This window comes from Hemibagrus wyckioides, unplaced genomic scaffold (assembly GCF_019097595.1).
Source record: "Hemibagrus wyckioides isolate EC202008001 unplaced genomic scaffold, SWU_Hwy_1.0 Contig25, whole genome shotgun sequence".
Lineage (NCBI taxonomy): Eukaryota > Metazoa > Chordata > Actinopteri > Siluriformes > Bagridae > Hemibagrus > Hemibagrus wyckioides.
In genome coordinates, this window is record NW_026690786.1 from 1 (window position 1) to 72,089 (window position 72,089).

The 72,089-nt window shown below is 37.9% G+C and overlaps 2 non-coding genes across 2 annotated transcripts; both read left to right on the forward strand.

Annotated features, from left to right (window-relative positions):
- The first annotated feature begins 17,259 nt into the window (after positions 1–17,259).
- trnar-acg (transfer RNA arginine (anticodon ACG)) lies at positions 17,260–17,332 on the forward strand. The gene has a single exon. It is a non-coding gene; the product is annotated as a tRNA-Arg (tRNA).
- Positions 17,333–17,660: 328 nt separating this feature from the next.
- On the forward strand, positions 17,661–17,732 carry trnae-uuc (transfer RNA glutamic acid (anticodon UUC)). Its single transcript has one exon. It is a non-coding gene; the product is annotated as a tRNA-Glu (tRNA).
- The last annotated feature ends 54,357 nt before the right edge of the window (positions 17,733–72,089 follow it).

Genomic DNA, 72,089 nt, shown 5'->3' on the forward strand with positions numbered 1-72,089 from the left:
CCTAGCCAAGAGGAGATGGAGGTGCCTTTACTTGGCACGCTTCTCTTCACAGCTTAATGGTATAAAGTGAGTAATGTATGTTTAATGCTAATTGGGCACAAATCTTTTGTTTCTTAGGGACCATCTTTACAGAGAGAGGGGTAACTGATATCGGCCTGAAGCTGCATGCTCTCCGTGAGGCGTTCGCTGTGAGTAAAACCTTTGTTTAGCTGCTGTTTTTACTCAGTGGAAGTTCACTCTAAGCTTTAGCTTATATTATGTGCTGTCTTATATTCAGATTCATGAGTAATATGAGTTATTAAGGAATAACAATTAAAAATAACAAGCATCAAAAAAGCTAACTTGGTAACAATCACAGCCTGCTCAAAAGGACATTCTTAGGATAAATATTAAAATAAAATGTACATAATGAAGAGGGCTCTGGGATATGCAGTAGTTGGGACATTTGGCCCATGTCATACATCATCTGTGTATCTTTAGTAAAGTACTGGACATGCTGAGGCTTACATACTGCTTCATTTTAGGGTTTAAAATGAGTTTCCACGTTAAAAAAACTGAAGCCAAAGTGATGGTTTTGTTTGTTTGTTTTAACAGGATGCAGGTCAGGTACAGCTGGACCACGAGGCTCTGATTCGCTTTCCTGGAAGACTCCTTCTTATCAGGACTTCTGATTGCAGCAGAGCCCCGGGGTCCTATGTAAGTTTATAAATGCCAGTAACATGACAAATGTTTAAATCTAAAAGATTTTGATGTGATACAAAAAACAGGACTCCATTATGTAAAAGCTAATTTCTTCTTGTAACTTTTCTCTTCTGTGCAGGTCTACCACTACAACTTCGTGGACATCTTTTTCGAGCTGCTTCTATCTCGGCTATGTTACAAACAGCTCAATACCTGAGACAGTAAGAGTCTTATCAGGAGATTTAAAAGCCATGCTTGAATGTGTAGTTTCAGAACATGGTTTATTTCATCTCATTCTTATTTTTCCATGTTGTTAACCCTGGGATATGACATGATATTAATGGAGCTTGTCGTCCTTTCTTTCCGTAAAGCTTAAGAGAGGATTCTTGGAGCGCCTGTTTGCGCCACTGTGCATGTGGGAGGTAGACGGTGAAGCCTGCAGCAAGGACCTACTTTAGTGCTGATTGGGGTGTCTAATATCTTCTGGATGCTGTGATTCCACAAATTCTCAGTATTAGTATCCTAAACTCAGTGACACTATGTTGGATTGCCACAGACAGTGATGATGTAATTCTGTCTATAGGATCAGCTACAGATCTCAAGTTGATAAGTGCTGTTTACTCAGCCCCCTGGAGTTCTACCAAGACCCAGCAGCCTTAGCCAGCAAATCCTGGAGACTCTTTCTCAGACAGAGGTCCAGAAGATGATGGACATTTATGTGGAAGCTCTGGAGTAATGTCCTTCCTTTCTACCAAATTCCTCTTTTCTTCCTCTTCTGTTCTGTATTTCTTTTCTCTCACTTCTTTTTCTATACATTGCTCAAGCTTCCCCACACGTAAGTAGAAATTAATTTTATTTTTATTTTTGATGAACTTAATATTAAAGTATACTCTTTTCTTCCCTACAGGTCTGTAAGGAGTGAACCCAGCAAACCTGCAAGGAGTAGCTTTCTGCAATGTCCTCATCCTCATAGAGCTGTCCCTTTACTCAATCTTATCCTCTATCCTTGTCTATAGATAACTGCTAATAGTAATTAGTAGTAAATAGTAGCTGCAAATAATATTGTTGTAAATAAACTTATAGTTGCATATAGTGTTTCTATAGTTTAACTTTAATAAATGCTTTTCATTTGCTCCTCATTAATGCCTTTCTGATTATTTTTAGTCATCAGTATGTCTACATTTGTATAACTGGGCAATAGTGTGAATGAGAGTACATTCCTCACAACAACCATAAAGTCTGATCATCTTTATTTGCACCTGACCTTCATCAGTGATGCTGCCACTGCTGGAGCCACCCACTACTTTTAGAACATGGTTGGGGAAGGAAGCAGAAGACAGGGTTTCACCAATTTCAGAGGCTTAGAGTTGGGGATGGAGATGGAGTCAGGTAGGGGATGTACTCTTAGATGTAGGAGGAATTCCCAGTGACTGAGGCTCTTTTTCAGACTCAACCTTCTGGTGGAGATTGTAGCTAGTGTTAGGTTAGATTGATGGAAATGGAACAATACTCCATAAACACACTGACTTGGCATAGTTAATATATAGTAGTTTCTAACAGAGACAAGGCACACTCTGCTCACTGGCATAAGACTATTGCAACAGTCCCTCTGAAAATACTCAAATGTTTTTTATACTTTGAAGACAATTTTGGCTTCTTAAGTTCCAAAAACGTATATAAGGCTATAGACCAGAATTCTCAGATTTCATTTCCAGATATTTACATCTAGATGTGTAAACAACAACCTGTTATTTGAAATCTCTTATTTTTTTCCACAATCAAAATACTGGACATGTGACTGGTGTGGTCCTGGGTTGCACAGATGTCCTGTGCTGACTGGAATGAATGTTACTGATACTGAAATCAATTGGGAGAGCTGGTACAGTTCACAAAGTCTCAGAATGATTTTGCTCTCTGGTCAGCTCTCCTCATTTCTCTAGCTGGCCATTTCAAACTCAGTAAAGCATGTGAACGCTGCCTAGATTTCTGGTATTTATTTCCAGTGTGTTCAAAATTTTATTCTCTAAAACTTTATTATATTTATTATATCTATTATTTATTTAGCAACCCACACATTTCATCTGTTTTTTGGGGAAAAAACAAGCCAGGAATTCGGAGGGAAATACGTCAAAAACCAAAGGTTGAGGTGGGCTTCTGCCCTTCATAATTTCTTCTTAGTTTTACAATTACTGGGTGACAAATATACAATCTACACTGTTCTGTTTGTAGGTAGCTTCAGAGTCATTTTGGGCTCTGTGATTGGGTCCCAGCTTGGGTCAGTATTGAAGAGTGTTCTTGCTCTCGGCCTGACCAGCTGTACTACTGTGTGGTCCTCTTACTGTCAGCCTCATCGCTTCTTAAAAGTAATTCCTTTGTCCAGCAATTATTACCAATTTGGTCCCAGAATTTTGATCCATAACTTTTTTTGGCTATAAATCTTTAAATGTTTTTCCACTGTGACAAAGAAACAGATCAAGCTCTTGTCCTTTGGTTGCACTTTATCGGACTTCCTCCGAAAGTGTCACAGGTTTGTCCGATGTTCTGCAAACGCTTTTTGCTTTTTTTAACATTATTAGCTAGATGGCATATTCTTTCTGCTATGGAAACAAATTCTCCCTCCATCTTTTGATGACTGGCAGTAAGATGTTATGAGCTTCATTCATTTGGATAAAAATTAGTACACAATAAAGGGCAATACTGGTATGTTTTCTGAAACTTGGGGCCATTAATTAAGGCCCGAGCACCAAAGGAGCAAGGCCAGAGGCCTTGCACTGTAGGTGTGGAAGCCCTATTGTTTTTGTTAGAATTTATATTTTATTTTATTATTATTTTTTTTTCAAACTTTCGGGACATTTTTGGACCCTTAACATGTTCAAAAACTCTTGAAAATCAGCAGACAGGTTGGAATTTTGGCCATTAGGCTGCCATCGTGGCTCGGCCCACACACCCGCTACAGCGCCCCTGAAAATCTTGCTGCATAGCTGATACACACTTGCACGTATCCATGTACAACTTGGTACACACTTAGATCTCATTGAACTGAACAACTTTCTACGTTGCATGTCATTAAGTCTAATCCACAGGAAGTCAGTTATTTTGAGTTGTTTGCAAAACGCACTCCAATGGAATTTGATGTACTCCTAGAGAATTGATACAACCGCCACCAAACCCAGGCAAACCCAGGCTAATAATGATCCTCAAGACATTGATACAACCGCCACCAAACCCAGGCTAATATGATCTCAAGACATTGATACAACCGCCACCAAACCCAGGCTAATATGATCTCAAGACATTGATACAACCGCCACCAAACCCAGGCTAATATGATCTCAAGACATTGATACAACCGCCACCAAACCCAGGCTAATATGATCTCAAGACATTGATACAACTGCCACCAAACCCAGGCTAATATGATCTCAAGACATTGATACACCCGCCACCAAACCCAGGCTAATATGATCTCAAGACATTGATAATGCAAAGTTGATGAGTGATTTTTGATCTCAAACGGTTCAGCCGTGAGAAGCCCTTAAACTTATGGCGAATAAAACGAAACAGGAAGTGGCTAATAACTTCTGTGTACATTATGTGATCTACATGAAACCTTAGGATTATGTTAAGCACTGGAAAGCTGATCACACTGATATGACAACTGTGAGTCTCGGTCATAGCGCCACCAACTGGCAGCAGGAAGTGTGTCACTTTTAGAAATCTCTAATATTTTCTCCCTTACTTTCACCTGATTTGGTTGAAAATCAGTCAGAATAATGTCAAGACATGGCTGATGTGAAACTGTGAAGGAATTTGTGAGATTGTGAATGATGTTGCTATTGTGAGGACATAATAGAAAAAAATTAATGTTCTTTTATCTTAACAGTGGAAAGTCCTAATGTGTGAAAAAAAAGTTTTACATTGAAAGAAACAACTGGTTGTGAGTAATTCTGCTTAGTTTCATGATTTTGTGATGCTCAAACGGCTCACAACAAATTTTTACATTTATCAGTCCATTGACTGGACATGGTTTTGGCCTGACTCCTGCAGTACTAGACTATGTCCACTAGAGGCTCTTTCACATTTATTTTAATTTCTTTACAATATGGTTTCATTTTCACAATTCATATATACAGAGTCAACCAAAAATGTATATACACTTCAGGAGAAGAAAAATAGTATGATGTAAATTATATTAGTATAATATTAATAATATTATCATAATATCATCATATATATCAATCTATAACGTATAGCAATAAATTTAGTAACACAATACAATATTGGGCCCATAGTGCGAGGGCCCGTCATTGCTGCTTGCAGCTATATTTATTATTTTTTTCTGATTATGTGAATTCTTCTTCTATAGTTGGTCAGTCTAATCATTAGGATGTCCTTATAATTGTGGCTTGATCTTGATCAAAAGTGTATTGAGTACAAGTATGTGCACTGTGTATACATAATTTATATTAATGTTTTGTTTGCTGATGTAAACGATTGTGATTATATTTAGTTAGTTAGTTAGTTAGTTAGTTAGTTAGTTAGTTAGTTAGATAGTTAGTTAGTTAGTTAGTCTCTAAACTCAAATTCAGTTTCTTCTGTACATATTTGACATACACTATTTTTTGGTTTGTATAACTGTATATATATATAATCAGAAAGAGGACATTCTTTAAAAAAGAGAGATTTGATTTGAAACCTGAACTGCTATCAGGTCCATGCTGAACACCTTCTGACCAATCCAAATCAAGTATAAATTTTAATCTCAATACTGCACATACAGTCTTATGCAAAAGTTTAGGCACCCCTTGATAAATAACAGATTTTGGTGATTTTTTAATTGAAAAGATGTTAACACCGTCTCTCTTGGAAATGGAAAAAATGCACAATATTTTCAGCAAACATTGATGCATAGTTACTTCTTATGCCATAAATTGAACAAAAATAAAAAATAAAAAACATTATTATGGCACTGTGCAAAAGTTTGGGCACTCCAAGAGTTCCAGAGTCTCAGATTCTTTTTACAAAGTTTCAGACCTTAATCAGCTCGTTAGATCTGATGCATGGCAACAGCTGTCATTAGTAAATGCCAATTTCAAAGCTTTACAAATACTTTGACTCTTCAAACCTTCAAACACTTGCGGACATGCAACAACCATGGGTTCCTCCAAACAGCTGTGTAAGACTCTGAAAATGAAAGTTATTGATGCCCACAATGCAGGAGAAGGCTACAAGAAGATAGCAAAGCGTTGTCAGCTTGCAGTTTCCACAGTGAGAAATGTAATTAAGAGATGGCAGTTCAGGGGAACTGTGGAGGTCAAGATGAGATCTGGAAGACCAAGAAAACTCTCGGAGAGAACTGCTCATATGCTGGTCAGAAAGACAAATCAAAACCCCCATTTGACTGCAAAAAACCTGCAGGAATATTTAGCAGACTCAGGAGTGGTGGTGCAGTGGTGGAGCGATGCTTGCACAGATAAGACCTTCATGGAAGAGTCAGCAGAAGAAAACCTTACCTGCATCCCCATCATAAAATCCAACGTCAGAAGTATGCAACACAACATCTACAGAAGCCTGATGCATTTTGGAAACAAGTGCTGTGGACTGATGAAGTTAAAATAGAACTCTTTGGCCACAATCAGCAAAGGCATGTTTGGAGAAAAAAAGGAGCAGAATTTCATGAAAAGAACACCTTGCCAACTATTAAGCATGGGGGTGGATCTATCATGCTTTGGGGTTGTGTTGCAGCCAGTGGCACAGGAAACACTGCACGGGTGGAGGGAAGAATGGATTCCACTAAATACCAGCAAATTCTGGAAGCAAACATCACACCATCTGTACAAAAGCTGAAGCTGAAAAGAGGATGGCTTCTACAACAGGACAATGATCCTAAACATACCTCGAAATCCACTATGGAGTACCTAAAGAGACGCAAGCTGAAGGTTTTGGAATGGCCATCACAGTCCCCTGATTTAAACATCATTGAAAATTTGTGGGTAGATCTTAAAAGAGCTGTGTATGCAAGACGACCAAAGAATATTACAGAACTAGAAGCCTTTTGCAAGGAAGAATGGGAGAAAATCCCAAGTACAAGAATTGAAAGACTTTTAGCTGGCTATAAAAAGTGTTTGCAGTGGTGATATCTCCCAGAGGAGGTGTTACTAAGTACTGATTATGTAGGGTGCCCAAACTTTTGCACAGTGCCACAATAATGTTTTTATTTTTTATCTTTGTTCAATTTATGGCATAAGAAGTAACTATGCATCAATGTTTGCTGAAAATATTGTGCATTTTTTCCATTTCCAAGAGAGACTGTGTTAACATCTTTTCAATTAAAAAATCACCAAAATCTGTTATTTATCAAGGGGTGCCTAAACTTTTGCATACGACTGTAATTATCAAATAAAAGTCTATCAAGCTGTTATCCAAAAGTCTGAAATAATGTTTCTCTTAAGTGTTTTAATTCAAATCCATATTTTGGTGTGATTTATACACATGGGTTTGTCCATTCTGACTTTTGGACGCTTTATTATGTCCATTTTATGATGAAACAGGAAAAGACTTTGAAAATCATCTGTCATTTTCTGATCATGTTAAATATCAACACAACTAGACTGAAATATACAGGTAAGATATGCAACTAATTGTAACATGAACAGAGCAAGATATAAACTGATATCTACTGGTTTCCTGTCAGGGTTGTGGACTGTTTTCTGGTCACTAGAGGCCCCCACTGCCTTTTTGTTGGTGTCCAGTCTCTGTCATTATGTCTAATAGGTGTCTCCTGTGCTTTGTTTAGGTTTGTGTATTTAAGTCACCCTTTTCCTCCACAAATACTTTGCTTAGTGTTTCCTGTACCTTGATTAAGTCTAGGTCAGCCATGTGCTCTGTTTTATGGCCTTGTCCTTAAAAGACTTTGTGCATCTGGTATAGTTCTTTGTTTTGATTGATTGACAAGTGCTCTTTTGAATGCCTTATGGATTTATTTTGTGGACTAATTAGAATGACTTTTTGGAAGTATTGACTTTGTTTTTTGATTAGACTCCTGTGAACCTTTTGTATGCTTTTGGATTAACCTTGTGGATTTTGGGGATTTATTCTTTGGAACTACTGTCAAGTCTTTTGAGCTGACTTGTTGGATTTGTTTTGTGGATTATTTGACCTGCATTATTATCTAATTAAAGATAAGTAAACATTTCTCCAGAACTGTGATCTGGTTATCTGCATTTGTGTTCAGCCCCCTTTGATTGTATTCAAGTTTTCTCACTAGTCCTGCCCTCACTCACCGCCATAACCCACTTTTTTATATAGATATATTCATTCAGAGATCTAGTGAAGACCACACCTCTATGGGTCAGGGCTGCAGGGCTATTTTGGCAGCAAAAGGAGGACTAACAATATTAGGCAGGTGGTCATAATGTAATGGCTTAAAAGTTTATGCATGTATATACACTACTGTTCAAAAGTTTTAGAACACCCCAATTTTTCCAGTTTTTTATTGAAAATTATTCAGTTTAATGTCTCATTGCTCTCTGAAATGAAAGCATAGTACAAATAAGCAACTGGAGTTAAAAAAGAAATCATGGAATCAATTTCTAGACCAAAATGTGTTCTAAACTTTTGACTCATCGAAGTAGCCACCTTTGGCAGATCTAACAGCTGAACACACTCGTGGCATTCTTTCTACAATAGAAATCAAATATTCTTCAGAAAGTTCTTCCCAAATCTGTTGCAGAAGTTTCCATAAATGTGTGGCACTTGTAGTTTTGCTTTCACTCTTCTGTCCAGTTCATCCCAAACCAGCTCCATGGGGTTTAAGTCTGGAGACTGTGCTGGCCACGCCATGTTTTCAAGCTTACCATCTTGTTCTTTTTTCCTGAGGTAGTTCTGGCATAGCTTGGACTTGTATTTTGGGTCATTATAGGATGAACCCCTGACCAACTAGGTGCATACCAGAGGGTATTGCATGGCGCTGCAGAATGCTGTGGTAGCCGTTTTGGTTCAGGGTGCCTCTCACTCTGTACAAGTCACCGACCCTGGATCCAGCAAAACAGCCCCAGACCATCACACTTCCTCCTCCATGTTTGACAGTTGATGCCACACACTGTGGAACCATCCTTTCGCCTACTCGACGGCATACAAAGATCCTGCGTGATGAACTGAAGATTTCAATTTTTGATTCATCAGTCCATAATACCTTCTTCCAGTCTTCAGTAGTCCAATGGCGGTGTTTCATGGCCCAGGCAAGCCTCTTTGTCTTATTCTGACGTCTTAGTAATGGCTTTCTTGCTGCAACTCGTCCTGTCAAACCTGCAGCTCAAAGTCTTCTCTTCACAGTTGAAACTGAGACTTGCTTACTACGACCACTATCAAGCTGTGCTTGAAGCTGTTGTCCTGTGAGCTGCCTATCACGCAAGCTGTTCACTCTCAGAAATTTGTCCTCTGATTCAGTTGTGGCTTTGGGTCTTCCAGACCTCTTCCTGTCAGAGTTTGCCCCAGTTTCTGAGTGCCTTTTGATGGTGAAGGAAACTGTACTCACTGACTTTCTTTGCAATTTCTCTGTAGGAAAGACCTACATTTTTAAGTGTTATGATGGTCTGTCTCTCTTCCATTGTTAATTGACTTTTTCTCGCCATTTTTGTAGCAACACGCTACTTTCTGCAGTACAATACTGTTCAACTGATGCTCACGAGGGTATGATACCACAGTGTGTTCCAACACTGCTTTTATGCAGACAGAGGGGGTTGTAAGTAATCCAGAAAAGCTGGAACACCTGTAGGAATTAGTAGCACCAGCTTTCAAGGCTTGATCAACCTCCATTGCTGCAGAACAGCTTTAAATTGTTAACCCATTTTGTGTTCCCTGAAAAAGGCCTTTTTGTATAATTCTGAAATGTACATTATTTTTCAGTTTTGGGTAACCTTACCTTTTTTTTAACCTCTGGCAGTTCACCACTTACCTTTGTACCATTTCAAGCTATTCATTGGACTTGAACGACTTGAATTGCAATAAATAACTGGAAAAATTGGGGTGTTCTAAAACTTTTGACCGGTAGTGTATGTGTGTGTGTATATACACACTTTACTGTGCAAACAGTGTGTATGTGTAAAAATAAGAATTAATAAGAAAAAAAGCTCAGATATTTAGAGACAGACCTTTTTTATTTATATATCTATTATAGAAGTCAGTATGAGTGAGAGTGAGGGGAATCACCTAGTCCCATCCCCTGTGAGCAGTCCATCCCCTCTCAGGACCCCATCCCCTTTGAGGAGGCCACCACCTTCAGGGAGTCCACAGCCTTCAACAGTTCCTTTGCCCCAGCCTTATTTCAATATCGACATCCACAACATTGTGGCTGGTATGTACTATGCTCCTGCCACAATAACTCCTGTCCCACGCCAGGGCATAAGGAGGAGGCAGGACGAAGAGGATGGCAATCAAGAAGCCCCTCTGAGTAGACGGCATCCTGTGGATCCTGATGGGGAGGTGGAGTTCATCAGGACGCCTGTCCTAGTCCCCACTTGGGTAGTTAGTATTTTTGTGAACGAGATGTAACTTTAAAAAGCTCAGTCTTCACCTCATGTTCATCACCTCGTATTCATGATGTAAGGTATGTATCTGTGGTAAGTATTTCACCCCTAGATTTCAGCATTAGTCTCATCTCTATCATAATCTATAAATGTAAACATTTTAATGATTGTAGAATTGTAGAAAATGTCTGCTGGTTTTTACATTTAGTTTTTGTTAAATGTATAGGATCTTGTTGTTTTTTATTTCCTGTGTTATTAGTCTAATTTACATTAATAATATAATTATATTAATATAATTTGCATTGTTGTTGATTTATGCATTTCTGTAAATATGTAAATATTACATTTTTAAGATTAAGATATTTTTCAATAAGTTATTAAAATGTAGTGTACCCCCTCCCCCCATTCCCTTCTAAACCCCCTAAACACCCCCACCCCCAAGTTTAGAGTTTATTAAGATATTTATACCACAGCGATTTCCCAATGATAGCAATGTTTCATTTATTAAACATTAATGTTACATACAGTAAGCATTTCATAAAAATGTCACATCAACCTTTTTAAGAATCACTTTATTAAACAACAATCAGTTTTTAAATTCATTCATCGTCTCAGATTATGTCTGGCATACACATATTTATTTTAGAAATAATTATTATTAATATTAACGTATAATAAATGCTACTAAAATAATGCTAAAGTGATCGTACTAAAATGTTTTAAAATAATGCACACATTTCAATTAGATTCAAGCATTTTGTTGTGGTATAAAATATGTTAATATCTGTAATAAGTTTAAAGTTCGTCATTGCTTGTAAATAGTTATAAATAGTTAATAAATTATTTTTTTTGTTCAGTACTCGTGTCTCCAGTGTCTTTTTTCTATAACACATCATAAGCATTTCTCATTTATTTCTCATATAATTACACTGTAGAAATTCTCCATCTGCTGGAACTTTGGTGTTCAGAAGTAATTCCACTGTTTTCCTCTCACAAGCAAATACTTTCTAGCCAACAGTCTAAACCTGTTAAATCTGTAGAACTAATGATCTGGTGTTGTTGTAATGCCAAATAAACTGATAACAAGTGAAGCTCAAGATGTGATTTTAATTGTACATGTTCAAGTTAATTCACAAAGGTGATTGCAGCATGTTGGTCAAGTGATCAGTTCATAGATGAGACTTAGGAACTAACGCACCATGAGGAAGAAACTTCAGAGTTCAAAGCAGCATCAGCTCTAAATATGGAGGAAAAGCTGTCAGAGAGATGTTGTGGTCAGATAGACACCAGGGTTTATACATTATTAAAAACAAACTGGTCCATCTGTGGTGAAAAACACTGGCAGCTGTGGTTGCTAGAACTTTCCAAAAATGATTGTTACTGTTTATATATATACAGTATATCACTCATGGGATCAGTAAAGTCTATCTATCTATCTATCTATCTATCTATCTATCGATCGATCGATCGATCGATCCATTGTCAATGTGTGAATATACTTTGCCCCAAAAAAAGGGAAAAGCATTGAGTCAGAAATATATTTTGTTCACTACTTGTGTGTTATACCACATTATAACATGAACTGAAGTTTATTAACAGACTTGACATGAACACCATGTACCTCATAGTCCATACACAAGCACACCCTTCACATCACATGGCACCATGGCTCTACTTTCTTTTTGTACATACACGTCCTAGACTATATCAACACATTTGTCTTTACAAACAGACAATAAGAATTTACTACTTTTCCAACTCATCCCAAAACATGTTTTTTACTTTTTTTGTATTATATTTAATACACTACACTCACTGTACCACTTTCGCAAATAACACAACAGCCAACCAAAATAAATAAATGAATAAATAAATAAACCCTTAACAAAAAATCCACAGCATCTTTATCCAGATTCATTGGGGTTTTACAGATTTATCCTCTGGCATACTCTTCAGACACAGAAAGGCTTAATGTTAACAGACCTTTGAGATATTTCTGATACTACTGTTGAATTTTCACTTGCTCTTAACCCTGTTCCTGAAGTGTCACAGACGTTTTGTCTGACAGCTCTTCCATATCCTGCTCAGTATTCATTCATTTTGTTGCTTTTAACTGATCTACATGCTTTTTGTAGGACTTGCCCTTTCCCCAGACCAGGTAAGTAACTGGACCTAATGGCCTTCCACTTCTCTTCCCTTCCCCTGAACTGCTTCACATGTACCTTCTGCTGTGGATAAAATACTCTCACATGAACTGAACTTCTTATTTGTGTTTGCTGCTTTTCCTGCATTTGAGAAGAGAACTGTGGCTGTATCTGTGATAGCCTTCTTCTAATTTTCCTTTTCAGAAACAATTCAGATGGGACTGAAGTATTTCTGTAACAGAAAAAAAATCTGTCAATGCAATGTGGAAGTGTGATGCCTAATTGTTTTTGCTTGTCCAATGACTGCTTAAAGGTTTACAAATTGAGGCCCATTAGCCGAATCAATTACCTTCAGTAATTTATAGCTGGCAAACATACTACACATCACCTCAACTGTTGCTTTAGCAGTAGTAGTAGTCATTAGTGTGATTTCTTTGGCACATAAAAGTCTCTGAGCGTTTTCAAAATGTCAGCTAGTAGTGTTTCAGATGGTCTTTTTGGTGCCAATAAATCTGTGAGGAATGAAATAGTCTTTGCACCTACCATAGACAGAAAAAGTGTTGTGTGTTGTTTGCTTTCTTCGATTCCGCTGGCTTATTGTGCGAAGTGCTCTTCATAGCCTCTACAAAACACAGGCCCGATTCTGTGCTGAACACCGCCATCATCTCTCTCTCTCTTTAACGATCGCTTTTCAGCCTGGTGCTTCGTTGCCAAATTGTTGTCACTGGGTGGACACCTGGAATTTCTGAGCTGAGGAAGAAACCACATTATAACAAACTGAAGTTTATTAACAGATTCTATGAACATGATGCACCTCATAGCGTGTACACAAGCACACACACCTCACGTCACATGCCACCATAGCTCTACTTTTTTTAATACATACACATCAAAGATTATGTCAACATATTTGTCTTTATATTTGTTTTTATATACTTTTTAAAGGATCTTTAATACGCTACAAATAGCTTAAAATTAAACTGATAAAAAAAGGACATGCAGTCTTCAAAGGATAAATTCATAGTTCACTTCTGGCAATAATGTTCTTTATGTGTTGTGCTTAGGGATGGTATGGATGTCCAACAGGAAGTAGATTTACTTTCAAACCAAAAAAATTCATAGTCTGGATTTATTGATGAGCGCACCAGAGAGGATAAAGTAAACAATAATCTCTGGTAATGTAGTACTTGTTTGGAATGAAGACTTGTTTATTCTCAGCCCATTTGATGCTCCATGTAGTTACCGTATGAATATGAACCTCCAACTCCCTACAACCTAATCTGAAAGAAGTGGGCACTTATAATAATTATATAAAATATTAAATCATCATTAAAACTTTCTTGGTAGACAGATCATAATTCATGATGTCATCACTTACAGTTTCCTATTTCCACCTTTTCTCTCTTTTAATCTGTGCACAGTTCCACTTGCAGTACTGTTTCCTTTCCACTCTCTAACTCTGCACTACTGTGTGGTCCTCTTACTGCCGTCTCACGTTTTCCTAAAAGTAATTCCATTGTCTGATTGTCCAATTATTACAAATTTGATCCCAGTTTCGAAACCATTTTAGCCTCCAAAGTTTGCCACTGGTTTCACCTATTAATTGTAGTCCTATATCCCCCTGGATCCATTAATTATTATTTTTTCTGATTATGTGAATTCTTCTTCTATAGTTGGTCAGTCTAATCATTAGGATGTCCTTATGATTATGGCTTTATCTTGATCAAAAGTGTATTGAGTACAAGTATGTGCACTGTGTATACATAATTTATATTAATTACAATGTACACCATCATGGCACCTGTTAGGGGGTGGGATATATTAGACAGCAAGTGAACAATTTTGTCCTCAAAGCTGATGTGTTAGACGCAGAAAAAATGGGCGAACGTATGGAGAAGAGGCAAATTATGATGGCTATACGACTAGATCAGAGCATCTCCAAAACTGCAGCTCTTGTGGTGTGTTCCCGGTCTGCAGTAGTCAGTATCTATCAAAGGTGGTCCAATGAAGGAACAGTAGTTTATGGCGGTGAGTGAGGGCAAGACTAGTGAGAAAACCTGAACACAATCAAAGGGGGCTGAACACAAATGCAAATAACCAGATCACAGTTCTGGAGAAATGTTTACTTATTTTTAATTAGATAATAATGCAGGTCAAATAATCAAAACAAAACAAAACAAATCCAACAAGTCAGCTCAAAAGACTTGACAGTAGTTCCAAAGAATAAATCCCCCAAATCCACAAGGTTAATCCAAAAGCATACAAAAGGTTCACAGGAGTCTAATCAAAAAACAAAGTCAATACTTCCAAAAAGTCATTCTAATTAGTCCACAAAATAAATCCATAAGGCATTCAAAAGAGCACTTGTCAATCAATCAAAACAAAGAACTATACCAGATGCACAAAGTCTTTTAAGGACAAGGCCATAAAACAGAGCACACGGCTGACCTAGACTTAATCAAGGTACAGGAAACACTAAGCAAAGTATTTGTGGAGGAAAAGGGTGACTTAAATACACAAACCTAAACAAAGCACAGGAGACACCTATTAGACATAATGACAGAGACTGGACACCAACAAAAAGACAGTGGGGGCCTCTAGTGACCAGAAAACAGTCCACAACCCTGACAGGAAACCAGTAGATATCAGTTTATATCTTGCTCTGTTCATGTTACAATTAGTTGCATATCTTACCTGTATATTTCAGTCTAGTTGTGTTGATATTTAACATGATCAGAAAATGACATGATTTTCAAAGTCTTTTCCTGTTTCATCATAAAATGGACATAATAAAGCGTCCAAAAGTCAGAATGGACAAACCCATGTGTATAAATCACACCAAAATATGGATTTGAATTAAAACACTTAAGAGAAACATTATTTCAGACTTTTGGATAACAGCTTGATAGACTTTTATTTGATAATTATGTGCAGTATTGAGATTAAAATTTATACTTGATTTGGATTGGTCAGAAGGTGTTCAGCATGGACCTGATAGCAGTTCAGGTTTCAAATCAAATCTCTCTTTTTTAAGAATGTCCTTTTTCTGATTATATATATACAGTTATACAAACCAAAAAATAGTGTATGTCAAATATGTACAGAAGAAACTGAATTTGAGTTTAGAGACTAACTAACTAACTAACTAACTAACTAACTAAATATAATCACAATCGTTTACATCAGCAAACAAAACATTAATATAAATTATGTATACACAGTGCACATACTTCATCAAGCCACAATTATAAGGACATCCTAATGATTAGACTGACCAACTATAGAAGAAGAATTCACATAATCAGAAAAAATAAAAATTAATGGCCCCAAGTTTCAGAAAATCTGCCAGTATTGCCCTTTATTGTGTACCTAATTTTATCCAAATGAATGAAGCTCATAACATCTTACTGCCAGTCATCAAAAGATGGAGGGAGAATTTGTTTCCATAGCAGAAGAATATGCCATCTAGCTAATAATGTTACCGTTAAACGTGACTTTATTGGATTGCCTGCAGAGCTGGCAAGGAGTTCACCAAATCGCTCAGTTAATAACGGCCGGGAACGCTTCCTCAACGGAATCCGAAAACAATCACTGATTGCAGCCAGCAGCATGTTGGTGTTGCGTTCATTTCGATTCACTGCGCAAAACGTTACATAACCAAAGCCACAGTACCATTGACCTCTTCAACTTAAATCGTTCTTAAGCTTCTTGATGAACCGAGGTGAACTCTCTCAGCGTTGCTAAGCCTAAATGCTACAGTTTTACCTACTTCCAGTCCTATGTGACAATTCTAACTACTTTACTAAATGTACTACAGTACATTAACAACTATAGTGTTTTGAGTACATTCTATGTGTTGATTGGTTCTTAAAGTACATGTCTTGTGGCCAGCCCAGCAGGAGACTCCAGAGTGTGTAAAGGCCTGACATGAGCACACCATGGTAACTGTTAGAAAAACACTAACTGATTTGTCATCACTTATTTATTTGTAGGCGATATTGGAGTAGTGTCTGGATATTTTATTTCTGGATTAACTTGATTTGTCTAACGCTTACTCTATCTCCTTGCTATAGCTCTCAGTGTGTGACTGAGAATGCAGAACACTTTGGTTTCAGCTGTGAGTGCTGTGATCATAATTTGGGCATGAATCAGATCGTCTCGGGATATAGCGCTAACAAAGACTACAGCCATTCCAATCATGTCTAAATCAAAAGCCAGAGGCCCGCCAGAAAGCATAGCGCTACGTATAGCGGCTGCATTTTCGGAATCCCAAAACGATCACTGATTGCAGCCAGCGGCGTGTTGGTGTTGCGTTCATTTCGATTCATTGCGCAAAAACAGTATATAACCAAAGCTACAATACCATTGAACTCTTCAACTTAAATCGTTCTTAAGCTTCTTGATGAACTGAGGAGAACTCTCTTTTGGCTTATTTTCTCTCTCGGTGTCTGTGAGTGTCAGTCCCAGTGTCAATAGAACTAATCATGTAGTGTATCTGGGTTGCAGGATTTTTTAATTTATTTGTTTGTTTTTTTTTATTTAAAAAGCACAGAAGGTATCATTTGCATATGAATCTGTTCGTCTCTCGATATAGTGTCAAAAAAGATTCCAAACTATTCCAATCATGTCTAAATCAAAAAGCCACTGCACCAGGCCAGAGGGGCACCAGAACGCATATCACAACATGTAGCAGCTCCTTTTACCTGCCAGCCCAGGTGCATGGGGTGCCGTGATCGTATAGTGGTTAGTACTCTGCGTTGTGGCCCCAGCAACCCTGGTTCGAATCCGGGTTATGGTATTAGCTTTTCCACATCACCGTTGAACGCTAGGCATGGCTTTTGACCTCTAGCCGTTTGTCACTTGAAAAGCATAAGCAGGTATGACCCCGCTCCCCTTAAAGCTCACGTGGGCCAGTGGCGCAATGGATAACGCGTCTGACTACGGATCAGAAGATTCTAGGTTCGACTCCTGGCTGGCTCGGCTACCTTTTAAGAGCCCAGAGGTGTGCCCCAAACTCCAGCTGCCGAATTGCTGGCAGAGTAACACCTCCCATAATCCCTGAAATGCGGAGAGTCCTGTACTGGGAGGTATGCTGGCTTTCTGCACCAGGAACACCAGCCCACCCTCTGTCTAGCGGCTGATCTTCCACTGGAGTGACAGCTCGAGTAGCTGGATGTTCGGTCAGCGCTGGCCAATTTTGTGCTCTGCAATGCAAGGTTCCCATGCAAAGCTCTGGATGATACCGCGCCGGAAATCAAACTGCTTGGTGGTCGAGTAAAACACCGATCTCAACTCTCCTGGGGAGCTCTCCCATATGGTCTAGCGGCCAGGATTCCTGGTTTTCATCCAGGTGGCCCGGGTTTGACTCCCGGTATGGGAACGTGACTTTATTGGATTGCCTGCAGAGCTGGCAAGAAGTTCACCAAATCGCTCGGTTAATAACGGCCGGGAATGCTTCCTCAAGGGAAACCAAAAACGATCACTGATTGCAGCCAGCAGCATGTTGGTGTTGTGTTCATTTCGATTCACAGCGCAAAACGTTACATAACTGATTTGTCATCACTTATTTATTTGTAGGCTCCCATGGGCCAGTGGTGCTACTTGAAGAACGATAGTCTGGGTCAGCCGGCCAATCACAGCTCACCTGGGAAATCTTTCTCGCCCAATCACATCGGCCCGTTACATCTTTATTCCCCAATCCCTGGGCTGAAAAGATGGACAGACAATGATGGCCGCGCCCATAGCGAGCCAATCAAATCTCTCACAATTTTATCGTTCTCCGCTAATCACAACAATGGCCCGCCCACGGCAATCGATGGATCGTGCGTGCTAATGACGTGTCATTCAAGTCAAATGTATTCGCATAATTACAGTGTGGCACAGAAGCGGATTACAAACGAATTACTGCGTCAGGTAAGAGACTATGTTTTTTCAGTGTGGGATTTACCTTTTTATTTTAATAACTTTGTTTAACCTTTATTTTAGTAGGTTTTTATTTATCTTTACTTTAACGGTTGTTGTTTACACATCTAGATGTAAATATCTGGAAATGAAATCTGAGAATTCTGGTCTTTAGCCTTATATACTTTTTTGGAACTTAAAGCCAAATTGTCTTCAAAGTATAAAAAACCATTTGAGTATTTTCAGAGGGGACTGTACAAATAGTCTTAATAAGTGAGCGAGTGTGTATCTCTGATAGAAACTACTATATATTAACTGTACCAAGTCAGTGTGTTTTATGAGTATTGTTCATTTCCATCAATCTAACCTAACACTAGCCTACAATCTCCACAGAAGGTTGATCTGAAAAAGAGACCTCAGTCTGGGAATTCCTCCACATCTAAGAGTACATCCCCTACCCTGACTCCATCACCATCCCCAACTCCTAAGCCTCTAATTGGTGAAACCCTGTCTTCTGCTTCTTCCCAACCATGTTCTAAAAGTAGTGGTGGCTCCAGCAGTGGCAGCATCACTGATGAAGGTCAGTGCAAATAAAGATGATCAGACTTTATGGTGTGTAGGAATGTACTCTCATTCACACTATTGCAGTTTACCAGTCTCTAACATACAAAAGCCAACATGGTTGTGGACCATGAACGTAGACAGGGTATTCAGAAATGAACACATCTATCTACAAAATACATAGACCACCCTGAGCAAATTGTGTCAAGACATAGAGCAGGGTAAAGGTATAAACCATATCTAAGGTGTTGAATGTTCCAAGGAGCACAGTGGGTTCTATCATTGTGGAAAAATGTTTGGAATCAACAGGATATCCAGCCAAACTCAGTAACCAGGTTAGAATGGCTTTGATCAGAGAGAAAACAAAAGCCCACTGACAACTTTAACAGCTTTAGAAGTCCTCTGCAGAAAAGGGAGAACTTGCTGGAAGTACAGCCATCTCAGAAGTTCTCCATCAGTAAGAGCTTTATGTTGGAATAGCTAAATGAAAACTGCTGCTGAATATAAGCACTGCTCAATATTTGGGCCATACCACTGTTATTGTGAAGCATGGTGTTGGCAGGAGTACTTCTCAGTGGCAGGAGGGGAAAGACGGGTCAGAATTAAGGGAAGGGTGAATGCAGCCGAAATACAGAGAGGTTCTTAAAGAAAACTTGCTCCACAGTGGACACAGCCTCAGATTTTAAGACAAGGTTTAACCTTTCAGCACGACAACATGAATATATCCAAGATAACCCTGGAGTGGCTTTGGAACAACTTTCTAAATGTCCTTAAATGGCCCAACCAAATCCCAGACCACATAGGACTTCAGTGAAGCAACATGAAGATGGCAGTTACACCTGTAGCCTGTAGAGTCTTGTCAAAGTAGACTTAGAGCTGTACTCAGTAAATTGTGCATAAATCATATGTGATTTTTTCCTCTCTGTAAATTACCTGTATTGTTTTATTTACAGGTAGACATGGAGGCCTTTTTGACTCTGACTGATGGAGATCTGCAGGAGCTGGGGATTAAAACAGACGGGCCCAGACAACAGATTCTGGCAGCCATTTCTGAACTTAATGCTGGAAAGGTGTGTTTTTTAAAATCTGCTAGTCAGCGTTGTCTAATCTGGTCCCATGTTTATAGACGGTTTTGTTATAATATCATATGAATTTCAGGGAAGAGAAAGACAGATACTGCAGGAAACTATCCACAATTTCCAGTCATCTTTTGGGAGTAGCGCAGCATCCTGCAGGTTATTCACATTTTGAGTATTAAACACAAGATATAATAGATATAAGATATAAATTAAACATTATATAGATTGTAAATTTTCACATTTTTTGCAGAATCTTTGTGTACTTATTGCCATTTCACTGTATCTGGAAGCTCTAATATACTTTATATTTATTTTCTTATACTCCAGTTTGGGCAAGACATCAGCTGCATTCCCTTAACAAAAGGTAACACTTTTGGCCAGATGAGGGACTGGAGAATGGTGCCAACTCACTTCAAGACTGATCGTACCCAAAGCAAATGAGAAGTCACAAAGGACCTCACACGTTATTCTGCATAAGGGACGGCATCTTAGAATAACGCATACAAGCACTGACATAGGGTCGCATATTGGATGTGTCTATTTTGCCATCCAATTTGTGGTGTTTAATGTATTGCTAAGTTTGGGCATGATGACAAATAACTGTCTCAGATGATATGATGTACACCGATCAGCCATAACATTAAAACCACTTGCCTAATACTGTGTAAGGCCCTATCGATACAAAAACAGCTCAGACCTTTCAAAGCTTGGAGTCTACAAGAGCTTTGAAGTATGCTGTGGAATCTGGCACCAGCAGTATCTACAAGCACAGGTAATAAATAAAATAAGAAGGAATATAACAAAAAATACTAAAATACCCCAATTTAAGGGTACAAAAATATAACAAAAAATATACAAAAATATAACCAAAAATATTAGACATTTGTAGTCTAAAATTTAGCTTTGCTCCACAGACTTTCAGTGGGGTGTGCTCATTTTTGCATCACCCTAATTTGAGTAAAACTGAAAATTTTGTTCTCTAAGTTATCTTATTAACCTTACTTTCATGTTATAAAAGTTCAGATGTTATGACTAGTCCCGACTGACCTTTCTGACATGCTTTCCTTTCTCGAATCTGCTAGAAACATGGACGTTAGACGTGGTTCAAGATGTTTTCAATTTAATATTTCAATATAAAATACACTTCTGAAACTCTCAAAGTTTAGTAGAGAAAACACAAAACAATGACTAAGGAAATGTTTAAATGAAGTAGACTTTACTAGCAAAAAGTATTTCTTGCATAGAGAAAATTAAGTAATAAATACAAAGACTAGTCTTAATCTACATAATAATCTGATGCAAAAAGTTACCTTCATTTTTTAAATTAGATCAGGCTGGATATTTTTATCAGCGTACAAACAAACAGTACCATCTACATTTACAAGATTTATCAGACTCTCTTATCCAGAGCAACTCACATTTCCACAGCTGAGCAGTTAAGGGGTAAAGGGCTTTGCACAAGGGTCCAGCAGCAGCAGCTTGGATTAAATTGTTTAAATTGCAGTTTTATTTAAATAGCACACAAAGGTAATATTTCTAATCATGTCATTTCATATTTATGGCAAAAAAATAAAAACAGCAAGCCCACTCAAATCCAGTTTAAAACAAATGAGACAAGTCTTTTAAGAGCAAATGATGATATATAAAATAAGCTGTGTGAGCTGTGTCTGTGCTTATGGTATCTGTCTGTCCATCTCAGTCTGTCCATAATCTGAGGCGTTACAAACAGCAGAACTGATTACTGGAAGAGTTTAAGAGTGAACAGATATGTAGAGATTGATATGATTTTTTTTTCCAGAGGATGAAAGCTGATTTATAAGGTCATTCAGGTTCATGTACCATTGCATCTTGTTTTAATGCTGTTTAACTCTTTATATCTGGCACTAATTACACCAACAAAACCATCCTGTGCCATTTCTGTGCATGTGATTTTTTTTTTTTTTTAAAGTGGTCAGTCTGGTATATCTCATGCCATAATCCAGAATGTTACCCTTTACAACCCACGGTGACAAAGGTGTCACAAGCCCTTTAAATGTCCTGGGAAGTTCCTTTTATAGCTTTATCCCTGATTTTTAACTCATGAAGTCCTAAAGTGACACCTACTGAACATCCTGGTGGGTCATGTGATAGGTCATGTGATTTTGTGTTCCCACAACAACATTTGCTGACCTCCAAGATGCATGCGTCACAAGGTACAAGTACCACATGAGGTCACGGAGGTGGTTCCTCTACCTATTCTGGCAAACCATAATGCTTGCCTATGTCAATGCATGGCTGATCTCCCGCCGTGACTGTAAACTACTTGGTGTCCACAAGCCACTGAAACAAAGGAGCTTCCAGGCTGAGGTTGCAACTAGCCTTATTCTCCTGCATTCACAAAGGGGTCGCCTATCACTCAACACCAACTCCACCACCACCTCCCAAGAAAGTTCATGTTGGAGTTCCAGATGATGTTCATGTGGACCAGGTTGCACACTGGCCTGTGAAGTGTGGTCGTTGCAAATTCTGCAAAATCAATGCAACCACCACCCTCTGTGAGAAATGTGATGTGCGTCTTAGTTTCACTGAGGAAAGAAATTGCTTCAAATGTTTCCATTTGGCCTAGGTTATTGCCACATAAACAAATTTCATGGGGTTTCATGAGAAATGGGTCCGGCTGCTTAATGCCCATTGTGACATATATGTAACATTACAGATCCCTGACAGTAGGGGGTGGTATTTTGAAAAAAAAAGTTGAGAAATGTGTTATTTGGCATCTATTTAGTCTGTGTTATGTCCCCCATCATTTTCCTTGAAGGAGAAAGGGGTCTGGGTTCTTATGGGTTAAGGCACAGTGAACTCTATAATGTGTGCTTTAATTGTCTCTGTATTCCACAGTTTTACACTTCTACACAAACAAAAAGTTTAAGTCCACATTCTCAGATGCAAAATGTAAAATACTGCAAAATGTAAAATAATAGTTACCCACAAAAACAGGATCAAAATGTGGAGGTGAAAAGAAACTGCGCAAGATCTAAGCATGCTATCATATCTGTAAAACATGAGCCTGATGATGGAACTGCTGATTGCAGAAGCAAAATGAATTGTGAGGAGTATAGAAACATCAACTAAAGTTCAGGAAAAATGCCTCCAAACTAAAAACTTCAAAACTAAAAACTGGGAAATTCTTGTGAGAAAAAGTCAGTCACTTGATCTGAAACCTTAAGAAAAAAAGGGGGACTAGCAATAAATGCATGATATGGAGAAAATTGTGGACATGGCTGTAAATCATGAGCATCCCCTTCTAAATAATAAAACTGCTTGAAGCCCAAACTGGAGAAAGAAACAGAGTTCAGTTTTATTTATTTATTTTTTATTTACTGTACTTTAATGTACTTTTGTTAAGAAACTAGAAAGTACTAAAAACACACAAATTAAATCACTCTAGTGTTTCACTAACAGTGTTTTGGAATGACTGAAAGACAATAAGCATTCCTTTCCATTTTAAACATCTAACCAACCTTCATTTTCATGAACGGGATTTTTATTTATTTATTTATTTTGGAAAACACCTTAAAGACTACTGACATTATAAACTATTTCTTCTTAAAGAGTAACCTTGAGAGTTCAGAGTAACTGCATTATAAATGATGTGCTACAGTGGTGTGATTTGGTGTAAACTGTAAATCCACATTTTTAGTCCTCTACAATTTAGATTTTCAGATTTTTATCTCAAGATTTCAGACTTTTTATACACAACTGTGCTCTGGATGCTTAAATGTAAATGTGCAATTCCCCAAATGTTACAGATTTTTCTACATTTTGGAAACAAACTTTAAAAGACTATAAATATCTGAATTTTGTTGGATGTTATTTGTCATTTTTCACATTTTAGTAAACCAAAGTTTCTGAAGTTCTTTAAAAAGGATTTGTATATGAGTGAAAAGTTCATTTAGTGTTGTGTTGCTTTTTAAAGGAAAATTATATAGACATACTGATGACTAAAAATAATCAGAATGAGACGGTAATAGGAGCAAATGAAAACATTTATTAAAGTAAACTATATAAACACTATACAACTATAAGTTTATTTACAACAATATTATTTGCAGCTACTATTTATACTAATTACTATTAGCAGTTATCTATATAGACAAGGATAGAGGGATAGATTGATAAGGGACGATAAGCTTCCACAAAATGTCCATCATCTTCTGGACACACTGTTTGAGGAAAGGTCTCAGTTTGCTGGCTAAGGCTGCTGGGTCTTGGTAGAACTCCGGGGGCTGAGTAAACAGCACTTCAGCGAGATCTGTAAGCTGATCCTATAGACAAATTACATCATCACTGTCACAATCCAACATAGTGTCACTGAGTTTAGGATACAATACTGAGAATTTGTGGATCACAGCATCAGAAGATATTAGACACTTACAATAAGCACTTTAAAGTAGGTCCTTGCTGCAGGCTTCCACACGTCTACCTCCCACATGCTGATGAGCGCAAACAGGCGCTCCAAGAATCCTCCCTTAAGCTTTAGGAAAGAAAGACGACAAGCTCCATTAATATCATGTCATATCAGGGTTAACAACATGGAAAAATAAAATGAGATAAAATAAACCATGTTCTGAAACTACATTCAAGCATGGCTTTTAAATCTCCTGATAAGACTCTTACTGTCTCAGGTATTGAGCTGTTTGTAAAATAGCCGAATAGAAGCAGCTCGAAAAAGATGTCCACGAAGTTGTAGTGGTAGACCTGCACAGAAGAGAAAAGTTACAAGAAGAAATTAGCTTTACATAATGGAGTCCTGTTTTCTATCACATCAAAATCTTTTCGATTTAAACATTTGTCATGTTACACAAGCATTTATAAGCTTACATAGGACCCGGAGAGCTCTGCTGCAATCGAGTCCTGATAAGAAGGAGTCTTCAGGAAACGAATCAGAGCCTCGTAGTCCAGCTGTACACGACCTGCATCCTGTTAAAGCAAACAAACATAATAATCACTTTGGCTTCAGTTTTTTTAACGTGGAAACTCATTTTAAACCCTAAAATGAAGCAGTATGTAAGCCTCAGCATGTCCAGTACTTTACTAAAGATACACAGATGATGTATGACATGGGCCAAATGTCCAACTACTGCATATCCCAGAGCCCTCTTCATTATGTACATTTTATTTTAATATTTATCCTAAGAATGTCCTTTTTTTAGCAGGCTGTGATTGTTATAAAATTAGCTTTTGATGCTTGTTATTTTAATTATTATTCCTTAATTACTCATATTACTCATGAATCTGAATATAAGACAGCACATAATATAAGCTAAAGCAGAGTGAACTTCCCCTGAGCAAAAACAGCAGCTAAACAAAGGTTTTACTCACAGCGAACGCCTCATGGAGAGCATGCAGCTTCAGGCCGATATCAGTTACCCCTCTCTCTGTAAGATGGTCCCTAAGAAACAAAAGATTTACATGCTCAGTGTATTAAACATACATTACACCTTTATACCATTAAACTGTGAAGAGAAGCGTACCAAGTAAAGGGCACCTCCATCTCCTCTTGGCTAAGGCTCTCCTCACTCTCCTGCAAGACACATTAGCAATAAATCATTAAAACTCACACAGTAAATGTTACAGCCTCCCATTCAGGGGAATAGCAGCATCTGTAGATACACATCAGGTCTGAAACACAGAATTACCTCAGAGTCGTACTGTTCCTCTGAATCACTGTGGGGAGAGTCAACCTGCTCCTGCTCCCAGGTGGAGGTGTTCACCTGACCATCTTTAGCCACATGCAGGAACGTGCAGGACACCTTTTTAAAGGTTTGCTGTTAAATTAAAAAAATATATAAAAACACTGCAGACCCATATGTGTACAAAATTCCAAGAGTTACTATCTACAATAAAGACTTCATGACATTGCAATAAATTTACCACATAATCCTCAAGTGGCTCCATGATGGTTTCCACCCGGTTACAGGAAAGGAGCTCTGTAACCTTCCCATATTCAGCCTTAAGAGAACAATTTGAAGCGAACACAATTAGTCACTGCAACTAACAAAAGTTTTGTGACGCCACAACAGATAATCCCTCACCTGTATGGCAGTGAAATGGTCCTCGATGGTGGTCTGATAAGGGAATCCCTGCAAATGACAATTAGCTGAAACTCAAGATCTACTTCTCAAAAGTGTTCATCTAATAATCATTAATATCAATTCTCTTCATCAGAGTAACAAAGATGGTGATTACCAGCTGGTCAAAGTAGCGCGTCTTGGTGGTTTTAAACCAGCAAAATCCACTCTCAGGACCCCTTATCATCCCGAGGAAGTATCCCTTAATGTCCACTGCCTAGAAATAGAGAAACCAAACTAAACATTAGAACTTGTAAAGAAGGATGTGTGTGTGTTTGTATCTCAGCTGCAGCACTGTACAATACCCCAGACAGGAAGGTAAAGGTGCGTGCAGAGAGGAACTGGATATTTCGGCAGGCGCTGATCAGCTCACCAGCATCGAGCGTCTGTGAAATGAAGAGCATGATGAACATAACGGCTTCCTATCACAGCGATTTTATAATAACACAAGTAACATTCTCTCACTTTCTTTACAGTCAAAACAACCCTGTGAAATACAGTGATCAGATTTAGTAAATAAAGGAAAGGTTTGGTTACCAGAACAACAGCTGAAGATGTGGAGTGAGTTTCTGTGGGTAGCTGCGGCAGGATTGGCTCAACAACCTTAAGACACACACACACACACACACACACAGACACACACACTTAGACAAAAGCAGCCTACACGTTTCAAATGTAGTTAAAATATTTTACTGACACATACCTGGAGGACTGAGGGAGTATCTGACGATTCTCCCAGCAAATCCACAGCTTCTCCAATAAATTAGTTTCATGTAAGTTTAATTACAAATAATATTTTCTGTTAAATGTAAAACATTAAAATGGCCAAATTTATAAGGTAGTAGAGAAAGAGAGAGAGAGAGAGAGACCTTGTAAAATTTTCTCTCCTTTCTTTCTAATGCTTAAAAGTTAATAAACCTGTGAGTTAGTTAGCTAGTTAATTTGTGAAGAAACAGACTAATTGTAGCATTAGTAGCTTGTGTAAATTCACTGTACATGTGACTGATTAAACTCTCTAAATCCTCAAGTCCAGGCATCCTGATGAACTCCACCTCCCCATCAGGATCCACACGCTGCCGTCTACTCAGAGGGGCTTCTTGATTGCCATCCTCTTCGTCCCACCTCCTCCTTATGCCCTGGCGTGGGACAGGAGTTATCATTGTGGCAGGAGCATAGTACATACCAGCCACAATGTTGTGGATGTCGATATTGAAATAAGGCTGGGGCAAAGGAACTGTTGAAGGCTGTGGACTCCCTGAAGGTGGTGGCCTCCTCAAAGGGGATGGGGTTTTATTTTAATAGCACTGTGTATGTTTTATACAGCAGGAAAGCCTCACTATCAAAACAAGAAGTATTTACACAAGTTATATTACTGTAATCTTCCTATAACAGTGCATTAAAAACTCAGTATTTACATTTTAGCTGCATTTATAGGTGTTATACAGGGCTCTTCCAGTATCACGGCTTCACTGTTAGTCACACTGTGCACTTATTTCAATGCTTAAAAATATCTTCCCCCAAAAAATGCAGATTAAAATACATTTCTATTACAGTCTATTACTTTAGCACTTTCTTACTCCAGTGGTTCACATCCCCTTTGAGTCCAATTGTGTCTCCCTTTATCGTAAATTACACTACTCCTAACTATTTTATTCACGACAGCTAGAAACAAAACCTTGCTGAACAGAATTGAAACAAACAGCTTGATATTTTTGCCTAAGCTGCACTCTACATTGCCACACTAGCTCCATTTATTTGTACCGATTGGTTTTGTTCAGCTAGCTGCCTTTCCTCACAGCCCCTTTCTCTCTCCGCTTTAACAACTCGACAAACACGGACAATGAAAAATCCTTAAAATAATAAGTTACTTCATGTTATTGTAAGTATTTTAACTTATTCTATTCACTCCATCAAAAAAAAACTATAAACACTGAAAAACAATTACTTAGCTACATGCTAACTAGCCGTCTAGCTAATCTTTGCTAATACTCCTCGGCTTGACTTAGTAAACTTTAGCAAACGTTAAGTAAACATTGGGACTTTTATGAAAAGCTGATGTTAACATATCTGAAAACATCAACACTGTTTTCTTCTTCCCTGCTCGTTTCACTGGAGTCTGCTATTTTGTCCGCTAGCTTTAGCATACTGATCGGGTACGTAAAGCGATTAGCCGAATAAAGATTAGCCGAACAGAATTTCTCAAAACCATCTAATCATATAAAACGATATTCCTGATTGTGGTTTTTTGTAATAACGCGGTGTTTAAAAGACTTTATACTTAAGTGAAAAAGAGGAAACTCAGTAACTCACCGTTCCAGGGGTCGTACAGTCCGCTCCATCCGGGCTCGGGATCCACATCCGGGTGCTGAGGCTCGGCTCCTCCCCCGAAGTTCATCATCGCTGCGCTGTAGAGTCGGTGTAGGAGTCAAATCCAGTAGTGGAGTACAGAGAAATCCGAAACAGGGGTGTAGCAAAAATGCCAAAAGATAATCCAAATCTTGCGACCTTCAGAACCAGTATAAACAAGCACTAACTAGTATAAAACAGCACTAACTAGTATAAACCAACACTAACTAGTATAAACCAATATAAACCAGCACTAACTAGTATAAACCAATATAAACCAGCACTAACTAGTATAAACCAATATAAACCAGCACTAACTAGTATAAACCAGCACTAACTAGTATAAACCAGTATAAACCAGCACTAACTAGTATAAACCAGCACTAACTAGTAACAAGAGTCAATAATGAATAAATAATAATAATAATCATAATAATAAGCTGAAATGTCCGGGAAGCCCAGGGAGTGAAGCATAGCTGAAGTTTAAGGCAGCATGTAGCTGTACAGTTAGAATTCAAGCTGTAGGACCAGTTTAAAGACGATACGACCTTAAAAAAAAAAAAAAACTCCTGTTTACGGCATCTACCGAAAACCTCCGAGAAAAACCGAACTGTACGGAAACCAGGAAGTGAAGTCCGTAAAAAATGCATTTACAAATTATATATTTTACATTTCATAATTTGCTCCTGCTGAACACACTCAGTGTCCTCAAGGTAGGATGATCTTTATCCTTTAATGCCACACTGTTTCTACAATAAATCATGTTAAAGTGACAGTGTTACAGTCTAATGTTATGTAGCACACAAGACACCTCATCTTGCCGTGAATTAGCCTAATGCTAGTTACCGTGCTAGCGAACCTGGCTACTGGTTTAAACTACACAATAAAATCATTAAGCTCGGTTTAAGAATTTATTTTATTTCCACAATGAAATATTTACCCCATTAGAAGTCCATTCTTAACAACCCCTTCTCCTGGTTTTAATAAAATAAATCGTGCTTAGCTTTGTGATTCAGCAGCTAGCGCGCTAACGGACTTTAGCCGATTTTTAGCGATTTCAATGACAGTGTAATATTTGGACTAATCATATCTACCGAGAGAACTTGTATATTTGTTGTAATTATTTAACACTTTATTGGTTATATTAATGTGAATATGATATTTCTCCTAATAATAGTTCACCTGCTAGTGAACATGCTGTTGTTTTACATTACACACTAAAATCCTGAACGAGTTGATGAGCTTGACCAACGAGAATTTCATTTATTTCCACAATATAATACTCATCCCCATTAAAAAGTCACTTTTAACAACCCTGACTACTGGTTTTATACTAAATCATACTTAGACTACTGATTAATCAGCTCTCGCGCTAAAGGGCATGGTTACAGATGTACACCGATCAGCCATAACATTATGACCACCGACAGGTGCAGTGAATAAGACTGATGATCTCCTCATCATGGCACCTGTTAGTGTGAAATAAAAATTAAATTAAAAATAAAAGAAGAGATTTTTTGGGATACAAAGAGGTGTACCCTGTGGAGGTGTCCAAGTAGATTATTTTGGTACTAGTTTGGGGTCACAGGGTCACATGACCTAGAAGCTATTGAAGAAATAGTGTTTTTTTTTAATAAAAATTAAATTAAAAATAAAAGAAGAGATTTTTTGGGATACAAAGAGGTGTACCCTGTGGAGGTGTCCAAGTAGATTATTTTGGTACTACTTTGGGGTCACAGGGTCACATGACCTAGAAGCTATTGAAGAAATAGTGTTTTTTTTTTTCAGTCGTACAGAAATTTGTCGACGGTCCCTAAACTACCGCTTCCGAATGTCTGTCTAATGTCTGAATATCAAGCTAACTTCACCGCGGTCTAACAAGCCGAATAACCTATCAGTATAACAAGTTTGAAATATACCCATACCCTCTTACAACCCCCATATGATACAGGTCTGGGAAGTGGGATCAACAAGCTGACTAGGAAGCAAGCAGAGGCTGCTGTTTTGAGAATGTGCCACTAACCCTTTTTCTAATAAAATAAATGAAAACCCATTAATGGAAGCTGTGATTCCTTTAAGCATAGTTAATTATCAAATATTATATACATTTTGGAATTATAGACACAAATGTTTATATATCTGATTTATTTTGCAATCTTTAATACACTAGAGATGAGGCGATATACCTCACCTCTAGTGAGTGGCCCAGATCTTTGTATATTTTTCTGCTTGTGGCCCTCAGTGAAAAAACTTGGACACCCCTGCATTAGATGATCACAAGCATACCTAATATTCTCTCTCTTTCTCTCCTCTGTTGAGCTAAACTGACTACTCCAGAGCTCCCAGTGTTCCGAGTACCCAGTGTGATGGCTTTTTCTCTTCGGACCTGCCTGATTCATACTGATACCCTACTTCTGGCTGGAATCTTGTTGCTTAAAGGTGCTCACTGCTACTGGGAATAGCTTTGCATGGACAGCTTGGAGACTCATGTGACTGCTGTGCATACAACCACTTGAATGCTATGGTGCCAGCTTTGAACTGCTGTTGCGGTGGTTGGTTTTGCACTCAGATGTGAATCATTGAACATTTGATGACTTCAGTAGGAAGGAATTAGTGTTAAATCTGTAATGAACTACGGTGATTTATAAGCTGCTCAAAGCTCCTGGTTAGGTACCTGACTATATGAACCTGTAGAAAGAACAGTATTTATAATCACACTCTCCAGCGTGACTCTCAAAGTTTCTTCTCAGGGGGATCTACCTTGACACCATTACCTCAGGTTTGCTCATCAGAGATAAATAAATAAATAAAAAAATAAATTGAATTTTAAACTTTGTAATTTCTGTTCAAAATTTTTTATATTTCTTTAAAGCTGCTTTGAGACAATGTCCTGATTTATTTGATGTTTTTAATGGTTGAATGGTTTTAAATACATCCTTTATAAATTGAGGCTGTATAAGATGTTATAAACATTTTTCTGTTAAAACTATTTACATTTTTATTTTTATATATTTATCTGTTGAGGTCTTTGGTTCCAGCAGGAATCTGCAAAATAAAACAAACAGATTAAAACAGACTGATAGAAAACAGTGTATTCTTATTTCACACGTTTTTATGCAATTATCTTTTCTTAGTATAATTCCATAATCATGTTGAACTGTGCTACAGAACTCAATACTGATTCAATACAATCACATAATCTAGACTGTTACAGCATGCCATAGCTCGTATTTCATATGTTTAGTGTATCCTCGCTGTCTAACCTGGAGATTGTCTTAAACTCTCTCCGTGAACCACTCGTGGTTGATGATGTCCTCGATAGATGGCCTCAAATCAGGTTCGAGCTCCAGGCACCACAGCACCAGATCAACGAAATCTGTGTGTGCAGTGACGAGACAGAAGTTCAGCCATTTTGTTTTTTTTTTGTGAGATTTACAGCTGCATCATAAAGGTATAAATGTGATGGACTCACCTCGAGACACATAAGGAGAGAATTCCAGGTGTCCATCTTCAATGTCGCTCTCGGACTCAAAGGGATAGTCTCCGCAGACCAGGTTGAACAACAGAATTCCCAGACCCCAGATGGTAGCAGGAATGCCCATATACGTGTTGGAAATCACCCACTCTGGAGGAGAGAATGCAGGCGTGCCTGAGTGTGAAAAGAAAAAGCAAAGTTAGCATTGTTAAACACGAAAAAAATTTAAAGTACGTCCTCTGCTGCATTCCCTTCGATTCTATTGCATCTCTATTTCCAAATTACCTGCAAACTTTCTGTATGGGACATCCAACAGCAATTCTCCACAGCCGAAGTCAATCAGTTTGACTTCCAGAGTGTCGGTGTTGATGAGCAGATTCTGGGATTTGATGTCACGGTGTAGCACTCTACGGTCACAGCAATGCTGAACCGCTCGAATCACCTGCCGCATGATGTCTCTTGTCTGATCTTCAGTCAGACAACCTCCCTGACTTTTAGCGAATTCATGGATGTCTACACAGGGGCTGGGTCTCTCCAGTACCAAGGCGATGTGATCTGGCATTTCAAACCACTCCAGGAGCTCAATAATATTGCTACACTGAGGTGATTCGGACACAAGGTTCATCAGTGCCACCTCCGCATGCACCTTGCCCTTCACTCCAGGCTAAAATTAAAACAGACATGGCCAGCATGGGTTTGGTGTGAATGCATCTAAACTATGATAAACAGATGGATTGATTTCCTTTATGTTAGTAGGAATAAGTAAACAGTCACATTATATTGGTCTGCATTCAGTTGCATCGTGAGCACAAAATACTAGAAAGTTCACTTACAATGTTCATGGGCTGGATGAAGTGATCCTTCTTCGTAAATTTGATGGCAACCTGTTCATGCATACAAAACATAATTAGTTATCAACATTTCTTTCCACAGCCATTTGCATTACATATAAACACAGACAGATTCAAATAAACCCCAATCTTATCAACATTTGGAAGAGGAATTAACTCTCAGGAAGCTGCACAACAGAAACTAACCATGTTTAGTTCTAACCAGCAGCTTCTATAGAGTGCAGTTTGTTTTATGAGGGGGAGGGAGAACACTTACTTCTTTCCCATCTTCGTTCCGAGTGGCCGCGTAGACAGACCCGAAGCCTCCCTTCCCGAGCAACTTTCCCATGGTGTACCGAGAAGCAAGGGCAGCTGTTAAACAGACAATAATTTTTTTTAACTGAAACTGAATTAAGAAAGGAAGCGTGTCATGCTCAGTGACCTCTCCTGAGAGTAAAGAATGAGACTTGTGTTGTTAACAGCTATTAAACTGTATTATATTATGTTTCTGAGAACAGTAAAATATTGCCAATATGAGTATCTAATAAAAGTATAACAAGTCTTTATCTCCTAAAATCTGTTTCCTCCCTATGGAGGATTCTAACATACCTTCTAGGTCCAGATCAGTATCCGCGAAAGCAGGCATCTTGTCCTTAACAGAGTAACTTCCTTCACTCGAGTCACTCGAGTTACTTCCTTCACTCGAGTCACTCGAGTTACTGCCTTCACTCGAGTCACTTCGGTCACTCTTTGCATTTTCTGAGTTCTGAAATTCAGAGGTGGTAGATGTCGCATGCTGCTCTGGCGCAGGATTAGCGTTTGCATCCCCGACTTTGAGTCTGTGCAGCTGCATAACCTCTTGCATCCACTCAGGTACTTCTCCATGTCCTTGCAAATTGATAAACCGCTACAAGACAAATGAGGAAAGTTACATTAGTCATGAAGACTTTACATTATTTTGCATTTCAAACCTGGAAACCATTTAACAATCATTAATAATCTTATTTACCGAAATGAGCCGTCCAGTGAAGCTCTTTTTGAAGCTGTTGGGGAAGGTGATGACTGCCCTGGCGATGACCTCATAGTATTGAAGAGCTTCATCAGGAAAGTCAGCGAAGACTAAACGGTTGGCATGACACAACTTGAACATCTAAGGAAGACAGAGTCATTCATCCTCAGTATTCAGTGTTTAAATTTGACCGGTCAGTACCCATGAAACTGAAAAGAAGAGGAATTCCAACCTGGAAGTTTGGCTGTGCCAGGCCTGAGGTCAGCGACAGCACATATTCGTAAACCTCTGTTCTCTCAATGGCTGCTGTCAGGACTGTCATACCAAATGGCAGACTGGTGCAAATAGAAAAATGTGTCAGTAGCAAGTCAGGAAAAACACAAAACACCTCTCACCACTCTCTTTCTCTCTCTCTCTCTCTCTCTTACTCTCTCTCTCTCTCTCTCTCTCTCTCTCTCTCTCACACACACACACACACACACATATACAAGCAAATACCTGTTGCATCCGATTAGGTCAAACTGACTCCGTGTCCCCAGCTCCACTTTTGCCGCCACGTAGCAGATGTGCGCAGCGTATGTCAGTTCCCTGCTGGCTGCAGGCAAAAGATCAAACATGCATATGAGAAAACAGTTAAAGAAATGATTACAGCATTTTCAGAAATATGAGGTTACTGTGGTGTTTATCAATACCGAGATCATCTCCCATCTTAATAACAGCTTCTCTGTGATCATCGTCTTGGGCAGAGGAGCACAAGAGCTGTGCCAGAGGAAGACACCATTTGCTCAGGGTCTTGAATTCATGAAGCTGCAGCAGAAATTTTCGAGTTAGTCAGAATGTTTGCAAAAACAATGCACAATCATGTACAGACAGATGCTGATCCTGTTGTGCGATATACTGACATTTGATGTCTTCTTCCTCAGTAAGCTGTAGCTCTTGAAGAGAGTTGTAGCGATCTGAGCCATTATCACTTTCTGCAAAAGAAATATCATGATGTTCCACATATTGATCTTTCATGAAAAAATATTTGCTTACAAAATCAAATACCACACGTACAATAACTATAACTATCACACTTACTCCACTGTTGTGGCAGAACAAGTCCATCATCTGCCAATATAAGTAAGCCTCCTTGTTGTCAACTTGGTCAGCATGCTGGAGACACTTGTTTGCCTGGCACTGGATGTACTGAATCAGATCCTTTTTGTCCATCACATTGCTGCAACACATGTTGGAACAGTGGGATTACTGCATGAGGATTACCCAGCACACATCTGAAATGCCTTTCGATATGATTTAAAATATTCCTGCTTATAACCTGTGAGTGTACAATGAGAACAGAAAGAGGGTTTCACCTCATAAGTGGGCCAGGAAAAGCTGCATCCATAGAATCTTCCCAGACGCCATCATCAGGTGCAGGCACGAAGCTGGGCGTATCTGGAGTTAAAAGCTCAGTTAGGGCTACATGACTACATGAATGTTATTCATTTTACAGTATTTTGTACAGTTCTTGTATTAACTGTCTCCAAAACTACATATTTCGAGAGAGACTTAAGTTAAATGATTACTTTTATGTGTGTGTGTGTGTGTGTGTGTGTGTGTGTGTGTGTGTGTGTGTGTGTGTGTCGTACCTGCAAAGAATCCATTTAAAGCACGGACATCTGCTTTCTCTTTGAAGTTGTGGTTCAATACATCCACCATTTTCAAAAATGTTCTGTAAAACTGTGGAAAATGAACAGTTAGCAATATATGTGGACATTCTGGCTCATTTTCACAGTTCTCAAACAAAACAAAACAGTTCAGAAAACAGAAAAGATGAACAATACCGGCTTTCACCACTGGAGGTCATTATGACCGAGATATTAATCAGTTTTTACACAGTCAGGATTCATCGGCTAGTAAATTTCCCTCATTAGCCGTCTACAAAGAGTCGGTGTGATGTGCTCGACTGTTTCAAACCATTTGTTTTTGTATTTCGTGACAACCGCAGTCGTTTATTAATGTTATTTATCATTTAAAATCGGATCTATGTTTTTAATATTCACTCACCTATCGGGTGAAAAAGAAGTTTAGGTTTGTGTTTGTAGTAGTTTGTAATGTGGTTGTTGTCCAAATCCTCCTAACGCGATACCAGCTCTGAAACACGGTCCAGTAACTGTTACTATGGCAGCGCTTTATAGCGTCACGGCTGATTCTGCTACGTAAAAATGTTCGATACGTATTGCTATTTTTTTTTTTTGGAGGGGGGGGGGTGTCGGGGTAAATACAAACACAGAACAGCAGGGAGCTTAACAACTATAACATATAAGAGTACACACAGGCAACATCACATAAATAAATGAATAAATAAATAAATAAATAAATAAATAAATAAATAAATAAAAATTAAAGACCTATGGCATAACCAGAGGTGGACAAAGTTCACAACTTCCTTACTTGAGTAAAAGGACAGATACTACTGGTCAAACATTACTCCATTACAAGTAAAAGTTGTAAAGACAGGTTTTTACTTAAGTAAAAGTACAGAAGTACTAGTTTTTAAAAGTACTTAAGTATCGAAAGTAAAAAGTAAATGTCAACGCATTGTTTTTTGTTGCACTGTTGTATGCAATACTTAGAGTACCTTTTGTAGCAACCTTGTGAATATACTGACCCGTTTGTAGTATCTGTTGAATTAAAAGCTTTTAGAATGTTACAAAACCTATAGAAATTAAACAACTGAATTGACAAAAAAGACGGGTATAATCATTTTCATTTTTGTTTAACACTCCTACCACCCCCAACAAAAAAGTACAGGTACATCTCAAAAAATTAGAATATCATGAAAAAGGTCAATATTTTTTGTCACTCAGTTCAGAAAGTGAAACCCATATATTCTATAGATTCATTACACATAGAGTGAAATATTTCAAGCCTTTATTTCTTGAAATTGTGATGATTATGGCTTACAGATAAGGAAAACCCAAAATTCTGTGTCTCAGAAAATTAGAATATTGTGAAAAAGTTCAATATTGGAAAGTCATGGTGTCACACCCTAATCAGCTAATTACCTCAAAACACCTGCAAAGGTTTCCTGAGCTTTTAAATGGTCTCTCAGTCTACAGCAACACTGCTTTAACAAAGAGTTATATATATTTCCACATTTCATTTACATCGTTTTAATATGCATTTACACCATTCTCAAGGCTCCTCCCTCCTGTGTGCAATGCGTTGTGGGCAATATTATCCATTAGAGTGTGCATCGTTCTGCACTTTGAATTTCTACTGGAAGTAGTAGACCATCCAGGAATTTTTGGAATACTCTTTTCAGTATACTACGATTTAGAGCATACTAATTCTAATTTTGAATACTATTTAGGACTATTTTTTACAATTTCATAGTATGAGAATTTGGACGCAGAATACGTTTTTGTGTGTTAACTAACATCATTACCAATGTGTTGGTGGTGTATAATATACAAAGCATATCTTCGTCCATTTTGCCAGCAATTGATCAATTGAGTTCAAAAAATTACGGTAAACCACTGAACTTTACGACAGGTGATGCTACAAGAGTGAAAAAAATCATCCTCTGAATAACGTAACTACTTTCTACTCGATGACCTGGACAGAAATGTAGTGGAGTAAAAAGTAGAATATTTGTCTTTCAAATGGAGTGAAGTTAAAGTAACAAGTATCCAGAAAAATAACACAAAAGTAAAGTACAGATACTCAAAAAGTGTACTTAAGTACAGTACTCAAGTAAATGTACTTCTTTACTGTCCACCTCTGGTGGCAAGTGGTACTGGTTTTTCTATCCTTGCTAATGGGGCAGGTCTGGCTCTTCCTTCTCTTGATCCCCCTGGCATCCTCTGGTTAGTTCCTTGTGCAGCTTTCTGGTCTGCATGTAGCATGAAGCTCTCTCACTAAGTTGACAGAGGCTTGATTTTGGGGCAACCACTGGCATTTTTCAATGTGGGGATTCACCAGGGTCCTCACAAGCTCCTCCAAAAAAGCCTCCTCTTGTAGGGTTTTCCCATGTTCCTTCCAGGAAATATTTACACATGCATTGTATGCTGAGACTTCCAGTATATTGTAAAAGACAGCCATTGGCCATCTTTTGGTCTTCCGTTTGCATGTGAAGATGGCAATGACCTTGTCTAGATTATCAATTCCTCCTTTGTTTTTGTTGTAACTCATAAACTTGTCTGGCTTTTTGTCCTCCCTACTGCTCGCAGCAGCATTCTTGTCAGGAGCGGACATCACAAAAACATTTTTATTTTTTCTGGGACGGTATGACACAATTGTAGTTGACTCTGTAAATGCAAACTTAGAGGAAAGACGAACCCTGTCTTTTATTCCAAGAAGTGCAAGAGGAAGTTCAGGTTTATTTTTCTTGACCATTACCACTATGACAATGTCACTTTGCTCTCGGTCTCAGTATCACTTTTATTTACAAAGATATGGTCAGTAACCTAATAGACACTGTATCTCTTGCTCATGTTGAAACAGACTGATGCTGCTGCAAAATGAAACTGATAACACACATGAGCCTTATTTATAGATAGAAATGTTCAGAGAATTCTGTGCATATTGTTCACACCCCATCCCCAAAAATGATATAAAATATTCTGTGAGAAAAGTTGTGTTCCCTCGCGGTCAGGTGTCCCCATGGAAGACAGGGTGGGTGGGGGAAGGGGTAAGCTGTGTCTGTGTGCTGGGTAATTGAGCCAAATTTGATTCACAGATCAACCCATAACTTTTATATGATGCATGTATGCATATAACAGTCAATATTCTCAGCGGGTCATATTTCCCCCGTAGCACCACAGAGGTCACTTTTTTTAAAGACCTTTAGAATTTACTAAAATGGTGACAGTTTCTTCTGTTGTGTTAAAATAGCTGTCTTTGAGGACATCATGAAGCCTTGTTCCAACAGAAAAGGTAAATAGTGTTTTTTTACATATCTTAACTTGAAAACGGGTCGAATTTGACCCTAACACAATATAAGGGTTAACAAAGCTCTATTGAGATATGACTCACTTCCTGTTTAGGTCTTTACCATAGAATTGTATTGGATTCCACCAACATCCACCTAGGGTTTCTATAGTCTGTCATAAAAAATGAAATTGCCATGGAAATTTATTGGGGAAAAATTATTATTTTTGGTCAAAACCCTCTGTAGATGAAACAATACTACATTTGGTGGTGATAAGATCAGTCTAGTTCACAAAAGCGTGTTTTTCAGATAATTCAAAATGGCGGAAAATTCAATATAGCTCACTTTAAGCCCAGTGGGTGCATTGGTATCACTGTGACACAAAGATTCAGATCACAACTCTAGGACAAACAATTCAAAGGTTATAAGCAACAATGTACAAGTTTGGCCTGTTGGTGGCGCTACAGAGATTTAGAAAATGGCCTCTGTTGCAGTTTGCCGACTGTGAAAGTTTTTTGTCTTCAAAATGTCCGAGTTGTGATTAAAACCGAACAATTTTCTTCTGGTGTCACACTGATGAACATTAAGGAGATTGAAACTAGACTATTATTATTATTATTATTATTATTATTATTATAACTTCACTGTAATTTTATTAAACACTTTAATTAAACATTTTCTTTTCTTTCAAAAGCAATTATAGCATTTATTACAGGTCTAGAAACAAACTGTACATTACAGACAGAAAACAGTACAAAGCATTGATAACATAATATTTCTTACCAAAAAAACCTTTCATGCTATATTTCAGTTAAATAAAATGCACTTTTAGTAAAAGAGAGAGAGAGAGAGAGAGATAATATAGCACAGAAACAATTAGATACATTAAAGCAAAGACATTAGACATTCCTGCAAGAATAAATATATATAATGTCGTTTTACTGCATATAAATACAGTTTGTGGTGCACACACACAAATACATTTATTAAAGCCACTATCCAAAAATATATATTATTCAATTACTATTTCTAAACATCTACATATTTTATTCCCCCGTTTATTCAGTCCTGATTATACAAATTTAATTATACAAAGTAAATAGTCCCTTGATCCTATATTCTATGAGCTGTTTGATTGGGTAGACTGCACACACACTGTACAATCTGCAACGATGCTCGATCTCTGCTGTTTATTTACTAACAGCTTGCATTTACTCAGTATTCTCACTAGGTGGCAGCAGCGGGTCTTTTGTATTTCACCTCAGCGTACTGGACACGCTCGTATTCCTTTGTACCACCAGTGGTCAGAGACGAGCCCTGAGTGCGGGAGGAGAAGAGAATGCTGGAGTAGTGAACATCATCCTGATGTGTGACACATACCTGTCCACTCTGGAGATCCGGGTCTTCAGTGGAGCTGTGACTTTGCCCTGATTTGGACTTTCTCCTCCTGAGAAAATTGAAAGCATTTTAAGCAAATGCAATGTGTCACTGATCCTGAAAATGATCTAACTCTGTACATACCACATCCACAGAGCTCCCACGATGATTATTAATAAACTTCAGTTTGTTATAACGTGGTTTCTTCCTCAGCTCAGATTAGAGCTATAGATATAGATTATAGATCAGCTATAGATTACCTAAGGTAATTATTTCGGCTAATGGGCCTCAATTTGTAAACCTTTAAGCAGTCATTGGACAAACAAAAACAATTAGGCATCACACTTCCACATTGCATTGACAGATTTTTTTTCTGTTACAGAAATACTTCAGTCCCAATTGAATTGATTCTGAAAAGAAAAATTAGAAGGCGGCTATCACAGATACAGCCACAGTTCTCTTCTCAAATGCAGAAAAAGCAGCAAACGCAAATAAGAAGTTCAGTTCATGTGAGAGTATTTTATCCACAGCAGAAGGTACATGTGAAGCAGTTCAGGGGAAGGGAAGAGAAGTGGAAGGCCATTAGGTCCAGTTACTTACCTGGTCTGGGGAAAGGGCAAGTCCTACAAAAAGCATGTAGATCAGTTAAAAGCAACAAAATGAATGAATACTGAGCAGGATGTGGAAGCGCTGTCAGACAAAACGTCTGTGACACTTCAGGAACAGGGTTAAGAGCAAGTGAAAATTCAACAGTAGTATCAGAAATATCTCAAAGGTCTGTTAACATTAAGCCTTTCTGTGTCTGAAGAGTATGCCAGAGGTTAAATCTGTAAAACCCCAATGAATCTGGATAAAGATGCTGTGGATTTTTTGTTAAGGGTTCATTCATTCATTCATTCATTCATTCATTCATTCATTTATTTATTTATTTAGTTGTGTTATTTGTGAAAGTGGTACAGTGAGTGTAGTGTATTAAATATAATACAAAAAAAGTAAAAAAAAAAAAAATGTTTTGGGATGAGTTGGAAAAGTAGTAAATTGTTATTGTCTGTTTTTAAAGACAAATGTGTTGATATAGTCTAGGACGTGTATGTACAAAAAGAAAGTAGAGCCATGGTGCCATGTGATGTGAAGGGTGTGCTTGTGTATGCACTATGAGGTACATGGTGTTCATGTCAAGTCTGTTAATAAACTTCAGTTCATGTTATAATGTGGTTTCTTCCTCAGCTCAGAAATTCCAGGTGGCCACCCAGCCACGACACTACTGTAGTTCCATTTTGACAACTATGATGCAAACTATGGTTTGTAATTCTTTGCTGTTGATTTATTTTATTCTTTTTCATTTTGTATTATTTGTCTTTTAATCCACACCATTTCACAAGTAGTGAACAAAATATATTTCTGACTCATAATGCTTTTCCCTTTTTAGGTAGGTAGGTAGGTAGGTAGGTAGGTAGGTAGGTAGATAGATAGATAGATAGATAGATAGATAGATAGATAGATAGATAGATAGATAGATAGATAGATAGATAGATTTTATTGATCCCATGAGTGATATACTGTATATATATATATAAACAGTAACAATCATTTTTGGAAAGTTCTAGCAACCACAGCTGCCAGTGTTTTTCACCACAGATGGACCAGTTTGTTTTTAATAATGTATAATCTAAAATAAAAATAACGCATAATCTAAAACAAAATCTGTGTGAAAGAAAAAATAAGTGTTGTGGTTAATTATTAAATGTTGCAGAAAGGAAATCCAAACTTGTTATCCAAACCCTGGTGTCTATCTGACCACAACATCTCTCTGACAGCTTTTCCTCCATATTTAGAGCTGATGCTGCTTTGAACTCTGAAGTTTCTTCCTCATGGTGCGTTAGTTCCTAAGTCTCATCTATGAACTGATCACTTGACCAACATGCTGCAATCACCTTTGTGAATGAACTTGAACATGTACAATTAAAATCACATCTTGAGCTTCACTTGTTATCAGTTTATTTGGCATTACAACAACACCAGATCATTAGTTCTACAGATTTAACAGGTTTAGACTGTTGGCTAGAAAGTATTTGCTTGTGAGAGGAAAACAGTGGAATTACTTCTGAACACCAAAGTTCCAGCAGATGGAGAATTTCTACAGTGTAATTATATGAGAAATAAATGAGAAATGCTTATGATGTGTTATAAAAAAAAAAGACACTGGAGACACATGAGTATTGAACAAAAAAAATAATTTATTAACTATTTATAACTATTTACAAGCAATGATGAACTTTAAACTTATTACAGATATTAACATATTTTATACCACAACAAAATGCTTGAATCTAATTGAAATGTGTGCATTATTTTAAAACATTTTAGTATGATCACTTTAGCATTATTTTAGTAGCATTTATTATACGTTAATATTAATAATAATTATTTCTAAAATAAATATGTGTATGCCAGACATAATCTGAGACGATGAATGAATTTAAAAACTGATTGTTGTTTAATAAAGTGATTCTTAAAAAGGTTGATGTGACATTTTTATGAAATGCTTACTGTATGTAACATTAATGTTTAATAAATGAAACATTGCTATCATTGGGAAATCGCTGTGGTATAAATATCTTAATAAACTCTAAACTTGGGGGTGGGGGTGTTTAGGGGGTTTAGAAGGGAATGGGGGGATTTGGGGGGGTGGGGGTACACTACATTTTTATAACTTATTGAAAAAAATCTTAATCTTAAAAATGTAATATATAAATATTTACAGAAATGCATAAATCAACAACAATGCAAATTATATTAATATAATTATATTATTAATGTAAATTAGACTAATACACATGAAATAAAAAAAACATTAATAATCTAAAGATCCTATACATTTAACAAAAACTAAATGTAAAAACCAGCAGACATTTTCTACAATTCTACAATCATTAAAATGGTTTACATTTATAGATTATGATAGAGATGAGACTAATGCTGAAATCTAGGGGTGAAATACTTACCACACATACTTACCACAGATACATACCTTACATCATGAATACGAGGTGATGAACATGAGGTGAAGACTGAGCTTTTTAAAGTTACATCTCGTTCACAAAAATACTAACTACCCAAGTGGGGACTAGGACAGGTGTCCTGATGAACTCCACCTCCCCATCAGGATCCACAGGATGCCATCTACTCAGAGGGGCTTCTTGATTGCCATCCTCTTCGTCCCGCCTCCTCCTTATGCCCTGGCGTGGGACAGGAGTTATCATTGTGGCAGGAGCATAGTACATACCAGCCACAATGTTGTGGATGTCGATATTGAAATAAGGCTGGGGCAAAGGAACTGTTGAAGGCTGTGGACTCCCTGAAAGTGGTGGCCTCCTCAAAGGGGATGGGGTCCTGAGAGGGGATGGACTCCTCACAGGGGATGGGGTCCTGAGAGGGGATGGACTCCTCACAGGGGATGGGGTCCTGAGAGGGGATGGACTCCTCACAGGGGGTGGGACTAGATGATTCCCCTCACTCTCAGGTTGGTGACTTGTACAGAGTGAGAGGCACCCTGAACCAAAACGGCTACCACAGCATTCTGCAGCGCCATGCAATACCCTCTGGTATGCATCTAGTTGGTCAGGGGTTCATCCTACAGTAAGATAATGACCCAAAACATAAGTCCAAGCTATGCCAGAACTACCTCAGGAAAAAAGAACAAGATGGTAAGCTTGAAAACATGGAGTGGCCAGCACAGTCTCCAGACTTAAACCCCATGGAGCTGGTTTGGGATGAACTGGACAGAAGAGTGAAAGCAAAGCTACAAGTGCCACACATTTATGGAAACTTCTGCAACAGATTTGGGAAGAACTTTCTGAAGAATATTTGATTTCTATTGTAGAAAGAATGCCACGAGTGTGTTCAGCTGTTATATCTGCCAAAGGTGGCTACTTCAATGAGTCAAAAGTTTAGAATACATTTTGGTCTATAAATTGATTCCATGATTTCTTTTTTAACTCCAATTGCTTATTTGTACTATGCTTTCATTTCAGAGTGCAATGAGACATTAAACTGAATAATTTTCAATAAAAAACTGGAAAAATTGGAGTGTTCTAAAACTTTTGACCAGTAGTGTATATATATATATATATGCATAAACTTTTAAGCCATAACATTATGACCACCTGTCTAATATTGTTAGTCCTCCTTTTGCTGCCAAAATAGCCCTGCAGCCCTGGGAATTCCTCCACATCTAAGAGTACATCCCCTACCCTGACTCCATCACCATCCCCAACTCCTAAGCCTCTAATTGGTGAAACCCTGTCTTCTGCTTCTTCCCAACCATGTTCTAAAAGTAGTGGTGGCTCCAGCAGTGGCAGCATCACTGATGAAGGTCAGTGCAAATAAAGATGATCAGACTTTATGGTGTGTAGGAATGTACTCTCATTCACACTATTGCAGTTATACAGTAGACATACTGACGACTAAAAATAATCAGAATGAGACGGTAATAGGAGCAAATGAAAACATTTACTAAAGTAAACTATATAAACACTATACAACTATAAGTTTATTTACAACAATATTATTTGCAGCTACTATTTATACTAATTACTATTAGCAGTTATCTATATAGACAAGGATAGAGGGATAGATTGATAAGGGACGCTCTATGAGGGATGAGGGATATTAAAACTACTCCTTGGGTGTTGGGTTCACTGTACAGACCTGTAGGGAAGAAAAGAGTATACTTTAATACTAAGTTCATCAAAAATAAGAATGAAATTAATTTCTACTTACGTGTGGAGAGCTTGAGCAATGTATAGAAAAGAAGTGAGGGAAAAGAAATGGAACAGAAGGAAGAAAAGAGGAATTTGGTAGAAGGAAGGACATTGCTCAGAGCTTCCATGTCCAAGCGTTTTGGTTTCTTATGTTCACTAATCATTAAAATATTTAATACACTTACATTTTTTGTTTTAAGGCGAGTCGTTTGGGTTGTAGTCTATACACTCCCAATAGCACATTCTGAATGTCCTTAAAATGCAATTTGAGAAAGGATAGCATTCTCACAAACTTCTCCACAGGCCAGCCATGTTAGACATGACGGATAAGATAAAAAATATTACCAGATACGTTCTCAGTAGATTGTCCTCCTTTTCTCTCAGAAACAAGGGAAGGCCACAAAGTGCTGCAGATTTCCTGTGTGTCAGGATAGCAGTGGTCTAAAACACAAATAGGAAGCAGGAAAAACATGGACAAAGTAAATGGCTTTTACTACAGCTAACATTTGTAGTATGCAGTCATGTTTTTTAAAACCTCACAATTTGAAGTAAACTGATGTTGTTACCCGTTCATCAAGTCTGTCTAGGAGTATTTGAATTTCTCCTGCCAAGGCTCCACTTCTTGATCTATAGAGCTTGATCAATCGTGGTGCAAGTGAGTCCAAGTAACTAAGAAAGATCTGCCTGAGATCAACTCGAGTAACTCTGTAGAATTCTGCATATATCTGCAAAAAATAGAAATAGTTCAAATTCACTACCCTAATGTTATGTTTGGGGATGAAAACATGCACTAAAATAAACTGCTGTAAAAATATATCAGATGATTTTATTTTTTTTCAACTTTTGTTTGCATAAATCTGTTAATCAACCTCAGTTCTGATCAAAACTACTAAATGTTCAAAAACATCCAGGATTTTAACTCTTTAATTGCCAAGTTCATAAATGATGTCACTGATTTGGGAAAAAAAACAATATATAAAGTGATTGTGGACTGGAGATTTTTTTACTTTTTATCACAGTCTTGGACATGTCAAAGATTAGTAACAACATTAGCTCTGATGCATTTTTAGGTTTTTTTTGCAGCATTTTTTTGCATTTTTTCTCCCTAATTTACTGTTGGTGGCTGTTTTTGCCCCATAGACTTCCATTATAACCACATTTTTTGTCTGCACAGCCATGACACTATATAATCATGCATTCTTGATTGCCATCCCCAGTGAAGTCTGGATGTAAAACAGCTCTGAAGTGCACTTGTGGGGTTGTTACATTGTCCTCCACCATGTCTGAAAAGAGTAGGAAGTGTTTTATCAGTTCAATCCAGCAAAGTCTTTTATCGCAATGCTGTCTCCTGTTGTGTTCAGACTATGTGCAGTTGTCGAAGTCCGCCACAGGAGAGAGTAACACACACACGGGTCAGAAAACGGAGCACTGGTCAATCCTGGCAATAGGACAACTTCTAATAGCTGACTTCAGGTGTCTTCTTTTACCTTTTTTCTGAAATAAAATAAAAGAAACAGACTGAAGATGAAATGAAAACATCGAAAGTGGTCTAAAGTTATAAAGAGTCCGTCGGAACACAGTCCATGTAATTGAAACAGTAGGTAAAGCACATTCTCTGGACATCAAATAAACCCAGACACACCTCATATTTCTGCCCTTTTCATCTGACAAAAGGGTATAGATAAATTTTAAGTTAGTTATAGTTATAGTTAGTGCTGGTTTATACTGGTTAGTACTGGTTTATACTGGTTTAGGTATTAGAAAAAATTATGGCTGCTTTCTAGATGTGCTAAACAAGTATGTAATTTTCTGCAAACCTGTCCCTGGGTCATAAGCCCAAGAAAAAAACATGATTTTGAACAGTGATCAAAATTAGTGAGAGGCTAATCAACCCACTATAAAATAACTTTTACTGATAGGTGCTGTAAAATATACTCCACTTGTTTGCAGCTGGTGTTTTATTATGTAGTAATAGTTGCAGTGGTCCGGGAAAATACTGGACTAAAACAGATGGATTTCAAGAGGAAATAATTTATCTGGGTCTGGGATCTTCCGGTGCACAAGTACCTTTATTTGTCTTAAATTATCCTTATCATATTTTTTATTCCCTGCCCTTGAGCATGAAGTTATTTAATTTCTGACCTAAAATGTCAGCAAAATACAACAGGTTTAAGAAATGTATGCCAAATACAGATTTGAAGAATTCTGACTGAACAAAAGTGAAGCAAACAGATTTCTTCAGCAGGGGGTATCTGTCTCGTAAGCTGTTTAGTGAAGAGGAATTCTGCAGTATGATTAATGCTGTCACACCTGACTAATGGTGTCTGAACTCAAGCCACCCTACACTTGGAATAAATGAGGGACGCTGTGTCCACCTGTGTCCAGGGGGTGATGTTTCACAGCGAGGGTCTGAATTCATCTATCTAATAATCCCACTCCTAATCAAACCCAGCCTTAGATATGATTTAAATTATGGTAGAATAACTATGTTACTCATATGGGAAATGTCTCAATCAATAATGCTTTACATTATGGTCCCCTTAAATGATATTATTTAACATTAGTTTACATAAACAAACCATGTATGTCAGTATTAAAATACCCCGCCTACTGCTGAACAACAAAAGCTAGATTTCAGTTCACCACCAGGTAAAACAATTAGTTTGACTGAACTCAATAAATTGGTTGCTGCATTTATTGTTGAGGAGATGCAGCCACTCTTCACTGTGAAGGCGCCGACATTTTGTAATATCATCAGCAAAATCAGGGAAATGGACAGGGGCCGTGCTCTCCGATCACAAAACCTTTACAAGCTTTTTGGACAAGGCATATATAGAAATGGAGGCAGACCTGAAGAAAACATTTGCAGATTGATCTAATTTTAGAATGACTTTAGGAAGACTATATTGCACTCTTTAATGTCTTTATTTACTTGGACTGTGAGTTTACTTTGTAATGTAACACATATAGGTTTCTATGTGTATAAAATGAAAAGAGAACGAGTCTACTGGTCAAATTTAAGAAAAAGTATCGCAAAAGTAACGTAACGCATTACTTTTTATAAAAAATAACTAAGTAATGCAATTTGGTACTTTTTTAGGGAGTAACACAATATTGTAACACATTACTTTTAAAAGTAACTTTCCCCAACACTGAATATAATATAATAACAAATATATAATATATTTGTTATTTTTCACATTTTAGTAAACCATTTAAAGGTTGTGAAATTCTGTAAAAATGATCTGTATATGAGTGAAAAATTCAGTTTGTGTTGCGTTTAAAGGAAACTTTTATACATATACTGATGGCTAAAAATAATCAGAATGAGACCGCAATAGGAACAAATATAAACATTTATTTAAGCAAAGTCTATAAGAAGTATACAAATAAGTTTATTTCTAAACAATTCTATACATGTATTTACAATCTATAGGCTATTGATGGGAAAAGGGGGAGTGGGATAGGAACAGAGGGATAGATTAATAAGGGATGATTATTAAGGGACGAGGGATCTTAAATGCTAAGGTTAAGCCCTTCTTCAGGTCCTGGGGTTCACTGTACAAACCTGTAGGAAAGAAAAGAGATTTTTTAAATATTAAGTTGATCAAAAATAGAAATAAAATTATTTCACGTGTGGAGCCTGAGCAATGTAGGAAAAAGAAGTGAGAGAAAAGAAGATGAAATGAAACAGAGGAAGAAAAGATGAAGTGGGTAAGGGGAAAGACATTGCTCAGAGCTCCTCCAAAATGTCCATCATCAGCTGGACGTGCAGCTTGAGGAGTCGCTGAACTGTGGTGGCTAAGGCTGCTGGGTCACTGTAGAGCTCCAGAGGCTGAGTGAAGAGTACTTCAGCAAGCTCTGTAAGGTAATCCTATTGACAAATTCCACACACATCCAACATAGTGTCACTGAGTTTAAGATACAATCCTGAGAATTTGTGGATCGTGGCATCAGAAGATATTCAACACTTACAATAAGCACTGTGAAGTACAGCTCTGCTGCAGGCTCCCACACGTCCACGTCCCACATGCTGAAGAGCGCAAGCAGGCGCTCCAAGAAACCTCCCTTAAACTTTTGGAAAGAAAGACAAGCTTCATTAATGCCATGTCTTATCAGGTTTAAAAAATATGGAAAAAGAAAACCAGATCAAATAGACCATGTTCTGAAACTCAAACATTGTTTAGAAATCTCCTGAAAAGAGGCTTACTGGCTGAGGTTTTGAGCCATTTATAAAATATCACACAGGCGTTTATTAGCTTACACAGGAGCTGAGCTCTGCTTTAATCGATTCCTGATTGGAAGGCGTCCTCAGGAATCGAATCAGGGCCTCGTAGGCCAACTGCACACCAACTGCATCCTGTTAAAGCAAACGAAAAAATCTCTGTAACTCACTTTGGCTATGGCTGAGAAACTGAAATTATTTCCATCACAAAAATGATACAGTCTTTCATCATTCTGAAGTCACCTGGTTGTTAGCTGCTGCCAGTCGCATGACCATCTTCTTTCCAGCCATGAACAAGAAGTTCTGGTTGTGGATGCTGGCAAGCAGAGTCTGAATATAAGACAGCACACAATATAAAAGTTAAAGCAGAGTGGACTTTACCTGCGCAGTAACAGCAGCTGAATAAAGGTTTTACTCACAGCAAACGCCTCACGAAGCGCGGGCACCTTCAGGCCGATTTCAGTCACCCCTCTGTCTGAAAGATGGCAGCTAAGAAACAAGAGATGTAAATGTTTAGTGTATATTAAACATACAATACACTGTTACATCATTAAAGAGTGAAGAGGATCGTACCAAATAAAGGGCACCTCCAACTCCTCTGGGTTAAGGCGCTCCTCACTCTCCTGCAAGCCAAATCATTAAATCATTAAAACTCACACAGTAAATTTTACAGTATCCGCACAGTCGTTGTGATCATAGTCCCAAGTGGAGGTGAACATCTGTCCATCTTCAGCCACATACAGCAAAGTGCAGGTTACCGTTGTAATGGTTTGCTGTTGAAGAAAAAAAATATCCACACTGACGACAAATAAAAGCACAACTGACAAAATTCTAAAAGTTACTAACTACAAGATACACTTCATGACAGTGCAATAAATTTACCACAAAATAATGTGGCACGACGAATGATGTCTCCATTCGGTTACAGGAGATGAACTCTGTAACCCTCCCAGATTCAGCCTTAAGAGAACAAATTAAAGTGAACACAATTAGTCACTGCAATTAACAAAAGTTTTGTGATGCCACAACGAATAATCCCTTACCTGTATGCCAGTGAAACAGTCCTCTATGGAGGACTCATAAGGGAATCCCTGCAAATGACAAAAAGCTGAAACTCAAGATCTATTTCACAAACGTGAGCGTCTAATAATCATCAAGGTCAATTCTCTTCCTCAGAGTAATTAAGTCTGTGATTACCATGTGATTCAAGCTGCTCGTCTTGGTGGATTTAAACCAACAAAGACGGCTCTGTGGGCCCCTTATCATCCCCAGGAAGTATGTTTTCATTTCCACTGACTGAAAACAGAGAAACAAAACTAAACATTAGAACTTGTAAAGACGGGTGTTTGTGTGTTTGTATCTCAGCTGCTGCACTGTAGAATACCTTGAACTGGGAGATGGAGGCCTGTGCAGAGAGGAACTGAATATTACACCAAGCGCTGATCAGCTCACCAGCATCGAGCGGCTGTGAAAAGTAGAGCAGGAAGATCATGAGTGCTTCTGATCACAGCAGTTTCATACTAATATTCAGTCACTTAGAAATAAACAGAAAAACAGGTGAAGGGTCTTGAGGTTGTTCTGTGGGCAGCAGCTGGATGTTCGGCTCAACAAACTTAAAACACACAAACACAATTAGTCTCTGCAGTTCATAACATTTTGTGATGCCACAATGAATAATCCCTTACCTGAATGCCAGTGAAACTCTCCTTATCACTGGTATAATAAGGGAATCCCTGTAAAAGACAATTAGATGAAACTCAAGATCTACAACCACATTTCACAAAAGTGCTCTTCTAAAAATCATGTCAGTTCAAAAATGTCCATTCTCTTCATCAGAGTAATAAAGACTGTGATTACCTCGCAAGTCAAGCAGTGTGTCTCTGCGCTTTCAAACCAGCAGAGCCGACTCTCTGGACCCCTCATCATTCCAATGATGTCTCTGCTTATGTCCACTGGCCAGAAATAGAGAAACAAAACTTAACATTAGATCTTGTAAAGAAGGATGTTTGTGTGTTTGTATCTCAGTTACAGCAGTGTAGAATACCTGGGAGAGGGAGGAGACTACAGACACACACTGAACATCACGGCAGGCACTGTCCGGCTCATCAGCATCGAGCGGCTGTGAAATGTAGAGCATGAAGATCATAAGTGCTTCTTATCATATCAGATTTATACTAACATTCTTTACAGTAAAAACAACCTTGTAAAATCCATTGATTGGCTTTAGGAAATAAATGAAGGATTTTCTTTCCAGAATGACAGCTGAAGGTTCTTCGTGTGGTTCGGTGGGCAGCAGCTGCAGGATTGGCTCAATGACCTTAACACACACACAAACACACACAAACACACACATACACATACACACACACACACACACAAACACAAACACACACAAACACACACACACACACTTAGACAAAAGTGGCCTGTAGGTTTTAAATGAAGTTAAAATATTACTATTTAACTGACACATACCTGGAGGACAGAGGGAGTATCTGCTGATTCCTCCAGCACATCCACAGGCTCTGCAATAGATTATTTTTCTGTGACTCAGAATTATGACTCTTCAATTACACAATATCAAACTTTCCTATTAATGCATAAAAGTTAATAAAGCAGTGAGTTTGATAATTAGTTAACTTTTGAAGAAACAGAAAAATTGGAGCAGTCAGATTGTGTAAATTCACTGTACATGTGACCTGATTAAACTCTCTAAAACCTCCTGCCCCTGTCCACCACCCAAATCTATAAAAAATATTATACTGTATAATTATTAAAACCTTTATACTCACTATGATATTGTGGAAATGAAACCATTAGTGAAGTTCTCTAGGTAGATACCATACACTGCTCAGCCATAACATTATGACCACCTGCCTAATATGCTGTTGGTCCCCTTTTTGCTGCCAAAACAGCCCTGACCCGTCGAGGCATGGACTCCACTAGATCCCTGAAGGTGTGCTGTGGTATCTGGCACCAAGATGTTAGCAGCAGATCCTTTAAGTCCTGTAAGTTGCGAGGTGGGGCCTCCATGGATTGGACTTGTTTGTCCAGCACATCCCACAGATGCTCGATTGGATTGAGATCTGGGGAATTTGGAAGCCAAGTCAACACCTCATTCTCATTGTTGTGGTCATCAAACCATTCCTGATCCATTTTTGCTTTGGGGCACGGTGCATCATCCTGCTGAAAGAGGCCACAGACATCAGGAAATACCGTTACCATCAAAGGGTGTAGATGGCCTGCAACAATGCTTAGGTAGGTGGTTCATGTCAAAGCATCATCCATATGGATGGCAGGACCCAAAAGGTTTCCCAGCAGAACATTGCCCAAAGCATGACACTGCCTCCGCCAGCTTGCCCTCTTCCCATAGTGCATCCTGGTGCCATGTGCACACACACCCATCCATCCACGCCATGTTAAAGAAAACTTGATTTATCAGACCAGGTCACCTTCTTCCATTGCTTCGTGGTCCAGTTCTGATGCTCACGTGCCCATTGTTGGTGCTTTCAGTGGTGCACAGGGGTCAACATGGGCGCCCTGACTATGCAGTCCCATAAGTAACAAACCGTGATTTACTGTGTATTCGGACACCTTTCTATCAGAACCAGCATTAAATTCTTCAGCAATTTGGGCAACAGTAGCTCGTCTTGTGGATCGGACCACATGGGCCAGCCTTCACTCTCCACGTCCATCAGTGAGCCTTGGCCGCCCATGACCCTGTCAACGGTTCACCACCGTTCCTTCTTTGGACCACGTTTGATAGATACTGACCACTGCAGAACGGGAACATCCCACAAGAGCTGCAGTTTTGGAGATGCTCTGATCCAGTCGTGCAGCCATCACCATTTGTCAAACTCGTTCAAATCCTTTCACTTTCCCATTTTTCCTGCTTTTAACACATCAACTATGAGGACAAAATGTTCACCTGCTGCCTAATATATCCCACACACTAACAGGTGCCATGATGAGGAGATCATCAGTCTTATTCACGTCACCTGTCGGTGGTCATAATGTTATGGCTGATCGGTGTACATCTGTAACCATGCCCTTTAGCGCGAGAGCTGATTAATCAGTAGTCTAAGTATGATTTAGTATAAAACCAGTAGTCAGGGTTGTTAAAAGTGACTTTTTAATGGGGATGAGTATTATATTGTGGAAATAAATGAAATTCTCGTTGGTCAAGCTCATCAACTCGTTCAGGATTTTAGTGTGTAATGTAAAACAACAGCCAAGTTCACTAGCAGCTTAACTAACATTAGGCTAAACATTATATTTATATTATATTTACCGATAAAATTTGTACAAATTACAACAAATAGACATGTAGTTATAATTAGTCCAACTATTACAGTGTAATTTAAATCGGTAAAAATCGGCTAAAGTCCGCTAGCGCGCTAGCTAGCGGATCACAAGGCTAATCATGATTTAGTGTAAAACCAGTAGTCAGGGTTGTTAAAAGTGACCTACTAACAGGGTAAATATTTCATTGTGGAAATAAAATAAATTCTTGACCAAGCTTAAGGATTTTATTGTGTCATTTAAACCAGTAGCCGAGTTCGCTAGCACGATAACTAGCATGATGCTAACTGTGTAAATGAAATGATTAGCGAAGTTCTCTAGGTAGATAACATACATCTGTAACTAAGTCCTTTAGACCTGACTAAATCACTAGTCTAGTCATGATTTAGTGTAAAACCAGTACTCAGGGGTGTGAAAAGTCACCTTTTAAATGGGTAAATATTATATTGTGGAAATAAACTAAATTCTCGTTACCCGAGCTCATCAACTCGGTTCAGGATTTTAGTGTAATTTAAAGCAGCAGCATGTTCACTAGCAGGTGAACTATTATTAGGAGAAATATCATATTCACATTAATATAACCAATAAAGTGTTAAATAATTACAACAAATATACAAGTTCTCTCGGTAGATATGATTCGTCCAAATATTACATTGTCATTGAAATCGCTAAAAATCGGCTAAAGTCCGTTAGCGCGCTAGCTGCTGAATCACAAAGCTAAGCACGATTTATTTTATTAAAACCAGGAGAAGGGGTTGTTAAGAATGGACTTCTAATGGGGTAAATATTTCATTGTGGAAATAAAATAAATTCTTAAACCGAGCTTAATGATTTTATTGTGTAGTTTAAACCAGTAGCCAGGTTCGCTAGCACGGTAACTAGCATTAGGCTAATTCACGGCAAGATGAGGTGTCTTGTGTGCTACATAACATTAGACTGTAACACTGTCACTTTAACATGATTTATTGTAGAAACAGTGTGGCATTAAAGGATAAAGATCATCCTACCTTGAGGACACTGAGTGTGTTCAGCAGGAGCAAATTATAAAATGTAAAATATATAATTTGTAAATGCATTTTTTACGGACTTCACTTCCTGGTTTCCGTACAGTTCGGTTTTTCTCGGAGGTTTTCGGTAGATGCCGTAAACAGGAGTTTTTTTTTTTTTTTAAGGTCGTATCGTCTTTAAACTGGTCCTACAGCTTGAATTCTAACTGTACAGCTACATGCTGCCTTAAACTTCAGCTATGCTTCACTCCCTGGGCTTCCCGGACATTTCAGCTTATTATTATGATTATTATTGTTATTTATTCATTATTGACTCTTGTTACTAGTTAGTGCTGGTTTATACTAGTTAGTGCTGGTTTATACTAGTTAGTGCTGGTTTATATTGGTTTATACTAGTTAGTGCTGTTTTATACTAGTGTTGGTTTATACTAGTTAGTGCTGGTTTATACTAGTTAGTGCTGGTTTATACTAGTTTATACTAGTTAGTGCTGTTTTATACTAGTGCTGGTTTATACTATTTAGTGCTGGTTTTTACTGGTTTATACTAGTTAGTGCTGGTTTATATTGGTTTATACTAGTTAGTGCTGGTTTATATTGGTTTATACTAGTTAGTGCTGTTTTATACTAGTTAGTGTTGGTTTATACTGGTTCTGAAGGTCGCAAGATTTGGATTATCTTTTGGCATTTTTGCTACACCCTTGTTTGGGATTTCTCTGTACTCCACTACTGGATTTGACTCCTACACCGACTCTACAGCGCAGCGATGATGAACTTCGGGGGAGGAGCCGAGCCTCAGCACCCGGATGTGGATCCCGAGCCCGGATGGAGCGGACTGTACGACCCCTGGAACGGTGAGTTACTGAGTTTCCTCTTTTTCACTTAAGTATAAAGTCTTTTAAACACCGCGTTATTACAAAAAAACCGCAATCAGGAATATCGTTTTATATGATTAGATGGTTTTGAGAAATTCTGTTCGGCTAATCTTTATTCGGCTAATCGCTTTACGTACACGATCAGTATGCTAAAGCTAGCGGACAAAATGGCAGACTCCAGTGAAACGAGCAGGGAAGAAGAAAACAGTGTTCATGTTTTCAGATATGTTAACATCAGCTTTTCATAAAAGTCCCAATGTTTACTTAACGTTTGCTAAAGTTTACTAAGTCAAGCCGAGGAGTATTAGCAAAGATTAGCTAGACGGCTAGTTAGCATGTAGCTAAGTAATTGTTTTTCAGTGTTCATAGTTTTTTTTGATGGAGTGAATAGAATAAGTTAAAATACTTACAATAACATGAAGTAACTTATTATTTTAAGGATTTTTCATTGTCCGTGTTTGTCGAGTTGTTAAAGCGGAGAGAGAAAGGGGCTGTGAGGAAAGGCAGCTAGCTGAACAAAACCAATCGGTACAAATAAATGGAGCTAGTGTGGCAATGTAGAGTGCAGCTTAGGCAAAAATATCAAGCTGTTTGTTTCAATTCTGTTCAGCAAGGTTTTGTTTCTAGCTGTCGTGAATAAAATAGTTAGGAGTAGTGTAATTTACGATAAAGGGCGAATTTTTGAGAGGAGACACAATTGGACTCAAAGGGGATGTGAACCACTGGAGTAAGAAAGTGCTAAAGTAATAGACTGTAATAGAAATGTATTTTAATCTGCATTTTTTGGGGGAAGATATTTTTAAGCATTGAAATAAGTGCACAGTGTGACTAACAGTGAAGCCGTGATACTGGAAGAGCCCTGTATAACACCTATAAATGCAGCTAAAATGTAAATACTGAGTTTTTAATGCAGTGTTATAGGAAGATTACAGTAAAATAACTTGTGTAAATACTTCTTGTTTTGATAGTGAGGCTTTCCTGCTTTACAAAACATACACAGTGCTATTAAAATAAGGTTTTCTGCTTCCTTTTATGAGATGTTATTAGATGTGTTTCATTGCCTGTTCATCTTCTTTGACACAGGGAGACGGAGGGAGACGTTTGTGTTTCCACAAGATGAGCTCAACTACAACAGAGAGCTCAGCGCTAATGAGGACGACAACAGCCGACCTGCTCAGCAAAATGAAGCTGGAGATGGTGGTGAACATGAGGTGTCAACGAGGAACCTGTCCCCTGATAGAAGCCCATCCCCACCTGTGAGAGGCCTCTCTCCTCTCAGGGCCCCATCCCCTGTGAGCAGTCCATCCCCTTTCAGGACCCCACCCCCTGTGAGGAGTCCATCCCCTCTCCGGACCTCATCCCCTTTGAGGAGGCCACCACCTTCAGGGAGTCCACAGCCTTCAACAGTTCCTTTGCCCCAGCCTTATTTCAATATCGACATCCACAACATTGTGGCTGGTATGTACTATGCTCCTGCCACAATGATAACTCCTGTCCCACGCCAGGGCATAAGGAGGAGGCGGGACGAAGAGTATGGCAATCAAGAAGCCCCTCTGGGTAGACGGCAGCGTGTGGATCCTGATGGGGAGGTGGAGTTCATCAGGATGCCTGGACTTGAGGATTTAGAGAGTTTAATCAGTCACATGTACAGTGAATTTACACAAGCTACTAATGCTACAATTAGTCTGTTTCTTCACAAATTAACTAGCTAACTAACTCACAGGTTTATTAACTTTTAAGCATTAGAAAGAAAGGAGAGAAAAATTTACAAGGTCTCTCTCTCTACTACCTCATAAATTTGGCCATTTTAATGTTTTACATTTAACAGAAAATATTAGTTGTAATTAAACTTACATGAAACTAATTTATTGCAGAAGCTGTGGATTTGCTGGGAGAATCGTCAGATACTCCCTCAGTCCTCCAGGTATGTGTCAGTAAAATATTTTAACTACATTTGAAACGTGTAGGCTGCTTTTGTCTGTGTGTGTGTGTGTGTGTGTGTGTGTCTTAAGGTTGTTGAGCCAATCCTGCCGCAGCTACCCACAGAAACTCACTCCACATCTTCAGCTGTTGTTCTGGTAACCAAACCTGTCATTTATTTACTAAATCTGATCTCTGGATTTTCCAAGTGACAGAATGTTTGAAAGTGTTAGTGTGAAACTGCTATGATAAAAAACACTGATGATCCTCATCTTCTACTTTTCACAGCCCCTCAGTGCTGGTGAGCTGAACAGCACCTGCTGTAATGTTGAGTACAACACTGCAGACTCCTCCAACTCCCAGTCTGGGGTATTGTACAGTGCTGCAGCTGAGATACAAACACACACACATCCTTCTTTACAAGTTCTAATGTTTAGTTTCTCTATTTCTAGGCAGTGGACGTTAAGGGATACTTCCTCGGGATGATAAGGGGTCCTGAGAGTGGTTTTTGCTGGTTTAAAACCACCAAGATGCGCTACTTCGACCAGCTGGTAATCACCATCTTTGTTACTCTGATGAAGAGAATTGATATTAATGATTATTAGATGAACACTTTTGAGAAGTAGATCTTGAGTTTCAGCTAATTGTCATTTGCAGGGATTCCCTTATCAGACCACCATCGAGGACCATTTCACTGCCATACAGGTGAGGGATTATCTGTTGTGGCGTCACAAAACTTTTGTTAGTTGCAGTGACTAATTGTGTTCACTTCAAATTGTTCTCTTAAGCCTGAATATGGGAAGGTTACAGAGCTCCTTTCCTGTAACCGGGTGGAAACCATCATGGAGCCACTTGAGGATTATGTGGTAAATTTATTGCAATGTCATGAAGTCTTTATTGTAGATAGTAACTCTTGGAATTTTGTACACATATGGGTCTGCAGTGTTTTTATATATTTTTTTAATTTAACAGCAAACCTTTAAAAAGGTGTCCTGCACGTTCCTGCATGTGGCTAAAGATGGTCAGGTGAACACCTCCACCTGGGAGCAGGAGCAGGTTGACTCTCCCCACAGTGATTCAGAGGAACAGTACGACTCTGAGGTAATTCTGTGTTTCAGACCTGATGTGTATCTACAGATGCTGCTATTCCCCTGAATGGGAGGCTGTAACATTTACTGTGTGAGTTTTAATGATTTATTGCTAATGTGTCTTGCAGGAGAGTGAGGAGAGCCTTAGCCAAGAGGAGATGGAGGTGCCCTTTACTTGGTACGCTTCTCTTCACAGTTTAATGGAAATAAAGGAGTAATGTATGTTTAATACACTAAGCATGTAAATCTTTTGTTTCTTAGGGACCATCTTACAGAGAGAGGGGTAACTGATATCGGCCTGAAGCTGCATGCTCTCCGTGAGGCGTTCGCTGTGAGTAAAACCTTTGTTTAGCTGCTGTTTTTGCTCAGGGGAAGTTCACTCTGCTTTAGCTTATATTATATGCTGTCTTATATTCAGATTCATCTTACCTGCATCCACAATCAGAACTTCTTGTTCGTTATGGGGAAGAAGATTGTGATGCGTCTGGCAGCAGTTAACAACCAGGTGACTTCAGAATGATGATAGACTGTTTCCTTGTGCTAAATACTTTCAGTTCCTGGGCTTGAAAATGATGTAGTTGTCAACCAAATGTGGTAATGAGTAATTAAGGAATAATAATTAAAATAACAAGCATCAAAAGCTAATTTTATAACAATCACAGCCTGCTAAAAAAAGGACATTCTTAGGATAAATATTAAAATAAAATGTACATAATGAAGAGGGCTCTGGGATATGCAGTAGTTGGACATTTGGCCCATGTCATACATCATCTGTGTATCTTTAGTAAAGTACTGGACATGCTGAGGCTTACATACTGCTTCATTTTAGGGTTTAAAATGAGTTTCCATGTTAAAAAAACTGAAGCCAAAGTGATTATTTTGTTTGTTTGCTTTAACAGGATGCAGGTCGTGTACAGCTGGACTACGAGGCTCTGATTCGTTTCCTGAAGACTCCTTCTTATCAGGACTCGATTGCAGCAGAGTTCTCCGGGTCCTATGTAAGCTTATAAATGCTTGTGTAACATGACAAATGTTTAAATCGAAAAGATTTTGATGTGATAGAAAACAGGACTCCATTATGTAAAGCTAATTTCTTCTTGTAACTTTTCTCTTCTGTGCAGGTCTACCACTACAACTTCGTGGACATCTTTTTCGAGCTGCTTCTATTCGGCTATTTTACAAACAGCTCAATACCTGAGACAGTAAGAGTCTTATCAGGAGATTTAAAAGCCATGCTTGAATGTAGTTTCAGAACATGGTTTATTTTATCTCATTTTATTTTTCCATGTTGTTAACCCTGATATGACATGATATTAATGGAGCTTGTCGTCTTTCTTTCCTAAAGCTTAAGGGAGGATTCTTGGAGCGCCTGTTTGCGCTCATCAGCATGTGGGAGGTAGACGTGTGGAATCCTGCAGCAAGGACCTACTTTAAAGTGCTTATTGTAAGTGTCTAATATCTTCTGATGCTGTGATCCACAAATTCTCAGTATTGTATCCTAAACTCAGTGACACTATGTTGGATTGTGACAGTGATGATGTAATTTGTCTATAGGATCAGCTTACAGATCTCGCTGAAGTGCTGTTTACTCAGCCCCCGGAGTTCTACCAAGACCCAGCAGCCTTAGCCAGCAAACTGAGACCTTTCCTCAGACAGCGTATCCAGAAGATGATGGACATTTTGTGGAAGCTTATCGTCCCTTATCAATCTATCCCTCTATCCTTGTCTATATAGATAACTGCTAATAGTAATTAGTATAAATAGTAGCTGCAAATAATATTGTTGTAAATAAACTTATAGTTGTATAGTGTTTATATAGTTTACTTTAATAAATGTTTTCATTTGCTCCTATTACCGTCTCATTCTGATTATTTTTAGTCATCAGTATGTCTATATAATTTTCCTTTAAAAAGCAACACAACACTAAATGAACTTTTCACTCATATACAAATCCTTTTTAAGGAACTTCAGAAACTTTGGTTTACTAAAATGTGAAAAATGACAAATAACATCCAACAAAATTCAGATATTTATAGTCTTGGAAGGTTTGTTTCCAAAATGCAGAAAAATCTGTAACATTTGGGGAATTGCACATTTACATTTAAGCATCCAGAGCACAGTTGTGTATAAAAAGTCTGAAATCTTGAGGTAAAAATCTGAAAATCTAAATTGTAGAGGACTAAAAATGTGGATTTACAGTTTACACCAAATCACACCACTGTAGCACATCATTTATAATGCAGTTACTCTGAACTCTCAAGGTTACTCTTTAAGAAGAAATATCAAAAGTTTCAAAAGTGGATTTTTAATTGAAATATACACACCTGATCCTGGTAGTCAGCAGCAGGTAGGGCAATGATAGTTGGAAATTAACATTATAAACCAAAATAGAGCACAACCTGAGAAAGTGCAGTATAAAACCAACAGCTGTCAAGAGCTAGCTCATTATAATCGTCTACCATCAATGGCATCTGTATAGCTTTTAGACATGCAAGATCACCTTGAGATCACATTTCTTGGAGGACATTTTTGGTCCACTTCCTCATGCTGGCAGTTGGACCTTACTTCTCATTGCACAACAAAATATTGCAAATACCAACATTACACATAAAAACATCATGAACCACGTCTAACGTCCATGTTTCTAGCAAACTCGAGAAAGGAAAGCAGGTCAGAAAGGTCAGTCAGGACTAATCATAACATCTGAACTTTTATAACATGAATGTAACTTATCAGATAACTTATAACAAAATTTTCGGTTTTACTCAAATTAGGGTGATGCAAAAATGAGTACACCCCACTGAAAGTCTCTGGAGCAAAGGTAAATTTTAGACTACAAATGTCTAATATTTTTTGTTATATTTTTGTATATTTTTTGTTATATTTTTGTACCCTTAAATTGGGGTATTTTAGTATTTTTTGTTATATTCCTTCTTATTTTATTTATTACCTGTGCTTGTAGATACTGCTGGTGCCAGATTCCACAGCATACTTCAAAGCTCTTGTAGACTCCAAGCTTTGAAAGGTCTGAGCTGTTTTTGTATCGATAGGGCCTTACACAGTATTAGGCAAGTGGTTTTAATGTTATGGCTGATCGGTGTACATCATATCATCTGAGACAGTTATTTGTCATCATGCCCAAACTTAGCAATACATTAAACACCACAAATTGGATGGCAAAATAGACACATCCAATATGCGACCCTATGTCAATGCTTGTATGCGTTATTCTAAGATGCGGTCCCTTATGCAGAATAACGTGTGAGGTCCTTTGTGACTTCTCATTTGCTTTGGGTACGATCAGTCTTGAAGTGAGTTGGCACCATTCTCCAGTCCCTCATCTGGCCAAAAGTGTTACCTTTTGTTAAGGGAATGCAGCTGATGTCTTGCCCAAACTGGAGTATAAGAAAATAAATATAAAGTATATTAGAGCTTCCAGATACAGTGAAATGGCAATAAGTACACAAAGATTCTGCAAAAAGTGTGAAAATTTACAATCTATATAATGTTTAATCTTATATCTATTATATCTTGTGTTTAATACTCAAAATGTGAATAACCTGCAGGATGCTGCGCTACTCCCAAAAGTTGACTGGAAATTGTGGATAGTTTCCTGCAGTATCTGTCTTTCTCTTCCCTGAAATTCATATGATATTATAACAAAACCGTCTATAAACATGGGACCAGATTAGACAACGCTGACTAGCAGTTTTTAAAAAAACACACCTTTCCAGCATTAAGTTCAGAAATGGCTGCCAGAATCTGTTGTCTGGGCCCGTCTGTTTTAATCCCCAGCTCCTGCAGATCTCCATCAGTCAGAGTCAAAAAGGCCTCCATGTCTACCTGTAAATAAAACAATACAGGTAATTTACAGAGAGGAAAAAATCACATATGATTTGTGCACAATTTACTGAGTACAGCTCTAAGTCTACTTTGACAAGACTCTACAGGCTACAGGTGTAACTGCCATCTTCATGTTGCTTCACTGAAGTCCTATGTGGTCTGGGATTTGGTTGGGCCATTTAAGGACATTTAGAAAGTTGTTCCAAAGCCACTCCAGGGTTGTCTTGGATATATTCATGTTGTCGTTCTGAAAGGTTAAACCTTGTCTTAAAATCTGAGGCTGTGTCCACTGTGGAGCAAGTTTTCTTTAAGAACCTCTCTGTATTTCGGCTGCATTCACCCTTCCCTTAATTCTGACCCGTCTTTCCCCTCCTGCCACTGAGAAGTACTCCTGCCAACACCATGCTTCACAATAACAGTGGTATTGCCCAAGTGCTTATATTCAGCAGCAGTTTTCATTTAGCTATTCCAACATAAAGCTCTTACTGATGGAGAACTTCTGAGATGGCTGTACTTCCAGCAAGTTCTCCCTTTTCTGCAGAGGACTTCTAAAGCTGTTAAAGTTGTCAGTGGGCTTTTGTTTTCTCTCTGATCAAAGCCATTCTAACCTGGTTACTGAGTTTGGCTGGATATCCTGTTGATTCCAAACATTTTTCCACAATGATAGAACCCACTGTGCTTCTTGGAACATTCAACACCTTAGATATGGTTTATACCTTTACCCTGCTCTATGTCTTGACACAATTTGCTCAGGGTGGTCTATGTATTTTGTAGATAGATGTGTTCATTTCTGAATACCCTGTCTACGTTCATGGTCCAGAACCATATTGGCTTTTGTATGTTAGAGACTGGTAAACTGCAATAGTGTGAATGAGAGTACATTCCTACACACCATAAAGTCTGATCATCTTTATTTGCACTGACCTTCATCAGTGATGCTGCCACTGCTGGAGCCACCACTACTTTTAGAACATGGTTGGGAAGAAGCAGAAGACAGGGTTTCACCAATTAGAGGCTTAGGAGTTGGGGATGGCGATGGAGTCAGGGTAGGGGATGTACTCTTAGATGTGGAGGAATTCCCAGACTGAGGTCTCTTTTTCAGATCAACCTTCTGTGGAGATTGTAGGCTAGTGTTAGGTTAGATTGATGGAAATGAACAATACTCATAAATTAATTATTTCAAAATAATTATTAATATATATAATTATTATATATATATAATTATTATATAAATATTATATATAATTAATCGCTTGTTATAATACTACTTCAAATCAGATCAAATAAATAAATAATACAATGCAGATATTATATTTCTCTGATCCACCAGTGTGTCTCCACATCCTTATTTGACTAGAACAAAGGCCATGATATATTTACACCACACTGTCTGGGAGCCAAAGTCAAAACATTGCATACAAATGACTGGCTTACAGGGAAATCTGGTGACCAGCTAGAAGGAAAGATGCTTCCCTTCTTCATAATCTTCATGAATGTGTCCTTTGAGTGGGGTGGAATGCCTCAGGATCCTCACAGGGTTGGCCTCTGTCTACTGGAGCTGGCACAATCTCCAGATGCCTCGGGTAGAAAAAGGAACAGGTGGAAAGGAATTAGCATTCATAATATTAGCAGAACTAGATGATAATGTGCATTTGATCAGATGTACTGCAGTACAAGGTTATTGGGTGTGTTATGTGTATGCCAGGCTAAAGAGATATGTCTTTAATCTACTTGTAAACTGGGAGAATGTGTCTGAGCCCTGAACACTGTCAGGAAGACTATTCCAAAATTTGGGAGCTAAATACGAAAAGGCTCTACCTCCTTTTGTAGACTTTAATATTCTGGGAACTACCAGAAGTCCGGAGTTTTGTGATCTTGAAGAGCGTGGTGGACTGTAGTGTGTCAGAAGACTGGTTAGATACATGGGAGCTAAACCATTTAGAGCCTTGTATGTAAGTACTGCTAGTTTATAATCAATTCTAGACTTAACAGGTGCAGGGATAATAAAATTGGGGTTATATGATCATATTTTCTTGATCTGGTCAGAACTCTGGAGGCTGCATTCTGGACTAACTGTAGCTTGTTTATTGAAGATGCAGGACAACCACCTAGTAATGCATTACAATAGTCCAGTCTGGAGGTCATGAATGCATGAACTAGCTTTTCTGCATCAGATACAGATAAAATGTTCCTAAGCTTGGCAATATTTCTAAGGTGGAAGGCTGTTTTAGTAATACTGGAAATATGATTTTTAAAGGACAAGTTGCTGTCTAATATTACACCCAGGTCTTTCACTGCTGAGCTAGCCATAACACCTTCTAAATGCAAGCTGAATTCTAATGGAGGGTAATGTACCTTCAAACAGGCTCCTTCAGTGTGAGTTGTTTTATTATGGTTTGACATAATAGGCTTGCTTAGTCATATCCATGGTCTCTGCTATTTGTGTCCCTAAATTAGTGTTACAGTGAATGAGTGCAAAGGTTACTGTGGAGACAGAAGAGAGAAAGGAGAAATGTGAAAAGAACTCTGCACAAGTCTCATGCTTACTCTCCCCATCTGGGAAGCATCCGATCTTGAATGGGGAAAAAAACACGTATTGTGGAGCTGCATCTGTAATATGTATATAAAATGGGACATTAGGTGATATATTGCAGAAAGTATTCCAAACTGTTTCCTTGTTTTTTGATAGGTTACACCCTTATTCTGAAATTAAATAAATTCTCCAAAAAACACCATAACAAAAAGTATATGTTTTGTAACTGTTTGACGTTTCTCTCCATTCCTCCTCCCAGTCCCTGCTATGTACAAACATCCCCACTGTGTTATTAGGGGTTGCAACCGGCCAGATGATGAGCAGTGCCTTGTTTCCTCCAGAGGTATGAATATCAGTACCTATAAATGTCATCTCCACCTCTATTAGTTCAGTAGTAGCTGCTGAGAATGTGCTCCTTGTAAGGTTGTGACTGAAATGTTGTGTGGTCTGTGTCTTATTACTTTACATGTTTATATTTGCAGCCTGGCTAGCTAAGCATTTAACTAACTGGTTCAGGCGAGTTTTCCTTCACATCAGGAGAATTGTATATAAAGACAAATAAGGTTATAACCAACTGATCCATTTTCATTTTTATAAAACTAAATGCAAAATTTTTACTTATTTTTATAAACTGGTAGCCTATAAACTATACGGTTGATATGAGGTGTGAGATGATGTGTTCAAAATGTCATGTGTGAGTGACTTTCCTGTTCCCAGTGTCTTAAATTCTAAGGGTGAATAGAGTGTTGTTGCTTGTAGATTGAACTAAATGTAAAAGACGACATGATAGAAGACTGGTGATAAACCAAGCTAAACATTAGTTGATGAATGGATGAATAGTTTGTAGCTGCCTTTAGCACTATAGGTGTTCAGAGAACTGTGACATTTGCATGAAAGTAATATGATTAAAAAAAAAAGTATAAAGTCATATCCATTTTTTTCATCAAATAGTTGTTTTAGTGCAATGAACAAAGCAGACATGTACACTAATACATTTACAGATATACAAGTCACTGAATTATGTCTAAAGTCAGGATATTAGTCATATTCAAAAAATGATCAGTTAATTACTTTGAAGACAAATATGATCCTAATGACCCTAATTGCTAATTTCTCATTTTTACATCAGATGTCAGAACTTTTAGCTGAAAAGTATTAAAATATATCAATGGTTGTCAATATGTCAGTGTCAATTGGACTATCAGTGTCATGGTGCAAAATGCAAACAAATTCTTGTGTGATTCTTTTAATTAAAGAGTGTAGCCAGTATTTCATGAATGAATGAATGAACTCATTTCTTTAGCTTCCTGTTAAACTCATATCTGTATCATAAATGGCAAATGGAATGAACAGTGACTTTTCTGCCTGGTGCATTGTTCAGACTCGGTGGAATTTGATGCCCATCACTGTGTTGTGGCCTCGAGTGTCAAGTTTTAAATGGTGACTGGATGTTGGAGGATTATTGAGCATTCTGCAGCTGTCAATGACTGGCTTACCATTATAATATAAAGGTACAGTGCAGTCAGAAAGTAAACAGACCCCTTGATTTTTCACTCATTTTATAACATTACAGTCATACTCTAAAATGGATTGAACTCATAAACAGGTTTTCATGAGGTTTTGGAATAACACATTTCAGTAGATAATTTAATTAAAGAAAGTTAATTATCTGTGGTGCTAAAATTATAGCTTAGGTACATGTGATTTCCACTGATCACACTTGAGATTTTTCTAAAACTTCATTAACAGTCATAACAAAAACACATCATAGTTTGTAGACCTAAGAGGCAAGATTCTGCTGAGGCACAGATCTGGGTATTTTCATCATCTTTGAAGGTCCCTGTGACTTAAATACACAAACCTAAACAAAGCACAGGAGACACCTATTAGACATAATGACAGAGACCGGACACCAACAAAAAGGCAGTGGGGGCCTCTAGTGACCAGAAAACAGTCCACAACCCTGACAGGAAACCAGTAGATATCAGTTTATATTCCTTTTTCATCATAAAATGGATGTAATAAAGCGTCCAAAAGTCATAATGGACAAATCAATGTGTATAAATTACATATAATGTAATGTAATGTAAAGTAATGTAATGTTTAAATGCAGTGATGTAAAGAAATACTGAATCTATAGAACTACTGTAATGCTGAAGCTTTCTGTAAGGAGAATGTTTACCATATAGGGAGGGAGACTCCAATAACACTATGAAACTTTCATTTATTTCAGTCATTTTTATTCTTTCTTTCTTTTTTGCTCAATCTGTTTATTGAACCTTTATAATAATAAAAGGATAAAGATACAGGAGAATAGAAACAACTTATTTTCCCCACACTCAGAGTTATACAAACCAAAAAAACCTCAATACATAATTATAAAGTGTATGTCAATTATGTACAGAAGAAAGTTTGAATCACAATCGTTTATATCAGCAAACAAAACATTAATATAAATTATGTATACACAGTGCACATACTTGTAGTCAATACACTTTTGATCAAGATCAAGCCACAATTATAAGGACATCCTAGTGATTAGACTGACCAACTATAGAAGAAGAATTCACATAATCAGAAAAAATTAATAATTAATGGATCCAGGGGGATATAGGACTACAATTAATAGGTGAAACCAGTGGCAAACTTTGGAGGCTAAAATGGTTTCGAAACTGGGAGCAAATTTGTAATAATTGGACAATCGGACAATGGAATTACTTTTAGGAAAACGTGAGACGGCAGTAAGAGGACCACACAGTAGTGCAGAGTTAGAGAGTGGAAAGGAAACAGTACTGCAAGTGGAACTGTGCACAGATTAAAAGAGAGAAAAGGTGGAAATAGGAAACTGTAAGTGATGACATCATGAATTATGATCTGTCTACCAAGAAAGTTTTAATGATGATTTAATATTTTATATAATTATTATAAGTGCCCACTTCTTTCAGATTAGGTTGTAGGGAGTTGGAGGTTCATATTCATACGGTAACTACATGGAGCATCAAATGGGCTGAGAATAAACAAGTCTTCATTCCAAACAAGTACTACATTACCAGAGATTATTGTTTACTTTATCCTCTCTGGTGCGCTCATCAATAAATCCAGACTATGAATTTTTTTGGTTTGAAAGTAAATCTACTTCCTGTTGGACATCCATACCATCCCTAAGCACAACACATAAAGAACATTATTGCCAGAAGTGAACTATGAATTTATCCTTTGAAGACTGCATGTCCTTTTTTTATCAGTTTAATTTTAAGCTATTTGTAGCGTATTAAAGATCATTTAAAAAGTATATAAAAACAAATATAAAGACAAATATCTTGACATAATCTTTGATGTGTATGTATTAAAAACTGTAGAGCTATGGTGGTATGTGACGTGAGGTGTGTGTGCTTGTGTACACGCTATGAGGTGCATCATGTTCATAGAGTCTGTTAATAAACTTCAGTTTGTTATAACGTGGTTCTTCCTCAGCTCAGAAATTCCAGGTGTCCGCCCAGTGACAACAATTTGGCAACGAAGCACCAGGCTGAAAAGCGATCGTTAAAGAGAGAGAGAGATGATGGCGGTGTTCAGCACAGAATCGGGCCTGTGTTTTGTAGAGGCTATGAAGAGCACTTCGCACAATAAGCCAGCGGAATCGAAGAAAGCAAACAACACACAACACTTTTTCTGTCTATGGTAGGTGCAAAGACTATTTCATTCCTCACAGATTTATTGGCACCAAAAAGACCGTCTGAAACACTACTAGCTGACATTTTGAAAACGCTCAGAGTTTCATCTATGAACTGATCACTTGACCAACATGCTGCAATCACCTTTGTGAATTAACTTGAACATGTACAATTAAAATCACATCTTGAGCTTCACTTGTTATCAGTTTATTTGGCATTACAACAACACCAGATCATTAGTTCTACAGATTTAACAGGTTTAGACTGTTGGCTAGAAAGTATTTGCTTGTGAGAGGAAAACAGTGGAATTACTTCTGAACACCAAAGTTCCAGCAGATGGAGAATTTCTACAGTGTAATTATATGAGAAATAAATGAGAAATGCTTATGATGTGTTATAAAATAAAAAAAAAAGACACTGGAGACACAGGAGTATTGAACAAAATAATAATTTATTAACTATTTATAACTATTTACAAGCAATGATGAACTTTAATCTTATTACAGATATTAATGTATTTTATACCACAACAAAATGCTTGAATCTAATTGAAGTGTGCATTATTTTAAAACATTTTAGTACGATCACTTTAGCATTATTTTAGTAGCATTTATTATACGTTAATATTAATAATAATTATTTCTAAAATAAATATGTGTATGCCAGACATAATCTGAGACTATGAATGAATTTAAAAACTGATTGTTGTTTAATAAAGTGATTCTTAAAAAGGTTGATGTGACATTTTTATGAAATGCTTACTGTATGTAACATTAATGTTTAATAAATGAAACATTGCTATCATTGGGAAATCGCTGTGGTATAAATATCTTAATAAACTCTAAGGTTGGGGGGGGGGGTGTTGGGGGGGTTTAGAAGGAATGGGGGGGGAGGGGGGGGGGGGGGGTACACTACATTTTTATAACTTATTGAAAAATATCTTAATCTTAAAAATGTAATATTTACATATTTACAGAAATGCATGAATCAACAGCAATGCAAATTATATTAATATAATTATATTATTAATGTAAATTAGACTCATAACACAGGAAATAAAAAAACAACATTATTAATCTAATGTTCCTATACATTTAACACATACAAAATGTAAAAACCAGCAGACATTTACAAAAATTCTACAATCATTAAAATGAATTACATAAATAGTTTATGATAGAGATGAGACTAATGCTGAAATCTAGGGGTGAAATACTTACCACACATACTTACCACAGATACATACCTTACATCATGAATACGAGGTGATGAACATGAGGTGAAGACTGAGCTTTTTAAAGTTACATCTCGTTCACAAAAATACTAACTACCCAAGTGGGGACTAGGACAGGCGTCCTGATGAACTCCACCTCCCCATCAGGATCCACAGGATGCCGTCTACTCAGAGGGGCTTCTTGATTGCCATCCTCTTCGTCCCACCTCCTCCTTATGCCCTGGCGTGGGACAGGAGTTATCATTGTGGCAGGAGCATAGTACATACCAGACACAATGCTGTGGATGTCGATATTGAAATAAGGCTGGGGCAAAGGAGCTGTTGAAGGCTGTGGACTCCCTGAAAGTGGTGGCCTCCTCACAGGGGATGGGGTCCTGAGAGGGGATGGACTCCTCACAGGGGGTGGGACTAGGTGATTCCCCTCACTCTCAGGTCGGTGACTTGTACAGAGTGAGAGGGACCCTGAACCAAAACGGCTACCACAGCATTCTGCAGCGCCATGCAATACCCTCTGGTATGCATCTAGTTGGTCAGTGGTTCATCCTACAGTAAGATAATGACCCAAAACATAAGTCCAAGCTATGCCAGAACTACCTCAGGAAAAAAGAACAAGATGGTAAGCTTGAAAACATGGAGTGGCCAGCACAGTCTCCAGACTTAAACCCCATGGAGCTGGTTTGGGATGAACTGGACAGAAGAGTGAAAGCAAAGCTACAAGTGCCACACATGTATGGAAACTTCTGCAACAGATTTGGGAAGAACTTTCTGAGGAATATTTGATTTCTATTGTAGAAAGAATGCCACGAGTGTGTTCAGCTGTTATATCTGCCAAAGGTGGCTACTTCGATAAGTCAAAAGTTTAGAATACATTTTGGTCTATAAATTGATTCCATGATTTCTTTTTTAACTCCAATTGCTTATTTGTACTATGCTTTCATTTCAGAGTGCAATGAGACATTAAACTGAATAATTTTCAATAAAAAACTGGAAAAATTGGAGTGTTCTAAAACTTTTGACCAGTAGTGTATATATATGCATAAACTTTTAAGCCATAACATTATGACCACCTGCCTAATATTGTTAGTCCTCCTTTTGCTGCCAAAATAGCCCTGCAGCCCTGACCCATAGAGGTGTGGTCTTCACCAGATCTCTGAATGAATATATTTATATAAAAAAGTGGGTTATGGCGGTGAGTGAGGGCAAGACTAGTGAGAAAACTTGAACACAATCAAAGGGGGCTGAACACAAATGCAGATAACCAGATCACAGTTCTGGAGAAATGTTTACTTATCTTTAATTAGATAATAATGCAAGTCAAATAATCCACAAAACAAATCCAACAAGTCAGCTCAAAAGACTTGACAGTAGTTCCAAAGAATAAATCCCCAAAATCCACAAGGTTAATCCAAAAGCATACAAAAGGTTCACAGGAGTCTAATCAAAAAACAAAGTCAATACTTCCAAAAAGTCATTCTAACTAGTCCACAAAATAAATCCATAAGGCATTCAAAAGAGCACTTGTCAATCAATCAAAACAAAGAACTATACCAGATGCACAAAGTCTTTTAAGGACAAGGCCATAAAACAGAGCACACGGCTGACCTAGACTTAATCAAGGTACAGGAAACACTAAGCAAAGTATTTGTGGAGGAAAAGGGTGACTTAAATACACAAACCTAAACAAAGCACAGGAGACACCTATTAGACATAATGACAGAGACTGGACACCAACAAAAAGGCAGTGGGGGCCTCTAGTGGGCAGAAAACAGTCCACAACCCTGACAGGAAACCAGTAGATATCAGTTTATATCTTGCTCTGTTCATGTTACAATTAGTTGCATATCTTACCTGTATATTTCAGTCTAGTTGTGTTGATATTTAACATGATCAGAAAATGACAGATGATTTTCAAAGTCTTTTCCTGTTTCATCATAAAATGGACATAATAAAGCGTCCAAAAGTCAGAATGGACAAACCCATGTGTATAAATCACACCAAAATATGGATTTGAATTAAAACACTTAAGAGAAACATTATTTCAGACTTTTGGATAACAGCTTGATAGACTTTTATTTGATAATTACAGTCGTATGCAAAAGTTTAGGCACCCCTTGATAAATAACAGATTTTGATGATTTTTTAATTGAAAAGATGTTAACACAGTCTCTCTTGGAAATGGAAAAAATGCACAATATTTTCAGCAAACATTGATGCATAGTTACTTCTTATGCCATAAATTGAACAAAGATAAAAAATAAAAACATTATTGTGGCACTGTGCAAAAGTTTGGGCACCCTACATAATCAGTACTTAGTAACACCTCCTCTGGGAGATATCACCACTGCAAACACTTTTTATAGCCAGCTAAAAGTCTTTCAATTCTTGTACTTGGGATTTTCTCCCATTCTTCCTTGCAAAAGGCTTCTAGTTCTGTAATATTCTTTGGTCGTCTTGCATACACAGCTCTTTTAAGATCTACCCACAAATTTTCAATGATGTTTAAATCAGGGGACTGTGATGGCCATTCCAAAACCTTCAGCTTGCGTCTCTTTAGGTACTCCATAGTGGATTTCGAGGTATGTTTAGGATCATTGTCCTGTTGTAGAAGCCATCCTCTTTTCAGCTTCAGCTTTTGTACAGATGGTGTGATGTTTGCTTCCAGAATTTGCT